At 43.0% G+C, this 72,089-nt stretch overlaps 2 protein-coding genes and 2 long non-coding RNA genes across 6 annotated transcripts in view; 2 read left to right on the forward strand and 2 right to left on the reverse strand.

The window, feature by feature from the left end:
* LOC121839609 overlaps positions 1-2,399 on the forward strand; it is a 19,210-nt gene extending 16,811 nt beyond the window's left edge. Inside the window, exons 2-3 of the long non-coding RNA XR_006079064.1 lie at positions 1,923-2,156; positions 2,263-2,399. This is a non-coding gene — a long non-coding RNA (uncharacterized LOC121839609). The remainder of the gene's footprint in view (positions 1-1,922; positions 2,157-2,262) is intronic.
* LOC112221701 (ubiquitin carboxyl-terminal hydrolase 11) overlaps positions 1-8,313 on the reverse strand; it is a 20,157-nt gene extending 11,844 nt beyond the window's left edge. Inside the window, exons 1-13 of one of the 3 annotated variants that reach the window (XM_042299188.1) lie at positions 7,942-8,313; positions 6,727-6,836; positions 6,458-6,588; positions 4,435-4,552; positions 4,190-4,335; positions 3,995-4,056; positions 3,685-3,781; positions 2,562-2,735; positions 2,271-2,429; positions 1,915-2,139; positions 1,741-1,824; positions 1,537-1,631; positions 1,215-1,424 (exon numbers count right to left, since the gene is read on the reverse strand). In XM_042299188.1, the coding sequence (XP_042155122.1) occupies positions 1,215-1,424; positions 1,537-1,631; positions 1,741-1,824; positions 1,915-2,139; positions 2,271-2,429; positions 2,562-2,735; positions 3,685-3,781; positions 3,995-4,056; positions 4,190-4,335; positions 4,435-4,552; positions 6,458-6,588; positions 6,727-6,836; positions 7,942-8,051 (1,721 nt within the window). In that variant the 5' untranslated portion in view covers positions 8,052-8,313. Of the gene's footprint in view, positions 1-1,214; positions 1,425-1,536; positions 1,632-1,740; positions 1,825-1,914; positions 2,140-2,270; positions 2,430-2,561; positions 2,736-3,684; positions 3,785-3,994; positions 4,057-4,189; positions 4,336-4,434; positions 4,553-6,457; positions 6,589-6,726; positions 6,837-7,398; positions 7,887-7,941 lie in introns of those variants that run through there. The other 2 variants (XM_024383946.2, XM_042299189.1) reach the window with 2 other exon arrangements.
* A 12,345-nt stretch (positions 8,314-20,658) lies between these two features.
* On the reverse strand, positions 20,659-21,958 carry LOC112221395. The gene is made up of 2 exons (XR_002949018.2): positions 21,475-21,958; positions 20,659-20,991 (listed from the first exon to the last, which is right to left on the reverse strand). It is a non-coding gene; the product is annotated as an uncharacterized LOC112221395 (long non-coding RNA).
* Positions 21,959-30,277: 8,319 nt separating this feature from the next.
* LOC112215711 (protein TASOR) lies at positions 30,278-56,870 on the forward strand. Its single transcript, XM_042299190.1, is given in 21 exon segments — positions 30,278-30,705; positions 37,805-37,950; positions 38,217-38,309; positions 38,520-38,592; positions 39,106-39,197; positions 41,001-41,295; positions 41,819-41,924; positions 42,057-42,160; positions 42,641-42,750; positions 43,282-43,354; positions 43,470-43,544; positions 43,695-44,471; positions 45,208-45,518; positions 45,638-46,795; positions 46,798-46,950; positions 47,667-47,789; positions 48,186-48,345; positions 49,777-49,885; positions 54,346-54,524; positions 54,681-54,815; positions 55,010-56,870. Coding segments are annotated over 21 exon segments (5,985 nt in total). The 5' UTR covers positions 30,278-30,395; the 3' UTR covers positions 56,413-56,870.
* Positions 56,871-72,089: the final 15,219 nt, after the last annotated feature.

The raw sequence follows: 72,089 nt of genomic DNA on the forward strand, positions 1-72,089 counted from the left end.
GAAGAGTAAGAACGATACATGCTTTCATGTCAGTCACCAATAACACCAGAAAACGTTGCTAGATTTGTCGCTAGTTGTTTTTTTGAAAATATGTCGCTAAAGGGGTCTGAATACTTGCTAAATATAGCGACAAAGTCACTAAGTTGGCAACACTGGCAGTAACTAGCGAATTGGTTCTCTTCATTCGCGTGCTGCATTCTGTTATGTGAACGATTGGCTGAGCCTTGGATACAGCCAGTATTGCTCCAAGCGCGCATCATTTGCATACAGCCAGTAGTCATGCTGATGACAATTATCCCGGATCCGGTATGGGTGGTTCAGATAGTTAAACACCTTACAGAACAGCGGGGACTGTGAAGCAACACAAACAAACATCGGCACAGACACATACATACACACACACATGGATTTAGTACTGTAGATATGTGGTAGTGGTGGAGTAGGGGCCTGAGGGCACACAGTGTGTTGTGAAATCTGTGAAAGTATTGTAATGTTTTAAAATTGTATAAACTGCCTTAATTTTGCTGGACCCCCAGGAAGAGTAGCTGCTGCCAATGGGAATCCATAATAAATACAAATACTGCAGGACAGCTTGTGCATGTGCTAGCTAACAGCAACAAACTCAAACGAGCTAAAAGTAAATGCATCCAGCAGAGATCAGCTTCTAATTAGCTATATTAGAGCAATAAAATCCTTACGTTCTGTTAATGTTTTGAAATAATATTTGATTGTGTATACATTATATACATAATCTTAGCAAGCTCTTTTGCAGCAAGCTAAGTTTTTTTGCAGCAAGCTAAGCTTTTAGCTATAATATTTACCTACCTAGCCTTGCAAACGTTACCTTAGCTAGCTAACTAGCATCAAGTGTAGGTGATAGAAAAATGTTTTGAAGAATGAATGACGTTATTTATTTTTTTAGACCGGAAACTTACTTTTGATGCACCCATAAAATATTTTTATAACAAGCTCCTTGTTCTATCTGTGCCCATAGCGTACAGCAGCTGCACTTATTGCAGTAGCGAAAAAACGTACAGTTTTTCCTAGAATGTCCTCTGCAATTTGAACCGCCCTCTTGTGAGAGAAAAGCCTCTCTCAGACAAGGCACAGTACAGCATCTTTACAACTAGCCATCACAATTAAATTCCATTAAAAAAAATATATATATATATATATATATTTTAGCTGATGTTTGGCCTGCGTCAGTAACTCACGCTAGCCGCTGCAGGAAGAGGTGATAGAGGGCGTTGCGGCTGCACTGGACTCGAGGCACAGCCATGAGCAGTGGGTGTCCGAACAGGGACGTACCGCAGCTGCTACTCCCTGAGCCGGAGTCCCTGTAATGAGAACGCTCCCTCAGGTACAGAGCCAGCACCACCTCATCCCCCTCCTCCTCCTCCACAGAGCCACTGCTCAGCTCATACCTGCCAGGGCAACACAGACAGGGGTCAGGAGAGATTCTGGTGCAAACGAGCAAACAGGAAAAGACCGAAAAAGTATGTTTTTGGTGTGGAGGTAAAAGCTGGTTTTACATACACAAATATGTCGTCCCGGTCCAGGATGCAGCTTAGAGACTCATCAGCATGGTAGATCTTATAGAAGCGGTGGTTGAACACATCAGCCACAACCATCTGAAATAAGAGAGGCACAGTTCAGTATCACCTCAATATTTCATGTGATGAATGACAATAGCTTTTCCACAGCATGCTCTACCACAGAGGCTTTAAAAAGTTGTCTCACTTGATTAACGGAGACGTTGGTCATTTCCGAGAGAGCGGAGCACAGATCAAACACTTTTCCAGCTTTGGGTACAACCAAGCGATGCTGGTGGGAAAGAATACAAATAAATCAATACAGATGATTACCTATAAAAAGCATGATGTAGGGCCAACTATAGGAAGATTAATCTTGTACCTGAACAGGTTTGGCCACAGGATCCAGATAAACAAAGAAGACCTCCATCACCCGGTCCTTGCTAACAGGCAGGGGCACACTGAGGTAGCAGAAGGGGTCAAAGGTGACCGACACTTTGCGGCACTCGGGGCAAACCAGGGTGGACTTGAACAGCCCGTGGAAGGTGTCAACAATCACAGAGTTGTTACGTCGCTGGTGGTTATGCCACGCTTCCTCTGCCACTTCCTGAAAGTTGTTAAAGGGTGAGTGTGAGGAAAAATGAAATGCAAATGTACCTTAGGTTTACTTCAGCTTGGAGAGCAATGATGGTATTTTACAATTCTTCTCCCCATACTCTTTCTACTACAGCTTGTTACCTGGTCAGGCCTACCATCGGCATCCCTCAGCTCAATGTACTCCTTGTTCTTGACCCGGTTGAGATCCTCATGAAGCCCATCCAGCAGGAAGGAGAGCAGCTCCTGGGAGTCATGCTGCTGGTAGCCAAGAAACTGAGAGGCAAAGTGGCCAACCTTGGTCTGGTAATAAAAATAAAACATAAGGTTCTCTCAAGGTACGCATGGTCAATACTTAAGCATGACTGACTGACAAGCCTTTTTAATCCATTATAAAATTGTGGACAGAGTTTCACACTTCACACGGATAACTACCTTGAAGAGCCGGGGAACTACAGAGTAGTGCCTCCCTGACCACATCTGTTTGATGACATCAGCATAGGCCTCTGCTATCTCCCCCTTCATGCCCAGAGGGTTGGTGAAGTTGAGCTCCTCCAGATAGGCACTCTGCAGGAAGTACTCAGTCAGTGGAGGGGTGTTACTGAGACACTGTACAAAGCAGGGAGAGAAACATAGGGTACTCATGAATGACAGCCCATAATAGTCCAGATCCCTGACATTCCTGCAAGTCAGCATGCCAATTGCACGCCCAAAAAAAAAAAAAAAAAACTTGAGACATCTGTGGATTTGTGTTGTGTGACAAAACTGCACATTTTAGAGTGGACTTTTATTGTTCCCAGCACAAGTTGTTCCTGTGTAATGATCATGCCGTTTCATCAGCTTCTTGATATGCCAAACCTGTCAGGTGGATTTATTATTTTCGGAATGTAAATATACTCATAGCGATATAAACAAATTTGTGCACAAATTGAAAGAAATAAGCTTTTTGTGCATATGTCAAATTTCTGTGATCTATTATTTCAGCTCAAGAACCAACACTTTATATGTTGCATTTATATTTTTTCTCCATGGAGGTGTTGGCCAAAATTCCTCCACAGCGACCCGAGAGACTGATAAACAACTACAGGAAGAGTTTGATTGGATACATTGCAGCGAAAGGTGGTACAGCCAATTATTGAGTGTAAGGAGGCAATTACATTTTCACACAGGGGCATTGGGTGTTGCATAACTTTGTTTATGGAATAAATAAAATAAGTATGTAATTGTTGTGTTACTTGTTCACTCAGGTTCCCTTTACTCCCGTTCTACAGTCCCTGGTTCAAATCCAGGCTGTATCACATCCGGCCGTGATTGGGAGTCCCATAGGGCGCGCACAATTGGCCCAGCATCGTCCGGGTTTGGCTGTGGTAGGCCGCCATTGTAAATAAGAATTTGTTCTTAACTGACTTGCCTAGTTAAATTAAGGTTAAATAAATAAATAATAATACAAAAATCTATCATTAGGTTTTGGTTGAAGATCTGATAACATTCAATATCAAAAATATGCAAAAGTAGAGAAAATTAGAAAGGGGGCAAATACTTTCTCACAGCACTGTACCTGCAGGGCAGAGTTCATGAAACATGTGTTTCCTAGGTTGGTGAGGCCACAGACTCCTGGCTGGCCTCGGTATGATTCCTGCTCCTCCACAGAGTTCCTACTATAAGATATGGAAGGAGAAATATAAATCACCTACCAAACACTACAATAACACAAAAGGTCATTTACAGTACTCTCTCCTTTGTAGTCACACATATGGGAATCACGTTTAGCACAAACATTACACTACATTAGCAACACTAATTTTGGTAGATATTACATTCTCTACACACTGATTTTTTTTTCTAAATGAAAAAGAAGGAACCCCCACATGATCTGCGGTCTGGAGCTGGGCCAGGTACCATCTTCATTCCTCATCTCCATGATCACCGTCTGCAATGCAGACAGGACATGTTACAACACAGCTGCCGTTTAAACACACTATCACTGTATCTCAGGAAGCAGCAGAGGGATGCAAGCAGGTAGGTGTAGGGTGGGATGAGGGTCAGAGAGAGAGCAGACATACCATGCCAGAGCTTAGGCTGGAGTCGAGGACATTGACATTAACGTTCCGCAGCCTCTCACAGCAGGTGTCTGAGCTCTTCATCCACAGCCGGGTCTCTGCTCCCTCGACCACATCAAACTGCTTCATCATCACCTTCTGAATCGTATCTGAAGGGGAAAGCATTAAAACACACACACACACACATATAGTCTGCACACCAACCCATCATAGCTACTATTGCACCTTTTCGATGTGTTTCTACTTACGGATGTGATCTGCACGGCTAAACTGTGCGGTCACAACATTTTCCATGTTGCTATGGAGACACAGGAAGATTTCCACAGGATAGACCTCAATCTTGACTGTGCTGGGTAGATCCACCACCTGAAATAGGCGACGCAATCACATTCAATTAACTGCCAAATACAAATGAAACACTTCAATGGCAGTTGTCTTTTCATAGACACAACATTGTCCATTGAATGAGGGTCTGTAGGACATACAACTACACTAGTCAGGTCCACGTTCACATAGTAGTTTGTAGACAGATGTGAATGTACAGTCAGTGCTACAGATATGTTGTTTAAAAACCAACTGGATGTGTGAACAACTTCGGGGCAACTCCAAAGGATTTTTTGACAACATAAATGCATTGTCACAATAAGCACTTGTCTCAAATACATCATTACAGTTGTTGGTTAGCTAGCTAAATAATTTTAGCCGTATTAGCATGAACTAAGTGAAAACAAGACACAACTAGCTGAAACAAGCCACCTACGATTCCCCATATGGAAGCTTCTTGTCATTGTTGCTTGCTATCTGACTGTTCAGAATCATAACGCACAGCCTTCTGCCACATTGATGCACGTGCATAATTTTAATGATGTTGGGGGGAAAAAAATCTAAAAAGGTTCCCAACATTGTATTTGTGCTAGTTGGCTGTACCAAAACTATTTCCTTCATAGCTTGTTCTCATTGCCAATGTTTTCATCACTTGTATTTCAATCTGATCAAAACAGACATATGGTGAGCAATATGTTCTGACGATGGAATCACAATAAAATCATAGTATTGAATCACAAAACATATACAGTACCAGTCAAAAGTTTGGACACCTACTCATTCAAGGGTTTTTCTTTATTTTTACAATTTTCTACATTGTAGAATAATAGTGAAGACATCAAAACTATGAAATAACACATATGGAATCATGTAGTAACCCCCAAAAAAAAGTGTTCCAACAAATTAAAATATTTTGTTTTTGAGGTTCTTCAAAGTAGCCACCCTTTGCCTTGATGACAGCTTTGCACACTCTTAGCATTCTCTCCACCAGCTTCACCTGGAATGCTTTGCCAACAATCTTGAAGTTGTTCCCACATATGCTGAGCACTTCTTGGCTGCTTTTCCTTCACTCTGCGGTCCAACTCATCCCAAACCATCTCAATTGGGTTGAGGTTGGGTGATTGTGGAGGCCAGGTCATCTAATGCAGTACTCCATCACTCTCCTTCTTGGTTAAATAGGCCTTACACAGCCTGGAGGTGTGTTGGGTCATTGCCCTGTTGAAAAACAAATGATAGTGCCACTAAGCACAGACCAGATGGGATATCGCTGCAAAATGCTGTGGTAGCCATACTGGTTAAGTGTGCCTTGAATTCTAAATAAATCACTGACAGTGTCACCAGCAAAGCATCCCACACCATCATACCTCCATGCTTCACAGTGGGAACCACATATACGGAGATCAGTTCCTACGTGTCTCACAAAGAAATGTCGGTTGGAACCAACAATCTCAAATTTGGACTTATCAAACCAAAAACACAGATTTCCACCAGTCTAATGTCCATTGCTCGTGTTTCTTGGCCCAAGCAAGTCTCTTATTACATGTTAATTGAAATACATTCCAGGCGACTACCTCACTAAGCTGGTTGAGAGAATGCCAAGAGTGTGCAACTTCGAAGAATATCAAATATATTTTGATTTGTTGAACACTTTTTTTTGGTTACTACATGATTCCATATGTGCTATTTCGTAGTTCGTCTTCACTATTATTTTACAATGTAGTAGCAATAAAGAAAAACACTTGATTCAGTAGGTGTGTCCAAACTTTTGACTGGTACTGTAGAACTGTGAGAACGGCAATACATATCGTATCTGCACCTAAGTATTGTGATAATATCGTATCTTAAGGTTCATGGCAATTCCCAACCCTAGTTGTCAGGCAATCAGTCTATGTGATATGACCATAGGGTATGCAAGTTATCTGCGTCTCTGTGACCACGCTGTTTTACCTTCCGCTCCAGGGCAGGCTGATCATCTACCATGCCATACCAGGCCAGCAGATTGCGCCATGCTTCGGCAGGGATCAACACAAAGTCCTCATTCTCCACCAGACGCTCCTTCAGATGGTAGGAATCCAGTTCTGTGGGTATCATTGTCATCATTAGACAGCTCACTTTCATATTGACACGACAGCATATGTGGGGTAGAAGTAAATGAACTAAACATTGAATAATGGGTCTTCTGTTGTTACAGGATATCTTTGTGATGTGACACTTACCCTCAAACAGCTCTGTGTTGTCGATCTGTCCAGGGAAAGATGAGGAGTTCTGGTCTCCTGTCACCACATACTCCTTCCACTGCTCATACCATCGCCTTTCCACCAGGTACCTGCATGTGTTGGTTAAGAACAACTCCATTGGGGAGGCTTATATTGGCTTATGGCTTATATTTTGCGTGCCTACATTAACCAACAACTCAACATCACATTTCCCTAGGCTAGTATTTGATCAGTAACGTTTTCTACGATTGGGGTATTTGGTGTATTTACTGATACAATACTATAATGGCATAACCACAATTGCAACAATGGATCTTTTATTTGGGCAGCTAGGCTTTGGCAAATTACAGCCAAATTTCTAGTTTCCTTTTTAATTGAGTTTGTTAAGACAAAACTGTACATAAATTGAATTTCATTCATTCCCACTTCAACTGATATCCTGAACTTTATAACCACAATGGTAGATACGATATAATTTCCTAATCTGGGTGTGACATTAACAAAACGTAACTTTACTGGTAAAAACGAAAGTAGCAGCCAGCTAGCTAGCTAATTTGGTTTAGCGAGCTAACATTAGCTATGCAGTTAGCTAGCTAACTTAAATGGCGCTCACTTTGTCAAAAATATTAGAACACACAATAAATACACACTTAGGGGAAAAAAACTGAATACCAAAAATGTCAAGCTAAACCGAAAAGATTCCTGTCCTGTAGCTAGCGAACTCTGGCGGGCTAGCATGCTGTCAGTGTAGCTAACGCTAGTTAATGTTATCTTGCTTGTTAAAGCCAAAACTATGACAAGATGTTCCCCAACTGGGACGTGATGTTAATCGTCATATCATTTGACAAGATGTTCCCCAACTGAAACGTGATGTTAATGGTTATATTAATATCAAAATGTAAGCTTTTCCAGAATACTATCCCTAAAACGCTAACGCAGTGATCAAACTTCATTCGCCAAACACCAGCGCTGAGATCCTAGGCAAGAGGAATGACAACACTCCAACCAATGTTTATTCATTGAATTTGTCAATAAAAATGGTCCTTATCTAAAGATAATGGTATTTATGCTGATTATGATATGTAATTAAGCAACGGCAAATACAGTCAAGGACTCATCGCTGTCATTTGTTGTTGTTGTCGTGGTAGCTAGCTATAGTAGCTACATCACTCAGTGTGGGTGTCAGTTCAGAGCAGAGGGCGGCAAGAGTCTCACCAAGTATCCCCTGCACAGAGTTCATGTTCCTGAAGCAGAGACTCGATTTCTTTGCGTTGAGTCTCTAGCCCAGGAGATTCTGTAACCGCGGCTGAAGTAGTAGCAGCCATGATCACTCACAAATATCAGGATTCTGCAAGGAAACTACTGAAGTCAACTAACGTTACCGCATAGAATATGTGATAGGGTAACAGTATCGATGTAAAGCATTTTCCACTAGCTAGTTACTATAGCCACGAAGTAACAATTGGCAATTTCATAAAAATGTATTACAACAAAACGTACTTATTGGTCTTAATTTAGGTTAGGCATAAGGCTAGCACTGTGGTTAAGGGATTTTATTAAGATAATTGTAACAAAAAAAATAGGCGGGGTTAATGACTTTGCAGCTGTGATATCTAGTAATAACCTACCAAACAAGCAAAAATATCTAAGTACTTCCGGGTCATGGGTTTTTGGAAGGGTTCCAGCTTTTGTCAGTTAAATTGTTTTTTTTAGTTTTTTTTTAATGTATTACCACAAATATCATCAAACATAAGAGGAATAGTCACATGCAAACTTGCATACATACAAACTATTTACATTGCCAGGAATCCTAAACAAACAGATCATATTCATTTATAATACAACAAGTTTGAATTGGCTTTTTGTTTTTCATTTTAGTTAAAGTAGTGCCATATTGTTTAAATTCATTTATAAAGTGAAAAAATGTAGGTTTTGAATTAGACCATTTTCATTTGTGAATATGACATTTACATGGTATTATTAGCAGTTGAATTAAATATACTACATCTTTATCTATGTCAGAATTTCTGAAATAAATCATTATCTCAAAACCATTCAATAGTACAACCGGTCCAATTTTTTAAACAAAATTCTGTATGTCAACCCAAAAAAATTATACTATGAATACAGGCAAAAAACAAATGCAAAATGGTCTCCTTCTCCATTCCATAGAAATCACATTTATAGTCAATATACAGATTGAATCTTTCCAAAACATGTTTCACAGGATAAATTCTATGTAACAATTTAACAATTTCACCTTGTTACTGAAACAATATTTGTTAGCAATTTTCCATGCTTTCCCCCATTGTATATAACCATAGATATTTGACCAAAATAATCTTGCTGGGGGAATTGTAGTATCACAAACAATATTCTTAATCTGTTTATTACTACATTTATCTTTGATGTTAATATTGCCAATTAATATATTTTCATGTAAATCTATGTTACTTACATCAACCACAAAGGAATTTAAAAGAGATACAACCCCCTTGGAATCGCATCAAAAACAATTTCATATTATTTCGGGGTTATTGGAATTTTAAACTTATCAAGAAGTTAGATATCCATCCTCATTCAGTAACTGACCAACCAAAATAATGTTATTCTCAAACCAGTTACGAAAATGTTTAAATCTTTGTTGTTCCATAAAAAGTATCTGTGAGGGGAAATGTGTGTTTATACGCTAACATCCAAGCTAACATTGCCTGCTTTTGGAATTTGGCCAACTTTACTGGGATTTTATCAACATCAAAATTACATTGAAGCAAAAATTCTAAACCACCAACCGAGTCAAATAAAGCCTTAGGGAAGACATTCCAAATGCTGTTCTGGTTCTTAACATACTTCAGAATCCAATTTATTTTAAAAGTATTATTTAGAGTTGTGAAATCTAAAACCTCAAGACCTTGTTCTTGGGTATTAGTAAGAATATATTTTTGTAGATAGTGAGGCTTGTTCCTCCAAATAAAATTATAAAGAATCTTATCTAAGTCCTTTACAATTTTAGGGGATAATTCAAGTGATAACGTGACATAAACCGATCTGGATAACCCTTCAGCTTTGGACAATAAAACCCGACCATAACGAAATATCTCTCAGCAACCAGAGGTTCAATTTCTTCTTTATTTTCTCAATAATGGGGTTAAAGTTTAATTCAAACCTTTGTTTTTCGTCCTTGCATATAATAGTTCCAAGATAAGTAACCGCATCTTTAATTGGGATACCATATACTTCCTGTAAAACACAATCCTTGAGTAGAAATAAGACTGACTTATTGATATTAATTTTCAAACAGGAAACGAAGGAAAAGTCTTCATTACAGTAAACTGCTTTAGAAACCCCGTTCCTGTTTCTTAAAAATATAGTGGTATCATCAGCCAGTTGACATAGTTTAAATTAATTTCCAAGTGCTGAAACACCTTGGAAATTCCCTTTCTTGATATGAAGAGCCATAATAAAAATAAAAATTGACTAATTGGGCAGCCCTGCCAAATGCCACGGCCAATATCAAATCTTTGAGATGTCTAATTTTACAGAGCTAGTACAACCACTATATAATGTTTGGACTGCTTTAAAAAAAAGTCACCAAACCCCCAAAAAACGTATTGCTTTGAACATAAACTCATGTTCTACAGTGTTAAAAGCTTTTTAAAAATCAACAAACATAAGAAAACTATCATCAAGGATGAGGTCATTATAATCAATCTTTGGTACTCCGTGTAAACATAATCTTATCTCAGTTCTTATGTCTCCAAATATCTAGAACACCTAAAATTAGACATGTATTCCTTATCTCACAAACATAATTTGCTATCCTTAGGAGGCCATCTATCTAGATTATCATGTAATACCATTATTAAAATCTCCACCCCATATTACTTTGGCCAATGGAAATTTAGACATCATTTTACTTATTTTCCTCTCAAAGTCTCTAAATAAAATACAGTTACTTGACTTGTTATTGGAAGCATAAGTATTTACAACAATGAATTGAATGTGGTTGACATCTACCAATAGTATAATCCATCTCCCTGTATTATCTGCTTCATGACTCAATATATGACCCTTAAAGTTGCCTTTTAAAATAGTGCCACCTGCTGACCGATTTAGTACCAAATGAAAACCAAATATCATTCCCCCATTGACACTTCCAAAACGCAGTATCTGTGGAACACGCATGAGTTTCTTGAATGAAATAAAAGTCGGCACTCTTACACGTACAATATAAAAATAAAGATTTCCTTTTCAAAATATTACGGATTCAACAACACGCAAGTGGTTGACCTAAATCATATATACAGTGGGGCAAAAAAGTATTTAGTCAGCCACCAATTGTGCAAGTTCTCCCACTTAAAAAGATGAGAGAGGCCTGTAATTTTCATCATACGTACACTTCAACTATGACAGACAAAATGAGGAAAAAAAATCCCGAAAATCACATTGTAGGATTTTTCATGAATTTATTATCTTCAATGCCCTTGCTGATGGAAGGAGGTTTTCACTCAAAATCTCACAATACCTGGCCCCATTCATTCTTTCCTTTACACGGATCAGTCATCCTGGTCCCTTTGCAGTAAAACAGCCCCAAAGCATGATGTTTCCACCCCCATGCTTCACAACAACCCTCATCAAATATGTATCCACCAATCCAAATAGAGGCAAAGTGTGCCGCTTTGTGGACAACGACAGTATATAAATACTCTTTGTTGCAATCCTTCAGTCCTGTCCTGTGCTGCGTTCAGTACATTTTTATGTTCTGGAACGTTCAGTTGAACGTAAACGGTACTGTACTGAACAACCAGTTGAAAAATTGGGAGGGGTTGGTAGGTTGGGGAACACTGTCAGCATGGCCACTGACCGAGCGATTGTTTGTGGTGTGCTGCTGCAGGAGTTTTTACGAACCGATAGAGACATAATGGGTCAATTCAACTTTACAAATTAATAATATGATTGATTATACAGCCACTTCTCTTAGTTGTTCAAAGTCAGACAAAGTGTCCAAATCGAGTGGAAAGATCTGTGGAAAATGTTGTTCCAATGTATTCAGATGAATAATTACGTTCACATTTCAGAATGACACGTCTAACCTTTCAGGTGGAATACTTTATTTACTTTACTTTCACTACTTGTAATAATGAAAATTATGATTACATGTGACTCGTTTCAGGAAACTAGGCATATGTCGCACAACACTACTTCACAGGAGCACCATTTGAACTGAAACTTTTTTTAAATCAAAATGTGTTTTTGGGCAGAAATGCCTTCTGGAGCATGTGAACTTTCATGTGCCTTAATAACAAACTTGAATTACGACCTTACTTGGTTTAGCCATGGAAAAAGTCAGCAACCTTCCCATTAGCCATGATTGGCTGAGATAATAAGTGGGCTGGACTTTCTGAGAGTTCTGATTGGTCTGCCATGTAGCACGCTTCTGTCTATAATGAGCTGGCCTTTTTTGTGGCACCTGACCACACGACTGAAAAGTAGTCAAGGTGCGACAAAACTAGGGCCTGTAGGACCTGCCTTGTTGATAGTGTTGTTAAGAAGGCAGAGCATTGCTTTATTATAGACAGACTTCTCCCCATCTGAGCTACTACTGCATCAATATGTTTTGACCATGACAGTTTACAATCTAGGGTTACTCCAAGCAGTTTATTCATCTCAGCTTGCTCAATTTCCACATTATTCATTACAATATTTAGTTGAGGTTTAGGGTTTAGTGAGTGTTTTGTTCCAAATACAATGCTTTTAGTTTTAGAAATATTTAGAGCTACCCTTTTCCTTGCCACCCACTTTGGAACTAACTGCAGCTCTTTATTGAGTGCAGTCGCTGTAGTAGCTGACGTGCATTGTGTTGAGTCATCCGCATACATAGACACTCTGGCTTTACTCAAGTCAGTGGTATGTCGTTATTAAAAAAAATTAAAAAGCAAGGAGCCTAAACAGTACCTTGGGGAATTCCTGATTCTACCTGGTTTATATTTGAGAGGCTTCCATTAACTAACACCCTTTGTGTTCTGTTAGACAAGTAACACTTGATCCACATCATAGCAGGGGGTGTAAAGCCAAGTTTTTCCAGCAGCAGACTATGATCAATAATGTCAAAAACTGCTCTGAAGTGTAACAAGACAGTTGCAGTCACCAACGCTCTGGATAATATAAAAACAGCCTAACCAGCTCTGCTAGGATGAATGAAATGGTCAGAGTGAGCTGTTCTCTCATTTGTGTCTGGGAGTAGCTTGAAAGCTAGCCAACGTAAGTCAGTTAGCTTGAGTTTTTGACTGCTGTTGTTAAGTCAGAACACTCGGATCAACCCTACTTTTCGTCCAGAGCGTCTGTAACGGGTTTCTTCTTCCTTCTCTGATCAGGAGTAGGAGAGATCGGACCAATGTGCAGCGTCGTAAGTGTCCATTTTAGTTAATTAACCTGAACACTAAAAAATACAAAATAACAAAATGAATGATACAAATGAAAACCGAAACAGTCCTGAAATGTGAAACAAACATTACAACAGGAAACAAACACCCACAACTCAAAAGTGAAACCAGGCTACCTAAGTATGATTCTCAATCAGGGACAACGATTGACAGCTGCCTCTGATTGAGAACCATACCAGGCCGAACACAGCAATCCCAAATCATAGAAAAACGAACATAGACCACCCACCCAACTCACGCCCTGACCATACTAAAACAAAGACATAATAAAAGAACTAAGGTCAGAACGTGACAGCGTCCTGTGTGCTCCGAGAGCGAAATGCTCTGAATTTACTAACGGGCAATATGACAACACCCAGAGCACACTCTGGCACTCCAGATTTAATTTATGAACACACTCATTGTATAAACCAGCCTTTAGTCTTGAAATCTTTGGTTGTTTAGTACATTCAAAAGTGAGGTTACAAGTTTATCAACTTACAAAGCAGAATTACTTTCCCGTTGTTCCTCAACTATAGTGTATGATATACCATTTTGTGGCTCTGAGTCTCTACTTTTATCAAATGTCGAAAACACAATTTCAAATTTTGCTACGTAAGACCGAATCGAGCAGGCGGAAGCAGCGAAGGAGGGACAGCGACGACACAGGGGTTCGCGGCCACGACTTAGGCCCAAGAAGCAGCCTCAAAAAAGTTTTGGGGTGGCACACGGGGTGGTCTGCGACCCTGAGGGGTGAGTCAGAGACCATGGTGGAAGTTTTGGATAGATTGAGAGAGAGTGAACGGAGGGGTGAGATAGAGACCTTCGAGGAGTGGTTGGCGAAATGTGAAGAGAGTGAAGCGGAAGAGCTGTTGGTTTGGCTGGAGAGGCAAGACAGTCGCCCTGAGGAGCGTGTTAGCCGCCCAATGCCACCTGTGCCAGCTCTCCCCACTCGCTTTGAGGAGAGTGTCATCGTTCCGGTACAATGTGTGGCGGTTCTTCGCACCGTGTCTCCAGTGCGCCTCCACAGCCCGGTACGTTCTGTGCCAACTCCCCACTCTTGCCGTGCGAAGGTTGTCATCTGTCCAGGACACGTTGTGCCAGCTTTACGCTCCAGACCTCCAGTGCGCCTCCACGGCCCAGTACGTCCTGTGCTGGTTCTACGCACCGTGTCTCCAGTGCGCCTCCATAGCCCGGTACATCCTGTGCCAGCTCCCCGCACTTGCCGTGCAAAGGTTGTCATCTGTCCAGGACATTTTGTGCCAGCTTTACGCGCCAGACCTCCAGTGCGCCTCCACGGCCCAGTACGTCCTGTGCCGGTTCTACGCACCGTGTCTCCAGTGCACCTCCACAGCCCAGTGCGTCGGGTGCCAGCTCCCCACACTTGCCGTGCGAAGATTGTCATCTGTCCAGGATACTTTGTGGCAGCTCTAAACTCCAGACCTCCAGTGCATCTCCACAGCCCGGTACGTCCTGTGCCAGCTCCACTCTCCAGGCCTCCTGTGCATCTCCCCAGCCCAGTACATCCTGTGCCGGTTCCACGCACCCGGCCTCCAGTGCGTCTCCCCAGCCTGGTACACCCTGTGCCAGCTCCACTCACCAGGCCTCCAGCGACGGTTCCCAGTCCAGATCCTCCAGCGATGACCCATGGCCCGGAGCCTCCAGTGATGATTCATGGCCCGGACCCTCCAGTGATGATCCATGGTCCGGAGCCTCCTGCGAGGGTTCCCAGTCCAGAGCCTCCAGTGAGGGTTCCTAGTCCAGAGACTCCTTGCGAAGGTTCCCGTTCCTGAGCCTCTTGCAAGGGTTCCTAGTCTCTTGCAAGGGATCCTCTGGCGACGATTCACGGTCCAGTTCCTCCGGCGACGATCCACAGTCCGGATCCTCAGGCGACGATCCACGTTCCGGTTCCTCCAGCGACGATCTCCGGGCCGGAACCTCCGGCAACGATCAACGGCCCGGGTTCCTCCGGCGACGATACATCGTCCGGAGTCCCCGGCGATGATCCACGGTCCGGTTTCTCCGGCGACGATCCATGGGCCGGAGCTTCTGGCGACGATCCCCGCACCAGAGTTGCCACCGAAGCGGGCGGATCCGCGAGCGGAGCGGGGTCGACATCCCGCACAGGAGCCACCACCGAGGCCAGATGCCCACCCGGACCCTCCCCTATAGAGTCAGGTTTTGCGGCCGGTGCCCGCACCTTGCACCTTTTTTTGGGGGTACTGTCACGCCCTGACCTTAGACATCCTTTATTCTCTATTTTGGTTAGGTCGGGGTGTGACTAGGGTGGGCATTCTAGTTTCTTTTTTTCTAGGTTGGCATGGTTCCCAATCAGAGGCAGCTGTCTATTGTTGTCTCTGATTGGGGATCATATTTAGGCAGCTTTTCCCACCTGTTTGTTGTGGGATCTTGTTTGTGTATAGTTGTCTTGAGCACTGCATAGCTTCACGTTTGTTTTGTTCTTTATTGTTTTTTGCCGGTCCACGTAATAAAGATGATGAACCCAAACCACACTGCATTTTGGTCCAATTCTTACAACAATGCTCGTGACACATACACACTTAATACATGAGAGAAGGTCCCTAGCGGACTAACACAACAAATGGCGGCTTGTTACACAACAAAATGAAGGGGGCAAGAGAGAGGAAAATACAGTTATCGTTGATTCATTTTTTAAACTATTCTCAGAGTAATCATATACTTTGCACACGAACCAATGCCCGTTTGGGAAATCATGAATGTATTTACGTTACGTTATGCCTTCATTCGCCATTTCTCTGTCGGAACCAGCCCTCCTTAGGAAGGTTGTTGGCCTTTCAGTGGCAAGCTTGTATGGCTCTAATTGTCCGAGAGGGGGTCTCCCCTTTCCCGTCTTCTACTATTGTTCACTATGCAAGATGCTCCTTGGAAAGGCTAGTCAACCGTGTCGACGGATCCCATTGGTGATGAGCATAGTAGGATACAGTGATTTTATTAGAGTAGTAGGATGTTCCCACTTAAATGCGCTTTTCTAGATATTTGATTTTGAACAGCTAATCAGCCATACCAGTGATTGTCTGAGAGGTGAGCTTCTCGCCTCTTCCTTGTGTTGATATTCAAAGTTCAAAGCTCTCTGAACGTGAGCTGCAGCTCTACATGCCTCTCTGGTCTGGGAGAATAGCTTATTTTCTTCACCTCGTGTTGAGGTTCAAAGTTCCAACCATTTCGAACCATGTTTTCTGGTCTAATGTTAATTTCTGTTACCAATTTCCTTTTATGCATTCTCTTGAAATGGTGGATCCCTCAGTCTGACCTCACTTGGGGCAAGGCTATTACTATGCAGAGTTTATAGGAGAGATTATCTTATGGCTCCTAAAATCCCATTCCTAGCTTAACAAAAATAACGTCATATTGATCATATTTAAAATACAACATTAAGGATGGAAACTTGACAGATAAAGGGATATACTTTCCAAATTACAGTATTTCATTGCTAACCGTTTTAATGACATCACAAAATAAAAACATAGAAGACATTAATTTTCTACAGATCCATCTCTGACCATTCCCCACATTCTTATGTTAGAAATATTGGTCAAGTATTCACTTTTTGAACGTGTTAGGGTTTCGGCGGGAAAAGCCTGTTAACCTGTTGAGTGTAGGGGGCAGTATTTTGATGTTTAGATGAAAAACATACCCAAATGAAACTGCCTATTTCTCAGGCCCAGAATCTAGAATATGCATATAATTGTCAGATTAGGATAGAAAACACTAAAGTTTCCAAAACTGTCAAAATATTGTCTGTGAGTATAACTGTCACGTTCTGACCTTAGTTCCTTTGTTTTGTCTTTTGTTTTAGTATGGTCAGGGCGTGAGTTGGGTGGGTTGTCTATGTTAGTTTGTCTATGATTTTCTATTTCTGTGTTTGGCCTGGTATGGTTCTCAATCAGAGGCAGCTGTCAATCGTTGTCCCTGATTGAGAACCATATTTAGGTAGCCTGTTTTCCATTGTGTTTTGTGGGTGGTTATTTTCTGTTTAGTGTTGTGTTGCAACTTACAGGACTGTTTGTTGGTTGTTTATTGTTTTGTTTTCAGTGTTCATAAAGACACTAACAGCTTACAGACAGTAGCCAATTAAGGTCACAGTTATGAAAACTTAGGACACTAAAGAGGACTTTCTACTGACTCTGAAAAACACCAAAAGAAAGATGCCCAGTGTCCCTGATCATCTGCGTTAACGTGCCTTAGGCATGCTGCAAGGAGGATTGAGGAATGCAGATGTGGCCAGGGTAATGAATTGCAATGTCCGTACTGTGAGACGCCTAAGACAGAGCTACAGGGAGACAGGACGGACAGCTGATTGTCCTCGCAGTGGCAGACCACGTGTAACAACACCTGCACAGCATCGGTACATCCGAACATCACACCTTCGGGACAGGTACAGGATGGCAACAACAACTGCCTGAGTTACACCAGGAATGTACAATCCCTCCATCAGTGCTCAGACTATCCACAATAGGCTGAGAGAGGGCTTGTAGGTCTGTTGTAAGGCAGGTCCTCACCAGACATCACCGGCAACAACATCGCCTATGGGCACAAATCCACCGTCGCTGGACCAGACAGGACTGGTAAAAAGTGCTCTTCTCTGACAAGTCACGGTTTTGTCTCACCAGGGGTGATGGTCGGATTTGCGCTTATCGTCGAAGGATTGAGCGTTACACCGAGGGCTGCACTCTGGAGCGGGATCGATTTGGAGTTGTATGGTCCGTCATGGTCTGGGGCGATGTTTCACAGCATCACCGGACTGAGCTTGTTGTCATTGCATGCAAACTCAACGCTGTGCATTACAGGGAAGACATCGTCCTCCCTCATATGGTACCCTTCCTGCAGGCTCATCCTGACATGACCCTCCAGCAAGACAATGCCACCAGCCATACTGCTCGTTCTGTGTGTGATTTCCTGCAAGACAGGAATGTCAGTGTTCTACCATGGCCAGCAAAGAGCCTGCACATCTGGGCCCTGTTGGATGGAGGGTGAGAACTAGGGCCATTCCCCCAGAAATGTCCCCGGGAACTTCCTTAGTGGAAGAGTGGGGTAACATCACACAGCAAGAACTGGCAAATCTGGTGCAGTCCATGAGGAGGAGATGCATAGCAGTACTTAATGCAGCTGGTGGCCACACCAGATACGGACTTACTTTTGATTTTGACCCCCCACTCCCCCCTTTGTTCAGGGACAAATTATGGTATTTAGTCACATGTCTGTGGAACCTGTTTAGTTTATGTCTCAGTTGTTGATTCTTGTTATGTTCATACAAATATTTACACATGTTAAGTTTGCTGAAAATAAACGCAGTTGACAGTGAGAGGACGTTTTTTAATATATTTTAAATATCACATATAAATAGCTGGGGAGATATAAATAGATGTGATTTGGGAGCTGAGTGTGTGTGACCCACTCAAGATAGTGAGAAACACAGCCTGTTGAGTGAAGGTAAACATGAAACAAAATTTTGTTTTGATAAGTTTTGATAAGAAACAATCCTCCAGTAGGTCTTGAAGATAGAATATTTCCATGAGTTAATCTGCAATGCTGTCATCCATTATACCTTTAACTATTGAACTTTGAATGGCCATTGCATGCTAAACTTACAGTAAGAGGCTTGATAACTGTTGAATTTCAGCTTTTTTTATCCTGAAAATGTTATCCAGGCTTCACAGCTGATGTAGTTTTCAATGTCCAATACCCAACACAAAGCCACACATAATATACCAAACCCATGCCTTGTTTAGTCCTTATGATGCATCTATCTACTGTAATATTCTAAGTCCCTGGTAACTGCCTAACACCAATGAGAACTGGAGCAGCTATTGCATGCAGAACACAACCACTGAGCATGTGAATATACTGTACAGCTTTATATTTTCACTGCATTCTCCAGTTTTTTGTGTATGTGATGAGTCCATACACACTCACATAACATACTGCAACATAACTGCACTGCTCTCCAGTTTTACTGCTGTCCATTGAATGTCTTCTGAGGCCCGTTTGGTATTTGAAGCTGATGGTGGATCACGTGTATGTCAGAATGACTGTGACCTTTGCAGTTGTCTCTCTTGGCAACTTTAAGATGAATGCACTAAGTCGATCTCAATAAGAGCATCTGCTAAATGACTAAAATGCAATGTCAAAATGTGTATGGTTCCTGGTAGTTTACCCATCTGGGTAACACTTTTACAATAAGGTTCCATTTGTAAAAGGGTTATAATTACATTAATGGTTATATCGCATTGGTCAAGAGTGCCGTCACATGTGAATGTTTGCCAAATAGTCAGCCAATATTTACCTCCACTTATTAACCATTTATAAATGCACTTACAAATGTTTATCATATCAACCCTTATGCATCCTCATTTTCTAGTTGTACAGTGGAACAATAGTTATTTTCCCACCGTTTTTTCTCTAAATTTTTCTGTCCCAGGAACTGAAGAGGTTGGTTTTCATGTGTCTTGACCAACCTTTGCCCTGATGCCCAGGCCAAAATTACATTCAGGACATTATTCAATCATCATCATTACCGCTTACCAGATTATATCAACACATACCAATTCTCTGTGATAGTCTAAGTATGGTGAACACTGGTGTGAAATGGTAACCCTAATACCTTCGGTTGGTGAAACAGTGGAGAAATCCTCTCACAACATTGAATGTTTTGATCTTCATACCCACCATTCATTGACTAAACATGTTTAACAAAGTGTTGAATCTTCACTCATGTATGTGGTGATGAGTACCCAGCAGTGATGAGTACCAAATGTCTAAGCTCTGAGAGAACTCTCAAATCATGTCGAAATTATTTCCCTACATGTATAACTGCTAAAAGTATATCTTATTTTAAAGTGACAGACCTATAAACATAACTGAGTTATCAATATTTATAACTGCTAAAATGATACCTTCAAAGGTGCAATATACAGAAATCACTGCCATTTCCTGGTTGCAAAAATTCTAATAGTTTGCCTAATTTCAGTTAATGTGGCAAAACAAGCAGTCATTGTTTAGAGAATCATTGTACCATCTAAACCACTGTGAAATATGCTTCCCATAACCAAAAATATTGTATTTTCAACTGTTTGAAGCTGGTGTACAAAACAAAACTTAAGAATGGGAAGCATAGAAGTATGGGTGGCAGGTAGCCTAGTGGTTAGAGCGTTGGGCCTGCAACTGAAGGTTGCAGGTCGAATCCCCGAGCTGACAAGGTAAAAATCTGTCTTTCTGCCATTGAACAAGGCAGTTAACCCACTGTTCCTAAGCCGTCATTGAAAATAAGAATGTGTTGTTAACTGACTTGCCTAGTTAAATAAAGGTTCCATTAAAAAAAATGCACACATAGAACATATCTACCACTTCTTAGATTTGCTTTCAATGACAGATCTTTAACCTTTAAAGAAAGTCAAAACCTATTGACCATTTATTTACGAGTTAAGCCTACCAATATTTATAACTTTAAAAAATATAGCTTAAAAGTGGAAACCTTCTGGCCATTTATTAATATTAAGTTACAAACATGTTTAACAGCATATAATCTCCTCAAACATGCAATACATAGTGAAAACAATTGAATTGAAGGATACATTGGGAAAACAATTTTAATTGCAGTGACTCAAATCTGTGTAGTTTATCAACGTGAGCCTAGCTAATTCAGAGAAACAGTTCATTTTCTCTACCTTTTTTAACATTACAAGTCAGAATAGAAATTGATAACAGATTTAACTATTTAAAATACAACACAGCGCCCCATGGCCCCTTCTGTTGTGTCTTCATCCGATTCTTTCTTAAGAATTTTCCCATTCTTGAGTCAGACCTTATGGGAATGTGTGGGAGGGAAGAGGAATTTATGACAATTTAGCATAGACAATAGCTACATTACTCTACTCTCATAAATTCTACCATTTAGGTTTAGCTATTTATGTTATCCACTGCTAGCTAATAACTTGCTAACACTAATAGCTAGCTACCACAGCTGAAAGGGGTTAGCTAGTTATCACAATTTTTATAATAAACTAGTAAATTCGTCTTAAAATTGGAACCACTAATTGTAGTGGGCTGACAAAGGATGATAGCAAATTTACCAGCTACCTAGCTAGAGACTGAACATGAGTTCAAAGGTTAGATAGCTAGCTAGCTACCATGCTAATCCAAAAAAAAAAACATTCTAAACAAATTGCATGGAATATCATGTCGATGTTAGCTAACTAGCTAACAAATGTGATCTATTTAGCTATATCATGCCAAGGATCATATCGTGTTAAAACGTCTATATTGAAAAATACGTTTTCAAATTTACCTAATGCTAGCTAGCTAACGTTTCCTAGCCAGCTACTATAGGTAGGACAGAGGTGCTAGCTGAGCAGCGTGCTAAATCCAGCAGAATTTCTGTATTCAAAGGTGAAACAAATTGCATAGCGAATTCACCCTCTCTACCCTGTATCCTTTGAACAACGTTTTTTTCACGCAATCTCTTGTCTGGATTTTGAACACTTCTTATAGCCACGTCGTACTGATTATTTACGAGGCACTGTCACATGATGTAAGTGTCAATTCAACATTCTGGGCACGTTCCAGGTCGTCTTTATTTCAAGCACATTTCACAGATGGACAGATCTCACAGTCGGATGCATTTTTCAGAAACCTACGAATCACACCAATAATATGTATTGAAACCTTGAGCGTTAATTTCTGTAATAAATAAGTGTACCAATGCATCATCAGGGTTTCAAACATGGGGCAAGACACATCATGGCACTTGACCATTGTTCTGAAAACCAACCATTTCTGTTCCTGGGACAGTGCAACAATGCACCACACCCAAAAGTGAGAAAATAACCATTGAAAGTAAGGTTCCATGATGATACATAAGGGTTCAATATTATGCGCACATTATGCATTTATAAATGGTTATTAGCTGGAGGTAAATAGTGGCTCACTATGTGGCAAGCACTGACTGGCTATCACAGTAATTTGAGAAATTTGTTTTAACCCATTTATTAATGGTTTATAATGCATTAACAATTGATTAAATAACCGTTGTAATTGTAATTACAAATCCTTCATAAACCCTGTACAAATAGAACCTTATTGTAAAGTGTTACCTAAATCGGTGGCCCAGATCAAATACAAGTAGATGAACAGAGAAGGAAGACTGTTAAACATAATCTCCACCAGCTCAAGTTAGTACTTTCCACAGGGGTATACTACAAACCAGAATCAATGAGTTAGCCAGCTAAGTTTGATGAGCACCCAGAAATAACTATTGACTTTCTGGTTCATTAAGAATCTAAACTTAGATATGCATGAAATGACTAAATCAAAAACAAATATCTTTAAAAATTTATATATATAATAATTCTGAACCTTTATCCAAGTTAGCTGGCTAACTAATTGAAGCTGCTCTGTAGTATACCCCTCTGGTTTGTTAACCCTACCTAGAGTGACAGGTTAACACGAGACAGAGGCAGGATGACCAATCAAAAGAACTAGGATGAAGACAAGGACACATAGTACATGACTGAATAGAGCTTTCTGAAATGCAACAAGCACAATGGCTCATTCCCCAAGTAAGACCTTCCAAATGGTATAATACCTGCTACTTTCTAATGTGTCACTGTGAGGTCATTTCTGGGCGAGAGTATCTGCTACCATCGTACTTGGCTGCCGCTTCTCCCTGGTACCTGTATAGTAGCAGTGTTTACTTGTCTGTTTTTCGTTAAGCATTTGTTTTGTCTATTTTCCGGCCTGTCGTTTTTGTCCACTTTTAGGCCTACTGGAGTTTTGTGACTCTTACAACCTTGGATATTAGTGTAAGCTAGCTTTCTAGTTAGCCTACCTCTGAGTCTGGACTGCGCTGCTGTGACCACATACCAGCATGCAGTTTTCATCTGATTGCTGTAATCATGGTTCTCTGACCCACCAATGGATTTTTGCTTTGGAAATTTATCTATTTTGAATTTCCCTCGCCAAATACCTCCCTCTGGAATACCTGTCGGATTACCCTCCTTGGCTTTCCCGTGGCCTGGTGTACCTCCCGCCTCCTCCCTGCTTGTTCACCGGCTAGCTCTACAGCCTCTCCCCTGAAGCGCTTCTCTCCCTGGCTTTCGTTATTGTAACCCAGCCTCCACTCTTTTGCCATCGTGTGAGCTCCAGCCGTCAATCTCATTGAGGACGTTTCTGTTCTATCTTTGCTTTTGCTCTGCTGGCAAAGGTTGTGTTTCAGATGTGTTTTGACTGTGGGTTCTAAGTGCTAGCTGGATAAAGTAGGTTAGTTGCTTGCTGCTTTGCCTACTGTGGTGGTTTCTGTGTGGATTTATCTGATGTTTTCTTGGATCTAAATCACAGACCCGCTCACTGGCTCCTCTCAGTGCCTCCTGTTTGTACGATGCTCTGGTTACTATGGTTTCCCCCTCCCTGTTTTTTCAAGACCAAATACTATTCCCCCCTTGATCTTCGCCACCTGAAATATAACTATTGGCTCTCCTCTGATGTACTTATCCTTGCCCGCTCATCATACATCCTACGTAGACTCCGCTACCTGCATCGTGGCTCACGTTGCAACTGGTCTTTCAACTATACTACTGGTAGCAACATTAACTCCCTTTGGTCTCACTCCACCCTGCTCCCAATAGATCATCTCGTACTGTAAACCATGACTGCCTTCAGCCTACCACTATCGATAAACTCACCTCTGTCTCACAATACTAACTTTGCTCTCCTCAACACTTGGTCAATGAGCAACAAAGCCCCCTTGCTCCATTATCTAATATCTGACAACAAGCTAGACTTACTTCTCCTAACTGAAAGTTGGCAACAGCCTGGTGATTTATTCTCTCTTAAGCAAGCTACTCCCGCTGGTTATGGCTACCTGTGTCACCCCCGCTCCATCGGTGTAGTCCAAAATCAAAATAACTGAACTGTCTTTCCCTACTGTCACAATCGTCACCAGGGTGGAAATGATCAGACCAAGGTGCAGCATGGTGAGCGTACAGTACATTTCTTTTTATTTATAAATGTCACCAACAAAACAAAGAATAAGGAGCTGACCATGAAGTTGACTAGGGCTATACAGGCCACTAACACAGACAACTACCCACAACTAAGGTGGCAAAACAGGCTGCCTAAGTATGATTCCCAATCAGATACAACGATAGACAGCTGTCCCTGATTGAGAAACATACCCGGCCAAAACATAGAAGTAGAAAACATAGAAATAAAGAAACTGGAATGCCCACCCTAGTCACACCCTGGCCTAACTAATGAAACATTCCTATCTGAACTACTCATAATTTCTGTCCCACTATCTCCACACTTACTGTTGCTTGGAGATATGTATATGTCACGTCCTGACCATAGAGAGCCCTTGGTTCCAACCTGAAGAGCCTGTCAGCAGTCTGGTGAGTCCTGTGCCAGCTCTCCGCACTCTCCCTGAAGTGCGTGTCACTAGTCCGGTGCCACCTGTGCCAGCTCCACGCACCAGGCCTCCAGTGCGCCTCCCCAGTCCGGTACATCCAGTGCCAGCTCCCCGCACTCTCCCTGAAGTGCGTGTCACTAGTCCGGTGCCACCTGTGCCGGCTCCACGCACCAGGCCTCCAGTGCGTCTCTCCAGCCAGGTACTTCCGGTGCCAGCTCCAAGGCCAGAGTCTTCCTCTGCGGCGGTGCCCAGTCCAGGCACGGTGTCCAGTCCCGCTCCAGGGCAGGAGCCTTCCTCTGCGCCGATGCCCAGTCCAGGCACGGTGTCCAGTTCTGCTCCAGGGCAGGAGCCTTCCTCTGCGCCGGTGCCCAGTCCAGGCACAGTCCCATCTGCTGAGCTCATGGTCAACCAGGACCTTGTCAATTGTCTACAGGTGGCACTGTGGCTGGGAAACTAGGAGCTTATAAACACTCTGCTGAGGTAGGAATCAAACTCAAGTCAAATCAAACTTTATTCAACAAAGTGCATTTCAAAGTCTCAATGTACTTTACAGTAAAATACAGCCTATTCGGAAAATACTCAGACCCCTTAACTCTTTCCTTATTTTGCCTTATTCTAAAATGGATGAAATATTTTTTCCCCTCATCAATTTATACACAATAGCCCATAATGACAAAGCAAAAAAGAATTGGCAAATTTACATATAAAAAAAAAATGATTTCACATCACAAAAGTATTCAAACCCTTTACTCATAACTTTGTTAAAGCACCTTTGGCAGCCAATACAGCCTGACGTCTTCTTGGGTATGACGCTACAAGCTTAGCACACTTGTATTTAGGGAGTTTCTCCCATTCTTCTCTGCAGATCCTCTCAAGCTCTGTCAGGTTGGATGAGTTCATCGCTGCACAGCTATTTTCAGGTCTCCATAGATGTTCAATTGGGTTCAAGCCCGGGCTCTGGCTGGTCCACAAGGACATTCAGAGACTTGTCCCAAAGCCACTCCTGTGTTGTCTTGGCTGTGTGCTTAGGGTCGTTGTCCTGTTGAAAGGTGTACCTTCGCCCCAGTCTGAGGTCCTGAGTGCTTTGGAGCAGGTTTTCATCAAGGATCTCTCCGTTCATCTTTCCCTCGATCCTGACTAGTCTCCCAGTCCCCACCGCTGAAAAACATCCCCACAGCATGATGCTGCCAGCACCATGCTTCACCGTAGGGATGATGCCAGGTTTCCTCCAGACATGACACTTGGCATTCAGGCCAAAGAGTTTAATCGTGGTTTCATCGGACCAGAGAATCTTGTTTCTCATGGTCTGAGAGCCTTTAGGTGTCTTTTGGCAAAATCCAAGCGGGCTGTCATGTGCCTTTTACTAAGGAGTGTCTTTTGTCTGTCCGTCATTTAAGAATGATGGAAGCCACAGTGTTCTCGTGGGCCTTCAATGCTGCAGACATTACTTGGTACCCTTCCTCAGATCTGTGCCTTGACACAATCCTGTCTCGGAGCTCTACGGACAATTCCTTTGACCTCATGGCCTGGTTTTTGGTCTGCCATGCACTGTCAACTGTGGGACCTTTATATAGAAAGGTGTGTGCCTTTCCAAATCATGTCCAATCAATTGAATTTACCACAAGTGGACTCCACTCAAGTTGTAGAAACATCTCAATGATGATCAATGGAAACAGGATGCACCTGAGCTACAATGTAGAAAATAGTAAAAATAAAGAAAAACCCTTAAATGAGTAGGTGTGTCTAAACTTTTGACTGGTGCTGTATATTTTTTTATTATTATTATTGTGCTTTTTACCCCTTTTTCTGATATCCAATTGGTAGTTACAGTCTTGTCCCATCGCTGCAACTCCCGTACGTGCTCGGGCTCCCGAGTGGTGCAGCTGTCTAAAGCACTGCATCTCAGTGCAAGAGGTGTCACTACAGACCCTAGTTTGAATCTAGGCTGTATCACATATCACATCTAGCTGTGATTAAGAGTCCCATAGGGTGACGTACAATTGGCCCAGCGTCGTCCGGGTTTTACCGGGGTAGGCCGCCATTGTAAATAAGAATTTGTTCTTAACTGACTTACCTAGTTAAATAAAGATGATGATAAAATAAAGAAATTGAGGCGAAGGTCAAAAGCCACACTGCTCGCTCAACCCAGAAGCACCAATGTGTTGTACAACTGGGGACTGAAGTCAGCGTGCATGCGCCCCGCCCGCCACAGGAGTCGCTAGAGCAAGATGGGACAAGGACATCCTGGCCGGCCAAACCCTCCCCTACACCTGATGATTCTGGGACAATTGTGTACCGCCTCATAGGTCTCCCATTCGCGGCCAGCTGTGAGTCAGCCCAGGATCGAAACCAGGGTCTGTAGTGACGCCTCTACCACTGAGATGCAGTGCCTTAGACCGCTGCGCCACTCGGGAGCCTAATATCATTTAAAAGTATACATTAAGGTGTTTGTAGTAAAATATACTTGGCAAAAACGAATGTAGATGTTAGTAAATGCATTTTTTATACCTTCCCAAAAGTTTTTTTTAAAAGTACAATGGAGGGGTACCTAAATGGCTGCTTGGGGGTTATAAAACATTGCCCCCTGTCAGTCATCTGGGTATTTAAACACATAATTGGTACCAACTGGGTTAAACTGGTTAGGTAAAAAGTATTTAAACTTGGAACTTAAAAGGATATTTGTATTTATTGAATTTGTAAGGAATGACAAATTGAGGAATTTTGTGTATTTGTATGTGTACTGTATGTCCTATTTTTATCTGCAACCTACAAGAATTGTATTTTGTCATTAAACATTTAAACTGAACTTTAAGAACTGGGTTCAGTAACACTTCTATTTTCATCTACTAACATTAAAATCCATTTCACCCATTGTGCACACATCATATGACATTGGACAATGTATAACAAGATGTGCATGCTTTGCTGTTCTCTGGTGGTGAACCATTGTATTAAATCTGAGAAAATATGACTGTCCATTTTTGTTCTTATAGTAGGCTTTGTCAGATGTCATTTTGGATGCATGATCTCAATTAAATAGGCCAGACAAAACAAAATGAGCTTTTCCCACTCTGACCACCACTCTTTGTATATCCAATGTCAGATTGAAAGCGGATAGGTCAGGGAGTTATTAGGCCTATACTATCTATGGGCATTCCTCTGATTCAAACAAATGTCTCTTTATGCCACTAAGTTACCACGTGTGACAGATGGTATAAAAGCATAACTTTACATACAAGAACAGTTTAATTTGACAATATATGATTTTGTAAATATTTCTATAATAATCCTTTAGTGAAAAATTGTGTACATTTATTTTGAGTGGAACATGCTATCTGTAAAGAAGATATAAATATAATCAAACTCAGAGGCATCATGCCGATAGGTGGCACATGCCCCTTCAGATCCTATATATACTGTACCAGTCAAAAGTTTGGACACACCTATTCTTTCAAGGGGTTTCTTTATTTTTACCATTTTCGACATTGTAGAATAATAGTGAGGATATCAAAACTAGGGAATAACACATATGGAACCATGTAGTAACCAAAAAAGTGTTAAATAAATCAAAATGTATTTTATTTTTGAGGTTCTTCAAAGTAGCCACCCTTTGCCTTTATGACAGCTTTGCACACTCTTGGCATTCTCTCAACCAGCTTCATGAGGTAGTCACCTGGAATGCATTTCAATTAACAGGTGTGACTTGTTAAAAGATCATTTGTGGAATTCCTTTCCTTCTTAATGCATTTGAGCCAATTAGTTGTGTTGTGACAAGGAAGGAGTGGTATACAGAAGATAGCCCTATTTGGTAAAAGACCAAGTCCATATTATGGCAAGATCAGCTCAAATAAGCAAAGAGATAAAAATAGTCCATCATTACTTTAAGACATGAAGGTCAGCCAATACAGAACATTTCAAGAACTTTGAAAGTTTCTTCAAGTGCAGTCGCGAAAAACCATTAAGCGCTTTGATGAAATTCGCTCTCATGAGGACCGCCACAGGAAAGGAAGACCCAGAGTTACCTTGCTGCGGAGGATAAGTTCATTAGTTACCAGCCTGAGAAATTGCAGCCTAAATAAACGCTTTACAGAGTTCAAGTAACAGACAGACACATCTCAACATCAACTGTTCAGAGGAGACTTTGTGAAGCAGGCCTTCATGGTCAAATTGCTGCAAAGAAACCACTACTAAAGGACACCAATAATAAGAAGAGACCTGCTTGGGCCAAGGATCAAGTACAATGGACATTAGACCAGTAAAAATCTGTCCTTTGGTCTGATGAGTCTAAATTTGAGATTTTGGGTTCCAACAGCCGTGTCTCAGTGAGACGCAGAGTAGGTGAACGGATAATCTCTGCATGTGTGGTTCCCACCGTGAAGCATAGAGGAGGTGATGGTGTGGGGGTGCTTTGTTGGTGACACTGTAAGTGATTTATTTAGAATTCAAGGCACACTTAAGCTGCATGGCTACCACAGCATTCTGCAAGGATACACCATCCCGTCTGGTTTGCGCTTAGTGGCACTATCATTTGTTTTTCAACAGGACAAATGACCCAACACACCTCCAGGCTGTGTAAGGGCTATTTAACCAAGAAGGGGAGTGGTGGAGTGCTGCATCAGATGACCTGGCCTCCACAATCACCTGACCTCAACCCAATTGAGATAGTTTGGGATGAGTTGGACCACAGAGTGAAGGAAAAGCAGCCAACAAGTGATCAGCATATGTGGGAACTCCTTCAATACTGTTGGAAAACCATTCCAGGTGAAGCTGGTTGAGAGAATGCAAAGAGTGTGCAAAGCTGTCAAGGCAAAGGGAAGAAACTAAAATATAAAATACATTTGGATTTGTTTAACACTTTTTGTTACTTAGATGATTCCATGTGTTATTTCATCATTTTGATGTCTTCACTAATATTCTACAATGTAGATAATAGTAAAAATGAAGAAAAACCCTTGAATGAGTAGGTGTCCAAACTTTTGACTGGTAAAAATATTTAATCATTTTTCCCCCTGTAATACTACTAGCCACTTAGCAATTGTATGAAGTTGTCTTTAGCATGCCCAGACACAGTAGGTTCCCAATCTCCCAAACACATACCTACCTACAAGCAATTTCAGGGTATTAATCAAGTTAGAGTAGCTGGCAAGCTTGGTAGACTTTAGAAAAGCAAGCAATAACTACTTCAGTACCTAATGTACTGAATAAGACTCACATTCCTTTTATTTTTTTATCCAGATTTTAGCAGAGAAGCATATTTAGTTTTTCAAAAATTAACACCAATCAGGAATACAGACAGCTAGAGGTATGCTTAGATATGCAGAAAAATAGACATTTTTTACTTAGAATTATGTATAATGATTATGGCTCTAGATTCCAGGAAAACCCTGTTTCAGGTGTTTGAAAAATGCACAATTCTCCAATTTACAGATGTGTGTGTGTGTGTGTGTGTTTGTGGGGGGGGCATCCTCACATACTTTACGCCGCCTCAGATTTGTGGGGTGCATGACGACCTGGTCATACTCATATGCAGAGTCCCGTTATGAGAGTCAGGAGTTCTACGATTGTCCACAAAAGGTAGACGCTCAGCCAGCCGCTGTCTCAAAGAAAGCTATTTGACTTAAGGGCCTGTAGGAGGCGCGGCTTTTCTTGAACGTAAACAGAGTGACGACAGCGCTTTGCAGTGGTGGAGAAGAAGGCATACGTCATTCACAATGGCGGAGACAGGGTGAGAAGGAGAGTGTGTTAGTGAAGCGGCGCAGTAACCAACTACATTGCCCGCGAAAGACGCTCACGGTGCCTGAAAAATGGCCCTGAACTCCAAAGTGGAGAGAAAAACGGACATACAGTGTCTGAAGGCCGGCGAGCTCGACGTGGAGAGCGGCGATAGCAAGAAAAATTCGTGGTCAGCCGCCATCTCGGCCACATCCAACCAAAATGGCGATCAGACTGGATGTGAAGACCGTATAATGCCGGAACAAGAAGCATCTGAGCGGCGGAGGAGCGGGCACACGGACACAAGAAGCTCCAATAATTCACCGCTACTCGGCCAGAGACCGGCTGAACAGTTGCCAAGGAGAAATTTTCAGATACCGAGGAAGATTAAGGAACGGAAAGGTTGTGCCCTTTCTCTACTATTTCCAACAGAGGCTGCCTTGTGTCATAATTCAAGTGCAGCATGTTGCAAACCCGCGTTCCCTACCGGCTGAATTTAGATGGTTGACATTGTTAAATGTGATCCATCTGCAGAGGGTAGCTAGTTTATTGCGCGCAAACCTCGTTATTGCCTTTGTTAACGTAATATCGGTTCCCGTACTCGGTCAGCATTGCAGGTAAGTTTCGGACCAGGCGCAAGGAGGGAAGCACGTGAAGAGACGCAGCCCATCTTGCCTGATTAATCAGACTGATAAAGGGAGGGACTATACAGATACTCCCGGTGCCCAAAATTGATGACGTATGACGCGCAGCGAGAGTTGAGTGGGGACGAACGGATTCGGTTCAGTCAGTCATAATGAGCCCCTTGTGGCTAGAAACTTCAGCGTGAATGTGAGACTTATCTGCCGGAGGTGGGACTTCGAGTGTTCAGAAACTTCCCGTGTTTGTCAGAGTATTTCAAATAAATAAAAGAAAACCGATTATAAAGGGAAAATCCAAACTATCTTTTTTTAATTTTTTTTTTACGTTAGTCCATTGTTGATACAGTCCCAAAATGTTTTGCATATCCTCAGTCAGAGTTTCAAGATATTTGACTTTCAAGAAGCAAAGAAATTTGGTGAAAATCACTAAAATAAATGTGCTTTAGCTGTTATCCTGGCCTGATATTGGCTACACCATCTAGCTCAGGGATGGGCAACTTTTTAAATGTTCATTTATTTAACAGTTAAGAACAAATTCGTATTTACAATGACGGCCTGAAGGGGAACAGTGGCTTAACTGCCTTGTTCAGGGACAGAACAATTTTCTTTATCTTGTCAGCTTGGGATTTTGATCCAGCAACCTTTCGGTTACTGGCCAAATACTCTAACCACTACGCTACCTGGGCATAGGGGCTACTCAGTTCATCATGAGGGGTCAGTGACTCGTGGGTCTGTACCCACACATGCAATCAGAGCTGTTCCTAGCCTTTTGTTGGGCCTCTCATTCACCCACCATGCGAGCAAAACATTTACAGAGAGATTTTTTTATTTTAGAGTTAATTTATTGCAATTCTACACATTTTGACATGGGGTGTGGAGAATGTACTTTTGAAGTAAGTTTCTACACTGCAACTTTTCTTTGACTAATTTTATGGGGTGGAGAGAATGGTTGTCAGTTTTAAAGCACATTTCTGGCAATTCTACAGATTTTTCCATATGGTGGGAGAGTGACTAACAAAATCAATGGGGGCCTGCGGTCAGAATTCGACCAGTATTACTACAAGTTTAGATAGCTGGCTAGAATAACTTACCAATCTAAAAACATTTGAGCTGACCTGAACTATTTGATTGACATAAGAGAAACTGCTGATGCACAACCAAATTTTGAAATTGCACCTTGTGTATTCTACTATCTTAACTCTCAACAGTAAAATAAGACCCCGACTCCTAATTTATAAAAAAAATAATTCTGAGTTCTCCATCTCTGATCTAGCTACCTTCCACTCCTTACTGCAGGACAGCAGTGCCCGGCAAGCGTGTGCAAACTCTCCCTATTTGACGGTGACATTCAGATGGTTACTATAAATATTACAAGTTATTTCTCATGTAGGCTGCTATCCCACTATAAATAAAATCAAGTGGGATGGAACAAATTATCCACTAGCTACCACAAGTGATGCAGCAGGCACTGCATCTCAGTGCTAGAGGCGTCACTACAGACCCTGGCTGTATCACAACCGGCCGTGATTGGGAGTCCCATAGGGCGGCACACAATTGGCCCAGCATCGTCTGGGTTAGGGTTTGGCTTGGGTAGTCTGTCATTGTAAATAAGAATTTGTTCTTAACTGACTTTCCTGGTTAAATAAATGTTAAATACAAATAAATGATACAGCTGCCCAGTGGGAAGCACCAGTGAGAATTGCACCTCGATACAACACCGTTGTACTGTCATTCACACCGGCTTTCTGTAACGTTAGCTAATTGGCATGTCATGGTGATGTCCAGATGGTGACCAATACTACAAGTTATTTCTCCCTCACCCATCAAAATAAACTTCACTTTCTTTGACAAGTTTGAACTAGCGTCATGCTTCTGTGGTTGCCAGTTAGCCAGCATAAACTATATCTGGGAAGGGCTCATCAGGACGACTGACTGAACCGAATCCATTTGTCTCCAGTTGACTCTCAGCTGTGCAACATACGTCATCAATTTTGGCACTAGGCGTGTCCGTATAGCCTCTCCCGACTGATACAATGGATAACGTGCATAAAGATGGCAGAATTCCAACATGTCTTTGTTTTAGCACCATCTACTGAGTTTTTAAACTATGGTGTGCGATATGGTTCAATGTGCCAATAAATCCACACAATCTACTTTTTAGATTTTCAAATTGGCCGCGTCTTGAAAATAAAATTGTAATCACGTATACTCTGCTAATGACCAAACAAAAAAAGAGTAACTGAAAACTTAGCAAAACAAGGAATTTGTGGTAAATGCATTGGGGCTGCCATCTTTGAGCACTTCCACTATTTAATTGGTATACAGTCTGAAACAGGAGTGCAAAATCATAGAAATGTTTCTTACAAACCAGAATGTTTAATCAAATTAAACTGGTTGTCTGTGCGGTTGGTCCTTCAGCTGGACATGCAAAACCATGTAAACATTCTGTCTTGTAAGGAACATTTCCATGATTTTGCACTTCTATGTTTCAGGCTATATACCAATTTAATTCTGTATCACAGTCTGATTAAACAGCCAACTGCCCATCAAGCCTCCATATTCCTTGGGTCTACACAGGCTGATGTGGAGAGAAAAAGTAGTTTTGATGATGGTAATTCAGCCGAGGACCCAATTTGAAGGCTTTTTGGTGGAAAATGACTATAGTGGTGAAGTCCACTCGGTTGCACAAACACTACACCCATCTAGACTGGTTACCATGGCCCTTCAGTGAAGCTTCAAAGATAGCCGTCGTCCCTTGTCTTCCATAATCGGTATCAAATCTGTGAAGATAAGTCCAGACTCTAATTTTATTCCCGTGCTCACTCGAAATAGTGAACCCATTGGCAATCCAGGAGTGTAGCCATACTGGGAGAAGCTGCCAAGGACTGTTTTGGTATTAGCTAGCTATCTAGGCTAGTTCATTATTCAGATGGGTTACTGTGCTGTTATTGGGCTTTTACATCAACCTTTTTTGGCGTCAGCATGCTTCAGTTCGGCTGGCGCTTACCCGAACCGAACAAATGTGCTGGCATACTCCTTTAAAAGACCTTCGCTTGAAAAAATGCAATAGTACTGTTTGTCCATTTTTGAGACGCCCTAGCCAAAATGGTCAGAATTAGTTTAAGATATCTCAAGAAGTCTGTCATTCATTTTGAGCTGTTTGCCGAGGAGATCTTAGTCGCGCAATTTTATATCTAACAAAGATGTTTGGTTCAGTATTTCTCAATGAAAAAATTAACATGAGAACAAGTTGTCTCTCGTTGAATGACAACAGACTTTATTGAAGAATCTCTACTGTTAACCAGTCACCGACAAAGGGGCGTAAACTTCGGCTTGCCTCCAGAAAAAATGTTTTAAATAAATAAATAACAAAAACGTCACAATCTTGTCATAATATATGCACAAACTGTTTCGTCTGGGGAGCATGCGGACGACTTTAGACTACTATGCTATGGACACCACCATGGGCAATGGAAGCCTGTTTTGTCAAGGGTCCACTGCTTGAATTGTCATCGGAAAGAATTCCAGCTATGCAATGGTGCCTGCTATATTCACAGGTTGTATGTGTTTGGTTTTGTAGTTGGGAAGATTCAGAATTATGATGGCACAGCCTGCAAAGTTCATACAAGTTGCTCTCATGGGCATATAACTACAGTGGGGCAAAAAAGTATGTAGTCAGCCACCAATTGTGCAAGTTCTCCCACTTAAAAGATGAGAGAGGCCTGTAATTTTCATCATAGGTACACTTTATTTTGGCCCATTCCTCCATGTAGATCTCCTCTAGAGAAGTGATGTTTTGGGGCTGTTGCTAGGCAACACGGACTTTCAACTATGACAGACAAAATGAGAGAAAAAAAATACAGAAAATCACATTGTAGGATTTTGAATGAATTTATTTGCAAATTATGGTGGAAAATAAGTTTGGTCAATAACAAAAGTTTATCTCAATACTTTGTTATTTACCCTTTGTTGGCAATGACAGAGGTCAAACGTTTTCTGTAAGTCTTCACAAGGTTTTCACACACTGTTGCTGGTATTTTGGCCCATTCCTCCATGTAGATCTCCTCTAGAGCAGTGATGTTTTGGGGCTGTTGCTGGGCAACACAGATTTTCAACTCCCTCCAAAGATTTTCTATGGGGTTGAGATCTGGAGACTGGCTAGGCCACTCCAGGACCTTGAAATGCTTCTTACGAAGCCACTCCTTTGTTGCCCGGGCGGTGTGTTTGGGATCATTGTCATGCTGAAAGACCCAGCCACGTTTCATCTTCAATGCCCTTGCTGATGGAAGGAGGTTTTCACTCAAAATCTCACAATACATGGCCTCATTCATTCTTTCCTTTACACGGATCAGTCGTCCTGGTCCCTTGGCAGAAAAACAGCCCCAAAGCATGATGTTTCTACCCCCATGCTTCACAGTAGGTACGGTGTTCTTTGGATGCAACTCAGCATTCTTTGTCCTCCAAACACGACGAGTTGAGTTTTTACCAAAAAGTTCTATTTTGGTTTCATCTGACCATATGACATTCTCCCAATCTTCTTCTGGATCATCCAAATACTCTCTAGCAAACTTCAGACGGGCCTGGACATGTACTGGCTTAAGCAGGGGGACACGTCTGGCACTGCAGGATTTGAGTACCTGGCGGCGTAGTGTGTTACTGATGGTAGGCTTTGTTACTTTGGTCCCAGCTCTCTGCAGGTCATTCACTAGGTCCCCCCGTGTGGTTCTGGGATTTTTGCTCACCGTTTTTGTGATCATTTTGACCCCACGGGGTGAGATCTTGCGTGGAGCCCCAGATCGAGGGAGATTATCAGTGGTCTTGTATGTCTTCCATTTACTAATAATTGCTCCCACAGTTGATTTCTTCAAACCAAGCTGCTTACCTATTGCAGATTCAGTCTTCCCAGCCTGGTGCAGGTCTACAATTTTGACAGCTCTTTGGTCTTGGCCATAGTGGAGTTTGGAGTGTGACTGTTTGAGGTTGTGGACAGGTGTCTTTTATACTGATAACAAGTTCAAACAGGTGCCATTAATGCAGGTAACGAGTGGAGGACAGAGGAGCCTCTTAAAGACGTTACAGGTCTGTGAGAGCCAGAAATCTTGCTTGTTTGTAGGTGACCAAATACTTATTTTCCACCATAATTTGCAAATAAATTCATTAAAAATCCTACAATGTGATTTTCTGGATTATTTTTTTCTCATTTTGTCTGTCATAGTTGTACCTATGATGAAAATTACAGGCATCTCTCATCTTTTTAAGTGGGAGAACTTGCACAATTGGTGGCTGACTAAATACTTTTTTGCCCCACTGTACATGAATTCTCATTTGATGTTGGATCTAGAATCTAGCCTATTGCTTGATGGATATGTCCCATGCATTATGTGACTAAATAGCCAATTGACCAATTTTCAGAATGCATATGCGTGATGCCAGCTCTGTTGGAAAATAGACTGGTGGATGAAATTTGTTTGAACATATTTAATCAGCATCATAATTGAGCACAAAGTGCATTGAGAGATCTTGGCCATTTGTGCATAAATATTGAATATAGGGTGGTAGGGTCATTTGGTGATCTGATGAAGTAGCATTAGATGAAGATAGGGAATTGCTATTGGTAGTGGTCCGCATTACAGTGCAGCCCCATCCTATCACTCTTAACAATGGCAACCATTTGGGATAGTGAAGCTCTTTAGTGTACTAACCATCTTGTATAGTTGGGGCATGTCTGTTGATGTTTTGATATGTTGTCTATCATACTGACCTCGTGTTCTGTGAACATCTGAGTTGTGGTCAATTCAATTTCCATTGGACATGGGACATTCCTCATAGCAATGACATTCCATTTTAGAATAGGACGGAATGAATTGACCCCAACTCTGGATCCCAAATGCCATTTCTTGCCATATTATTTTCCCAATGCGATTTTCCATACCTGGCAATTTATTAAACCTCTCCTCAAATTGTATTTGTCACATGCTTCGTAAACAAAAGGTGTAGACACTGAAATGCCTACATATGAGTCCTTTACCAACAAAGAATTAAAGATGAAATAGTGACACGAGGAATACTGTAAAACACAATGAATAACAACAGGCAAAAATAACATGGCTATACACTGGGAGTACCAGTAATGAGTTGAGATGCAGGAGTACGAGGTTATTGAGGTACATATAGGTAGGAATGAAGTAACAAGGCAACGGGATAGATGGACTGAGCTGTAGCAGTAGTGTATGTGGAGCAGCAGTAGCAGCTGCGTATGTGGTGAGTGTGAAAGTGTGTGTGGCGTCAGTAGGCATGTGTGCACGTGTGGTGTCATTGTAAGGAAATGTAGTTCATCCTGATTATGCTGCAGCACCATCCTGATATTCTGCAGTGCTTCCAAGCATTACAGACACAACACCACCTCCACAACCCTTATGTGCCCAATCCCAGATCGACCCTCTAGGCACTTGTGTATAAGCAATACGGAGAAGAAAAATCCACCTTGTCACTCGGAGGGAAGGTGGTTTAAGCATAATGCTAATACCTGTCTAATCTCTTGACATCTCCATAAAGTGCTTAGATGTAGGGGCAAGCTGTTCAGAATGCATATGCGTGATGCCAGCTCTGCTATGCTATTCCCAAATCAGAGTAAATGGGATTCTGTAAAGAACTGTCATTACAGTGTGAAACATGTTTTTCCAAGTCTGCCCCATAAACACACTTACTAATCCCTTTTGACAGTTTAAACTGACCAGATACCCAGAAAGTAGCCTATTAAATGCTTAAAAGTAAGAATGTATACAAATGAACAATGTCATCCTGTTTTATGTTGTGCCAACCACATCCCAAACACTAATCCACTGCTTCTCTCCTCCTAGGCCTGTACCGGTTTCTGCCCCCTGACTCCCGGGAGTTTGAGGGCCTTGTGAAGATTCTGTCCTCCTCCTACCTGGATGCATCGTCTAGAGGGACATTCTCCTACAGCAAAGCCAGGCTCATTCACAATGAGCTGCTGGAAAAAGAGGTAGCATCAGCAAGCCCCCCCCCCAGTTAGCCTCTGGCTGTTTGAAGTTTTGCAACAGCTCCACTTCCTAATGTTCAAACAAAACACATTACCCACTGCTGATATTGTCCCCAGACTGGCCCAAAATACAAATAGATCATTTTGCACGACCAATAACAAATACGTACTTCATATCTCCTTCACCCACCCACAAAACCAGTGTCCCCTTTATATTGCTGTGCTCACATCTTTTCTCATGATGCCATGGTTTCCTGTGTGTGTGCCAGTTCATTGAGAAGAGGAGGGAGCTAAAGCAGGAGGGCCGTACAGACCCAGAGCTGGTGGAGTCCTACTGCTTCATGTTCCCAGACAAGTCTAAGGTGAGCCTGAGGGCCTGCCTGCCTCACCAGGGCGTGTGGTACAGCTCATTGATTTACTACTCTGATCTGATGTTGCTGCTACAGTGAAGTCTGGATCTTTGGATTATGCATTAGGTCTACAATCTGAGTTTTGCTGCTTTACTCCTGGTTTTCCTTTAAAACCATTTTTCTTTCTTTTTTGACTTATAATTTGTGAATTACTTTTTCCAGCTCCCGTTGATTTGTGAGAAGGGTCTGTCCGTGGGACACTCCAGGATCACTGCACTCGGAAATCCAGCAATGGGTGAGTGTGTGTGTGTGCGCCTGTGTACTTATTACCAAATGTCATGCATTATGTTGTTTTTAGGGAGAGTTTGCAAATGTCAAATTTGTGCTGTTCACCTTCTAAGGACTGGACTCAGGAAGGACAGCTTTTCTCGCTAATGCACTTGTGATTTTGGGCCTGGTGTGTCAGTTTGAAGTTGATCTGCTTTTGAACAAGTTTAATGTTTAATGACTCTCTTTAAATTATGTAAAGCTGTATGCCTCAGCACAGTAAGGGCAGCTTTGTCCACTGATGGACACCTTAGCATTTCTACCAGATACAGCTACACTAAAAGATACCCAATACATGACCTAGCAACAGCTGAGTATTGTGGAAATATTTATTACAATACATAAACTACACTGCCTCAAACCTCAGTCATAAAATATTAGCCCACACACAGAATTAGATTTGCCAAAAGTGAAAGTTGTTTATGAATTGTTTTTGTCTCATTAGTTTGTGCTTGACATTACTTTTGTTTTGTCATTTCAGGTGTTTATCTGTCCAAATTCTCTGATTTGCTTCAAATGAACCCGTTTGAAGCAGGAACCTGTGGAGACATTGTTGTATTTAAAGTCATGAGGGTAAATAAATGTCCTATCTAACTCGAAACTATATGTATCTTATGAATACCTAGAAAATAGTTGCTTACATTGCTACAGCCTAGCGTTGAGTGCAACCAACATCACCTTTCGGCGAAATTCGCCGTTTTGAATCCAAAATAGGTGACCTATGTGATTCGTGTAGATCAGATGAGAAAAGTTTTTTTGGGGGGGGGCTTTGGATCACTACTGGCTGTAAGCAAACGAGTGATACGCATTTGGAGCAATACTGGCTGTATCCAAGGCTCAGCCAATTGTTGACATAACAACAGACTGCTTCACGCGACTGAAGAGAGAAGAGACAACCAATGTGCTGGTTACTGCATCAGGGCTCTGGAAAGACAGCGGGAGAGTGGAAAGGCAGTTTGTCAGTTACAGCAGTGTGTCCCCTGAACGATAACGAAGAGGTAGGTGAGAAGCCTGACCACGGAGACGGGGGGTGAGAAGGTGATGAAGTTACTTCATGAGCTGTAACCGAAAAACAACTGGCATTTGGAAAGTTTGAGGGAGAATAAGTGTGGTGGAATAAGTATTGTTAGTGTTGTTAAGTATCTTTCTAGCTGGATCGAATTCTCCGTTAACTAGCCAGAGAAATGTTGAGCAACATTAGCCAACTGACCAAATGATTGAGTTTATGGTGTGAAAATTAGCTGGCTAATAAAGTCAGACAGCTAACTAAGGTTATAACATCAGATGCGCAAGCGTTAGTAACCTAACCAATTCGCTATAGTATTAACTGGTATACGACTCCTTGCCATTCCTCAAGTTATAACGCGTTAATTGCTCACTGGACCCAGGCAATCTATGAACTGTTAACTAGCTAACGAACTAACTACTATCTGTGAAATTATGTTTTCCGTCTAATGCATGTGGTTCATTTTCAGAATGAGGGAGTTAGGTGCAAATGATGAGTTGCTTGTTAAACAAGTTGATTCAGGGATGAAGTGTAGCTGGAGCTGGGCCTGGCTTAAGCTGGATGCCACTATAGAGGTGAAAGGAACACCACACACACGGTCCCTCCTTTTCAATACAGTGGATTAAAAGGGGTATGCCAGGTGTACTCTGCCTGAAAGAGACCAATTATGCCAACAAAGGGTATCATGCTCTGCTGGCACATTGTAGAACAGATGTACGTCCACAGGCAGAAAGTGTACAATGTAATAATGTGTAGCCCAAAGATATTGCTTTTGTGTTGAACTTGACAGTAACACTTGTGTGTGAGTGAGGGTGGGATTGTTAAATGTTTTATTCGGTAAATGTTATTTTTTCACCTTGTGCACTTGATCAATGTCTACTATAGAGGCCACTATAATAGAGCAAAAATAGAATGCCTGTTTGTTTCATTCTACTTCTACTTTAAGATTTTTTCCCCCCAAGTGCAATATTTAGATGTGTGTGTGGTCACAAGCGTTCTATTATAAAGGCTGTCATGGCTAACTGCCATATTAGTGTATTGTTTTTTTCTCAAGACTTGAGTGTCATTTGCAGTAAAGTATAGGCAACAAATAACATTGGATTACTTTAATTTATTTTTTTTGCTGTGAGTTAGGTTCACATTAACCACTTTTTATTTTACACACAGAGACTGATCATGTAGATCATATTCTTTGTTTAATTATTTAAAACATGCATTTCCCCCTAGCAGGGATTTTTTGCATGTTTCAATACAAAAGAAAGTGTTGCCTTTTTGGGCCCTCACCAGTTTGCATCCCTGCAACATATACCAGCCTGTATACCACACCAGTTTAAATTATCTGTAACCCATTAAGTGTGTTTGTCCCTCAGGGCCGGCTGAAGAGCATCTTTGAGAACATGCCCAAGAGTGTACTGGACCCCACGCCCAAGTTTGACTGTCATGTCTCTAAGAACGCCACACGGGTCACTTCCCTGCTGTCATACAGGGCCTTTGAGCTCACGCAGCAGTATTTCTATGAGTTTGCTTTTGATGAGATCAAGTCTCGGCCCAGGCATGTGTGTCCATACGCTGTGGTGTCCTTCCAGTACAAAGGCAAGGAGTCTGCTGCTGCACCTATGGCTGCACACAGGTTCAACAGCACTGTCTGTGAAGGAGGAAGCAGAAGTACGCTCCCATTTCTTCTTTTTCACATTATCTCTCTGCTTTAATGTGTTTGTACTGAAGGATTTAGTAATTGTAGAGGTGAAAGTATTGTACCACTACCACATATCTACAGTACTAAATCCATGTGCATGTATAAGTGCGCATGTTGTGTGTGTATGCATGTGTGGGGCAGCAGATAGCCTAGTGGTTTGAACGTTGGACTAGTAACTGAAAAGTTGCAAGATCGAATTGACAAGGTTAAAATCTGTCGTTCTGCCCCTGAACAAGGCAGTTAACCCACTGTTCCTAGGCCATCATTGAAAATAAGAATTTGTTCTTTGCTGACTTGCTTAATTAAATAAAAAAATAAAAACTGTCTGTGCCAATGTTTGTTTTTAAGTAGGTATTGTAGCATGTAGTTTGATAGCTAGCTTGTATGTTGGCTGACTATGTCCATATTTAACCTGTGACTGGGGCCATTGTTTCTATTGCAAATGTAAAGTGTTTTGAATGCACTTTAAATAAAGTTTAATTTGCCTGTCAGGGAGGAGTAGCTACACTGTGTGGAGTGGGCCGCTGGTGAACAAGGGACAGGAGTTGTGCCAGGTGTGTCTGTGCTCCTCTACACGCCATTTCCTCCCTTTCAAACTGTGAGTACCCCTTTATTATCTATACACATATTTATTTCTATAACTAAAACATGGCTGTCAGTTGTAATTCATAGTTAATAAAGATTAAGTTATATAATAAGTAGATTAACGGGTGGTGTGTTCTATTTGCAGAGCGGAGAAGTTGGAGATGAGTATGGGGATGCAGCTGGACCAGGTGAAGAGGAAGATTCCCTCTGTTCTGTTTTCCTGGGACACCTACAGCGGAACACGAGAAGGTCAGAAACACTCCATACCTCTATAGCCTTACTCCTTTGGCTCATCTATTCTCTGACGAAGACAGCAGTACATAGGCATAGAACGGGGGTGTCAAACTAATTTTGCCCCTGGGGCCTCATTTGGTCTTCAACGAGGTCCAGAGAGGCCACACTGAAAATACATATTTCTTTGCCATCAACATAAAATTAAAAAAATGTCCTCTGTCCATCATTCTTGGAATTTTTGATGCTCCCTGACTGTCTAGCTTTCATTTCGGTGATTATTAGCAAGCTGGACACAGTCAAGAAACGGTGGACCATTATATCTGCACAGTTTCGATTTGGTTTGAGTCATTGTTTGACACCCCTGCTATAGAATGGCAACAACAACACTGAATCTGACTAACAACAATGTAGGAACTGTCACCCGGAGTCTTGATATCACTGTGTAGGTGTTTTTTGTGTGTTTTTTTTTTACCAAAGTGTGTGTGTGTGTTTCAGTGCTAAAGTGTGGGATGTACTGCAGCCTGTTTGAGGTGGTGGATGGGAAGGGAAAAGCGAGCACCAGCACTTTATCAGGACTAATACACAAACTGGAGAGAGAGAGGATGGTGAGTCACTCCCTGACTGTCCCTCTGGCGGATGTTTAATCAAGAAAGATAATACAGAATTATATATTTACAATTCAATGAAATGTACCTTGCATCAGCAAAAATCCTTAACGGGACATAAAAATAACACCTGACAATGTACAAACACATATAAGGGTTGGGGACTGTGCAGGGGACTACAAGTGATTAAAGAACATCACGTCACAGTTGAATGGTTACACATGAAGACTAGAAAAGGAGTGGGGAGGGGGATGCGGGGATGGATCATAGTGTCATACAGTACATCCTCCCAGTCTTCCATTTGGTCCCCCATGACGTTTGAAATGTGGAGCAGCTAAATTGTTCAATTACCTAGAAGGGGCGCTGTCATTTGTTCCCCATATGTTTTTAATCGGTAGAGCTAATGAGAATCAGGTAATTCCAATGCTGTAATGTTAAGTCAAGAATAGTGTTGCACAGCTGCAGTGTATGTATGTAAAGTGTTTGTTTAGATGTAGTGAATGTTAACATCTCGTTTCCCCCCCTGTGTAGGTGCTAGTGAAGCCTTTATTTGATAAAGGCTTTCTCTTCCTCTTGTCATCTACTCAGATGGTCAATCCCAAGGGTACGTCTTGTCTGTCTCTTATTACGTCTTTTTCGTTCTCACCTCTCATTTCTCAACTGATCTGATATGTTGTTTGTGTGGGTTATTACCAAGGAAGTTGTTTTGTGTATTCTAGAACGACAGGGGCGGTTTGAAAAGAGCCTGCAGGCACTGTTTATCTTTCAGGAGTCCAGGGGAGTCATTAAGTACAGTAAGTATTCTAAAATATCCTTCTTCAAACCACAGTTGCAGCTTATTTTTCCTTGATATGTGATTTCTAGTAAGAGCCTTTTATGTGCACCTTATGCACTTTTAACCACTACCTCCATTGACCATGTCCCTGCTGTCATTCTTCCCCCAGAGCAGGAGCCCCTGTCATCTGAGCCTCAGCCCCCCCTCTTGGTCTCCATGGAACCATTCATCCCAGCCCTGCACTACGCCCTGCTGAAGATGCGCTCCACCCCCGACATCAAGCACCTCAGCACCGGGGTGGAGCGCCAGGCCCTAGACTACCTGACCAGGAGGGACAGTGTCAGGGCCTTCCTTGTCCCAGAGTACCAACAGAACCTGGATGAGAGGGGCAGCATGCACCCCGCGCCCCGTCCCAAATCCAACATGGAGGGTCTGCTACGCTCCTACCTGCATGGTCCCTCCTCAGCTTACGTCCTCCCCATGGTCAAGGCCAGGGACATGATGGATAGGATCAACCAGCCCCCGTCTGCCCCGGCACCCACCACCACGGACTACAGCCCTGTGTCAGACTGGGGGGGCTCAGGAGGGTCGGACAGACCAGAGAGGCAGCCTCCAGAGAGCAGTAGCAGTAGGAGGAGAGGGGGGCCTTCCCAGACCCAGGCCCATTCTAACGGGGCTGCAGCAGGGACAGGGGCCCCTCCCCAGAGGTCCAGGCTAGCCCAGAGTGATTATGATAAGGAAAAGATGAAACAGCTTCTGAAGCTGATCCAGCTGCATAAGAAGGCCCTTGTGAAGGAGCCAGGGGAGAAGGAGAGGGACGAGGGGGGTGATGATGGGTCCTGGGAGGGCCCCCACGGCCTGAAGAGAAAACTAGAGGAGGACGAATCAGGAGCCATGTATAAATATCTACGGGGAGCCCACTTCAGCAACGGAGAGCCCAGTAGAGGTGAGCCTGTAACGTGTGTTTGTGTGAGAGAGCGGGATGGTGTGGGAGGGAGCAAAATATTGTATGAGCGGGGCCTCCCGGGTGGCGCAGTGGTTAAGGGCGCTGTACTGCAGTGCCAGCTGTGCCATCAGAGACTCTGGGTTCGCGCCTAGGCTCTGTCGCAACTGGCCCAAGGTTGCCAGGTGCACAGTGTTTCCTCCGACACATTGGTGCGGCTGGCTTCCGGGTTGGATGCGCGCTGTGTTAAAGAAGCAGTTGGGTTGTGTATCGGAGGACGCATGACTTTCAACCTTTGTCTCTCCCGAGCCCGTACGGGAGTTGTTGAGACATGAGCGATGAGACAAGCTAGTAGCTACTAAAAACAATTGGATACCACGAAAACGGGGTAAAAAAATTAAAAAATATTGTTTGAGAGAATGAATGAGTGAGTTGGTGTGGGAGAGAGTGATAGGTGGGTGTCGGTGTGTGCAAGACTGAAGAATAAGGGAAAGAACAAGTTTGTTCTTTCCCTTATAAGTTTGGTAGGGCAGTAGTGTTTAATAATAATAGTGTTTTAACATTTATACGCCAACCAAAGAGAAAATATTGATTTCAGGTTCTGATTTAACATTTAAATCTAGGCCTATATAGTCAATATCCTTTCTAACCTTTTCGTGTGTGTACTGTAGAAGCCTACCGTATAAACCTGGTAAGTGAGGCTACATCCATCCTAACCAAACTGTCTCCGTCCTCCCAGTAGCCCAGGGGGAGGAGGAGGAGGGGGAGGGTGGGAACTACAACCTGGCAGCAGTAATGGAGAGTATGGGGATCTACAACACTGACCTGAGGGACAGGGGCAACTCCTCTCAGGCCTCCTCAGCCAACGAGACCCAGCGCCTGCTCAAGATCCTGCTCTCCACCCTCAACAAGGCCATGGCCCAGGGTGCTGCCGCCACCGACCTGCCCGACCACGGGGAGCCCACCACGGGCACGGCCAGCATGGAGAAGCCCCTGGCTGGAGCGCCGTACGCAGGGCGAGTGGAGCAGGCCCGACAGGACTGCCTGGAGGTGAGATGTTTGTGAGAAAAAATGAAGTACGGACTCAGACATTTTGAATGTACTGAATCCTCTGGTGTTGTGATGGAGTATTGTGACTAACCATGGTGATGGTGGTGGTGTTTGTTTAGGAGCAGACGGAGTGCAGTCTGGCCAGCCTCTTCAGCCCCGGCTCTCCAGGAGAACTACACCACAGCTCAGAAAATCCACCACTCACCTTGGATCTGGCCTCTCACACAGACAAACCTTTCCCCTTCCTTGATGCTCTGACTGACGGCCACCTGGAGCAGAGGAGAGGTCTGGAGGGGGGTGAGAGAGGTCAGAGTGGTGACTCCCTTGAGCTGGAGACTGTTATGAGGCAAGCCTCTATAGAAAGGGTAGCCAGTGGGGCTTCCTTGGAGAGGGCTCTGAGGGGAGCCTCTCTGGAAAGGGACAAGGTTCTTAGAGGAGCCTCCCTGGAAAGTGAGAGGGTAGCCAGGGGCACCTCCCTAGAGAGGGACAGCAAGGTGGAGAGGCCAGCCAGGCCGTCCAGCACTCTGGACACCATCATTAGCCAGGGGCTCCACTGCCTCTCCAACTCCATCCAGGGCCTCATGGAGACCCAGAGGATCTACTACAACTCCCAGCTGTCCCCACGGCTGCCCCAGCGCCTCGCCTGGCAGCCCAACAGCTCTTTCTCAGACTTTGTGGCACCCTATGTCGTGTCTGTCCCTGTCCAGGGCCACGTCAACACCCTGTGTGAGAGGATGGGCCGACTGGTGCCCCAACCCCGCCACACTGACTCTGCTAAAGCGCATGGGGCTCGTTCTACCCTCTGTGCTCCCCTCACAACTGTGCCACCTCCTCCACATGCTCTCACCCCCGCCCCTCCCATGCCCTCTCTCCCCCACCTCCTCATCACATCCACCTCACCCCTAACCCTCCTATTCTCACTCTCCCTTCCCCACCCCATTCCCTCACTTCCATCCCTCACCTTCCACCCCCAACTGCCCTCGTCCACCTCCCTGACCCTGTACCCATCACGTCCCCCACCCCCAAGCATGTCCCCAAAACCAAAGCACAGCCCCCTCAGGATAAGAGCGCCTCTTCCTCCCAGAGCCGGCACAAACTTGGTACGGTCAAACAGCCACACAAGAACCCCTCCGCAGCACAGAAGCCCTCCACGAAGAGGAAGTTTGAGCCATCTTCCTCAGAGTGTGAGATCTACTCCCCTTCCCAGGCCACCATGGGCTCCCCAGAATGCACCCCAACCCGGCCTAAACAAGCCCCTCTCACAGCCCCCTCTCCCCTGACCCCGGCCTCAGCCGCTGGACTACTGATAGGTCAGCTGAAGCCTGAGGTGTTCAGCAGCCTGGTGGAGATCTTCAAGGACGTGCAGAAGAACACGGTCAAGTTTTACATCCACTCTGGAGATGAGGAGAGTGACATCTGTGTAGAGATCAAGGTACTGTAGGCCTCACTTATGATTAGCACCGATGTTGTCAATGTTTGCCCACAGATGAACTCCTTCTCACCAATGATTGAGCTAACGCTTCACCAATACCTTTATCCAATACCTTTATCCAAAGTTTCTCTGTCCACTGTAAATATCGCAGATTATCATTTTTCATCATGAATGTTGTTCTGGGGGCAGCTCTGCAGAGTGGCTACTTGCTGGCACAGCTAGTCATAAAATTAACTTTTAAACCTAACCTTAACCACACCGCTAACCCTAATGTCTAACCCTAACCTTAAATTAAGACCAAAAAGAGAATTTTTACAATATAGCCAATTTTGACTTTGCAGATGGCCCATCTTGTTGAAATCGCTCAGTTCTGCCTTCAGGACAAGACTCGTCCCAATAAATGTCAACCTGCATCATTATCTGCATTGTGAATGGTCACTCAGTGGCTTACTTGTCAAGAGTTCCCTCATGTTGTTGATCTACAAACATCATTAAAATAACTTTCTCCTCTGGAAGACGAGCAGAGTCCCACTTCATTGTACTCTCCTTGTTTTACTGCAGAACACTACTGCCATTAAAAAAACTGTTTACAATATTGCACGACTCCTCTTTCCCTCATTCCCTTATCTTCACCATGTCAATTTGATTTTGTGATGTGTGTCGATGTCTTTGATCCTGTTCTAAAGCCCTTATTTCTGTCTCTCACCCTGTGACAGGAGTATTTGATGAGCCTGGGTAACACAGAGTGTAACCCCCAGACATTCCTGGAGAAAAACAGCAATCTGGATAAACTGCTCATCATCATTCAAAACGAGGACATCTCTTCCCACGTTAACAAGGTAACATCATCATTATCGGCTGACTGACTGCCTGATTGACTGGCTGGCTGCTAGGATGAGTCATCATCGCCACGGCACCAGACAGAATGTCTGTCCAGATAGAATTCTCATTAGCCCCCCAGAAAAAAATTGGAAATAATGAAATTCTAATTGGACCTGTGGAATAGATTTTTAAATCCAACAAAAAACATGGATGCAGCACAGAGATAAACATAGTGTCATTAATTGAATATGTAGGCAGAGCTGGAAGACATGCTCCTCGCGGTAACTAGTCTGGCCATGGTCATTGTCTGTTTCACACAAATGTACATTTCAATGTTACGTGTTGAGGATGAATTTAAAGCTGTATGTATGTGTCCTATTTAATGATTTATTCTGAACCATTCCCCCTGTCAGATCCCAGCCCTGGTGTCGTTGAAGAAGCTGTCCATGGTGAGCTTTGCTGGAGTGGACAGTCTAGACGATGTGAAGAACCACACCTACAACGAGCTCTTCGTCTCTGGAGGATTCATCGTATCTGACGAGTTTGTCCTCAACCCAGACTTCATAACTCATGGTGAGCCGCCTAAATTGGTCTCCGCAAATCTCCTTAACAGTCATTGTTAACAGTCACGTGGGTTCCACGTGTGAATATCTTGAGTTTTCGGTCACCGGTCCTTTCCATGAAGTTGGATAAATGCCATCGTTAGAGGATTTTGAAATAACATGCAGCTATACTATATAAACTCAGCAAAAAAATAAATGTCCCTTTTTCAGGACCCTGTCTTTCAAAGATAATTCGTAAAAATCCAAATAACTTCACAGATCTTCATTGTAAAGGGTTAAACCCTGTTTCCCATGCTTAAACCATAAACAATGATCATGCACATGTGGAACGGTCATTAAGACACTAACAGCTTACAGACGGTAGGCAATTAAGGTCACAGTTATGAAAACTTAGGACACTAAAGAGGCCTTTCTACTGACTCTGAAAAACACCAAAAGAAAGATGCCTAGGGTCCCTGCTCATCTGCATGAACGTGCCTTAGGCATGCAGCAAGGAGGCATGAGGAATGCAGATGTGGCCAGGGCAATAAATTGCAATGTCCGTACTGTGAGACGCCTAAGACAGCGCTATAGGGAGACAGGACAGACAGCTGATCATCCTCGCAGTGGCAGACAACAACACCTGCACAGGATCGGTACATCCGAACATCACACCTGCGGGACAGGTACAGGGTGGCAGCAACAATTGCCCGAGTTACACCAGGAACGTTCAATCCCTCCATCAGTGCTCAGACTGTCCGCAATAGGCTGAGAGAGGCTGGACTGAGGGCTTGTAGGCCTGTTGTAAGGCAGGTCCTCACCAGACATCACCGGCAACAACGTCACCTATGGGCACAAATCCACCGTTGCAGGACTAGACAGGACTGGCAAAAAGTGTTCTTCACTGACGAGTCACGGTTTTGTCTCAGTTGATAGTGAGAGGACGTTTTTCTTTTGTTTGCTGAGTTTACTCATTTGAAACAGTATTTGGTCTGATTTTTTACCGTTAGAATTCCATTGTTGCTTATGTACCATGCAGCTGCCATTACTGGGGCGGCAGGGTAGCCTAGTGGTTAGAGCATTGGACTAGTAACCGAAAGGTTGCAAGTTTGAATCCCAGAGCTGACAAAGTACAAATCTGTCATTCTGCCCCTGAACAGGCAGTTAACCCAATGTTCCTAGGCTGTCATTGAAAATAAGAATTTGTTCTTAACTGACTTGCTTAGTTAAATAAATACAAGAAATACATTCTGGTTAGTAAAGTGTTCATAGATTGACTACATAGCAGAAGGGCATAAGCCATGTGTTTTTTTTGGAGGGGAAAAGACTGAACTCTCATGACAGGTCATTTATGTGGGGGGCGGGGGGGTCAGTACGAGTATAAAGTATTGTGTGTTAATGTGTTATTGTGTTTCCTGTGCAGACCAGTAATGCGTTGTGTATTATTGTGTTTCCTGTGCAGACCGGTTGCAGGCATTCCTGGGGTTCCTAGAGGAACAGAGCTCTCCAGAGAACCCCTGGCAGTGGAAGATCCACTGTAAGTCCCAGAAGAAACTCAAAGAGCTGGGCAGGTCAGTAATTACCTCCACTATTACCATTGAGCATGGCCATCTGCATAGGTCTATGTCAAGCCATTCAGTAACATCGTCCAGCCCATACAAAGACTGGTAAGAAAGTCTATCAACCAATAAGGAATGTTTCTGGGAGGTTCAAAGTAGTAATAGTGGTGACGTTTATAACGCTGAGAAAAAAAATAATAATTAAAAAACATTATTAAACATAGGACATGATATCATGCTCTCATCAATAACTTTTTTTTCATCTTATGTATTTAGATTTTTTTAGTATTTATTTTATTTAATTAACCTTTTTTTTAACTAGACAGGTCAGTTAAGAACAAATTCTTATTTACAATGACGGCCTACCAAAAGCCCTCCTGCGGGGACGGGTGCTGGGATTTTCAAAAAAATTATACTTAAAAAAATAATTCCGGACAAAACACCACGACAAGAGAGACAACACTACATAAAGAGAGACCTAAGATAACAGCAAGTCAGCAACACATGACAACAAAATGTTAGCAACACAACATGGCAGCAGCACAAAACATGGTTCAAACATTATTGGCCACAGTCAACAGCACAAAGGGTAAAAAGGTAGACACAACAATACATCACGCAATGCAGCCACAATTGTCAGTAAGTGTGTCCACGAATGAGTGTTTGAATGAAGAGCTTGAGATAAAACTGTCCAGTTTGAGTGTGTGTTGCAGCTTGTTCCAGTCGCTAGTTGCAACGAACTAAAAATACAAGTGACCCAGGGATGTGTGTGATTTGGGGACCTTTAACTGAGGCTCCCAAGTGGTGCAGCGGTCTAAGCCACTGCATCTCAGTGCTTGAGGCGTCACTACAGACACCCTGGTTCAATTCCAGGCTGTATCCCACCCGGCTTTGATTGGGAGTCCCATAGGGTGGCGCACAATTGGCCCAGCATCGTCCGGGTTTGGCCAGTGTAGGCCGTCATTGTAAATAAGAATTTGTTCTTAACTTCTCTGGGATATGAACTGAACAACAGCCAGTGAAATTGCAGGGCGCCAAATTCAAAACAACAGAAATCCCATAAAATTCCTTAAAATTCCTCAAACATACAAGTATTATACACCATTTTAAAGATAAACGTCTTGTAAATCCAGCCACAGTGTCTGATTTCAAATAGGCTTTTACTGCGAAAGCACACCAAACGATTATGTTAGGTCAGTACCTAGTCATAGAAAACCATAGAGCCATTTTCCAGCCAAGGAGGGGGCTCACAAAAGTCAGAAATAGCGATTAAATTAATCACTAACCTTTGATCTTCATCAGATGGCACTCACAGGACTTTGTTACACAATAAATGTGTGTTTTGTTCGATAAAGTTAATCTTTATGTCCAAAAACCTCATTTGAAATTGGTGTGTTATGTTCAGAAATGCATTGTCTCAAACAAACATCCTGTGAAAGTGCAGAGAGCCACATCAAATTACATTACAAAATAAACATTGATAAAAGATACAAGTGTTATGCATGGAATTATAGATAAACTTCTCCTTAAATGCAACCGCTGTATCAGATTTCAAAAAGGCTTTACGACGAAAGCACACCTTGCGATGATGTTAGGTCAGCACCTAGCCACAGAAAAACATACAGCCATTTTCCAAAGAAGGAGAGGTGTCACAAAAGTCAGAAATAGCGTTATAAACATTCACTTACCTTTGATGATCTTGATCGGAATGTACTCCCAGGAATCCCAGTTCCACAATAAATGGTTGTTTTGTTCGATAAAGTCCATCATTTATGTCCAAATACCTCCTTTTTGTTCGCGCGATTAGCCCAGTAATCCTAATGCGCGATCGCTTAGTGCCGACGAAAAGTAAAAAATGTTATATTACAGTTTGTAGAAACATGTCAAACGATGTATAGAATCAATCTTTAGGATGTTTTTATCATAAATCTTCAATAATGTTTCAACCGGACAATTCCTTTGTCTTTAGAAATGAAAAGGAACGCAGCTACCTCTCACGGCCACGCGCATGATTTAGCTCATGGCATTCTGCCAGACACCTGACTCAAACAGCTCTTATTCGCTCCCCCTTCACAGTGTAGCCTGAAACAAGGTTCTAAAGACTGATGATATCTAGTGGAAGCTGTAGGAAGTGCAATATGACCCCATAGACACTGTATATTCGATAGGCAATGAAAAACTACAAACCTCAGATTTCCCACTTCCTGGTTGGATATTTTCTCAGGTTGCCTGCCATACGAGTTCTGTTACACTCACAGACATCATTCAAACAGTTAGAAACTTCAGAGTGTTTTCTATCCAGATCTACTAATTATATGCGTATTCTAGCTTTTGGGCCTGAGTAGCAGGCAGCATGATATCATGTTTTATGTTTATTTTTATTGTTTTCTTGTTTCTCGAAATTGTTGCAACCCCTATTACTAGCCTGTTCAATCTCTCTTTCGTATTGTCTGAGATCCCTAAAGATTTGAAAGCTGGCGCGGTCAGCCCCCTCTTCAAAGGGGGAGACACTCTAGACCCAAACTGTCATAGACCTATATCCATCCTGCCCTGCCTTTCTAAAATCTTTGAAAGTCAAGTTAACAAACAGATAACCGACCATTTCGAGTCCCATCGTACCTTCTCCACTACGCAATCTAATTTCCGAGCTGGTCATTGGTGCACCTCAGCCACGCTCAAGGTCCTAAACGATATCATCGATAAAAGACAGTACTGTGCAGCCATCTTCATCGACCTGGCCAAGGCTTTCGACTCTGTCAATCACCACATTCTTATTGGCAGACTCAATAGCCTTGGCTTCTCAAATGACTGCCTCGCCTGCTTCACCAACTACTTATCAGATAGATTTCAGTGTGTCAAATCGGAGGGCCTGTTGTCCAGACCTCTTGCAGTGTCTATGGGAGTGCCACAGGTTTCAAATTCTCGGGCCAACTTTTTTCTCTGTATACATCAATGATGTCGCTCTTGCTGCTGGTGATTCTCTGATCCACCTCTACGCAGACGGCACCATTCTGTATACATCTGGCCCTTCTTTGGACACTGTGCTAACAAACCTCCAAACGAGCTTCAATGCAGTACAACACTCCTTCCGAGGCCTCCAACTGCTTTTATATGCAAGTAAAACTAAGTGCATGCTCTTCAACCGATTGCTGCCCGCACTGTCCCGCCCGACTAGCATCACTACTCTGGACGGTTCTGACTTGTGAATATGTGGACAACTACAAATACCTAGGTGTCTGGTTAGACTGCAAACTCTCCTTCCAGACTCACATTAAGCATCTCCAATCTCCAAAATTAAATCTAGAATCGGCTTGCTATTTCGCAACAAAGCATCCTTCACTCATGCTGCCGAACATACCCTCGTAAAAGTGACTATCCTACCGATCCTTGACTTCGGCGATGTCATTTACAAAATAGCCTCCAACACTCCACTCAGCAAATTTGGATGTAATCTATCACAGTGCCATCGGTTTTGTTACTAAAGCATCATGTACTACCCGCAACTCCGATCTGTACGCTCTCGTTGGCTGGGCCTCACTACATATTTGTCGCCAAACCCACTGACTCCAGGTCATCTATAAGTCTATCCTAGGAATTGCCCCTCAGCTCACTGGTCACCATAGCAACACCCACCCGTAGCACGTGCTCCAGCAGGTATATTTCACTGGTCATCCCCAAAACCAACACTTCCTTTGGCCGCCTTTCCTTCCAGTGCTCTGCTGCCAATGACTGGAACGAATTGCAAAAATCACTGAAGCTGGAGTCTTATATCTGCCTCTCTAAATTTAAGCATCAGCTGTCAGTACAGCTTACCGATCACTGTACCTGTACACAGCCAATCTGTAAATAGCACACCCAACTACCTCACCCCCATATTATTACTTACCCTCTTGCTCTTTTGCACCCCAGTATCTCTACTTGCACATCATTATCTGCACATCATCACTCCAGTGCCTCTATGGCCTATTTATTGCCTACCTCTCTACTCTTCTACATTTGCACACACTGTACATAGATTTTTCTATTGTGTTATTGACTGTACCTTTGTTTGTGTAACTCTGTGTTTGATTTTGTCGCACTGCTTTGCTTTATCTTGGACAGGTCGCAGTTGTAAATGAGAACTTGTTCTCAACTGGCCTATCTGGTTAAATAAAGGTGAAATTTAAAAAATGAGGGCTGCAGTAGATATCTCAGATGAGATTGCGATAGGGAAATACAGAGATGACCAGTTTACAGAGGAATATAGAGTGCAGTGATGTGTCCTATAAGGAGCATTGGTGGCAAATCTGATGGCTGACTGGTAAATAACATCTAGCCTGTCAAGAGCACCCTTACCTGCCGATCTATAAATTATGTCTCCATAATCTAGCATGGGTAGGATGGTCATCTGAATCAGGGTTAGTTTGGCAGCTGGGGTGAAAGAGGAGCGATTACGACAGACAGACATCCCCACCCCCTCTCTCCTCTCATAGGTTGAACAGTGATGCCATGGCTCTTCTGAACCTGCTAACAGCCTATCAGAAGAAGCACCTGGTGGAGTTCCTGCCTTACCACGAGTGTGACGCCCAATCACGTCAGGCCCCTGATCTAGACTGCCTGGTCAAGCTCCAGGCTAACCACACCCAGCACCGCCACATCATCTTCCTCACAGGTATCACCACCATCATAATTTTCACAACATTATCATTTATCATCCTCTTCCTCACTCACTGCTTTGAGAATCTCTCTATAAGGCATTTTTCTGTTTGTAAATCAGAATATTTACTTTTCCAGTTGAGCACCCCTCTTTTGTTGTTTGCCCCTAAAGAGAGGCGGTTTGAGATGTTCCTGCAGTACTCCAGGAACGGCATAGTGATAGCGAACATCGATGACATCATGACAAGTTTTCACAGCCTAATTGGCTGCAGCGATCTGAACGAGCTGCCCACGCCACCCTCTACTGGTGGGTATCATGAACAATGACTTCACAATTCAAATGCATAATTCTTTGTGATGGCAAGATATTTGTGAACAAAATTTTCAAAAACGTGTGGCCAAATGTGAAATATTTTACTTGAATGTATCTATAACCTTTTCCTTCTCTTCCCCTCGTCCCCCCTCTCCTCTCACTTTTTCTCCCCTCTACTCCTCTCTCAGTAGTGCATGACGAGTGTGTAGAAGAGGAAGATATGTCGCTGGACTCTGATGACGACACCCAAAACCAGCTTATCGCCAAGCCCCCTGCCCAAAGCCAGGAGGGGGGAACAGGAGAGGGCATGGGGGACGCAACCAAGCAGCCCCCCTTACCTGAGTCAGACGATTTCCGCCCCCCTCTTCCCGACCAGCTCAACACCCCTGGCCGACACACACCCTCCTCCCTCTCTTACTCCAGCGGCACCGCCAACCTGGCCGACTTCGCTGCTCTCAAATCAGCCATCTCCCAGTTCAAAGCCTCTAACCAGGTTGGGAGGGCAGGCTTGGCAGACGTAGGCAGCACTTCGCCAGGAGCGTTTGCTGTCAACCCCCACCAGAGCTTCCTGTGTCCCTCCACCCAGTGGGCATCCTACTCTGGCTCCTCCGGCTACACGGCCTACCCCGCCTCACCCTGCAGCAGCAACCAAGAACAGGACTACAGACACCCAGCCACAGCACCTACTACAGCCCCAGGCTCCACTCTCACCACAGGGCCTCTGACCAGCCAGGCCCCCCTCACCCTAGCAGACATCCCCCAGCCTCCCCTTCCACCACATCTCACATTGGGTGGGGCTCTGTCTCAGTCATTTAGGATGCCTGGCTCTGATACGGGAGCAACAGGGGTTGGTGTTGGAGCATCCTTCTCTATAGCCAGCAGTACTAGCATTCTGTCAAGCACAGCCATAGAGGTCTCTTCCTTTTCTCCATCCACTGCACTTACATACTCAGACCCTGCTGTTGCCTCCTTAGGCCTGGGCTATTCTCAGAGCGAAATGGCCCAGCTCGGCTACCTGGAAGGGGTCAGCTCCAGCACTAATGGGACCCCCACCCAGCAGGGGGACAGGACACTCAGTGGGCCTGGGGAGAGCCCATGGGGGTTAGGAGGTGGAACACCTAACAGCCAGGGAGGGGCCACGCCTGGCTCTGTTTCCCACAGCAGTCTCACCCAAAGCGGGGAGAGGGAGAGGACAGGCACTCCTGGTGGCAGTACCCCTGGAAGTCAGGGGGGCCGGACTCCAGTGAACAGTATAGAAAGCCTTGGAGCGGGCATGGCTATTGCCTCTGTAGCCACCAGGGGGGGCTCAATAGCTAGGCCAATGCTGCCAATCCTTGGAGGTACTGGAGGTAGTCGAGGCGGCGTGGCCAGTGTACATCCACTCAGCGATGGTCGCTTCAGCTGTATAGGTGCCATGCCTGGACAGATGGATGGGGGTATGGAACGCGGGAGCATGGTTTCTAGGGGAATGGGTCCCGGGTCGTTAGGGGAGTGCCGAGGTAGAGGAACCCCACCTGGAGGCCCCTGGCCCAGGCCAGGTGAACAAGATTACTACTCAGATTACACATACTCACACAACTACTCCCCCTGAACAGACGATCATAATTATAGAGAGGGGGTAATGGGCACGTCACACTGGTAGAGCTGAATGTACATATTTACTTGTCATAAACACATTGAATTGATACTGGACAGAAGGATCCTGTTTTTTTTTACAAATAAACTTGATACAGGCAGTGCCGAGTGTCGTTACTGTCGTGTATAAACGTACGCTCTTTACATGTGAGCCTTTTCAGACCCCTGTTCCAACCACTATATTTATAATTGCCAAGAAATGTAATGACCTTCCACTCTTTTCGGTTTTGTTTTATTTTTTGTTATTTTCGGTTTTAGAACAGTTTCTGAACAAGGGGGAAGAGACAGGCTATTTTTTTTTAAAGAAAAAAAAAACATAAGTGGAAGGCACTCACTTTTCACTGTTGGTTTTCTTTTTTACATCCTTGGTTGTTCAAAGAAGAATATCTATTAAAATAAACATGTTTCAAATCATATGTCGCTTTGATAACTATTAGCATAATCATGATGACTGGCAATCTAAAAGCATGCACCACAGCTGTCACCACTTGTTATTGAGTTTTATTTTTGTTTCTACACCTGGAGATCAAACCCTTAGGTTCATGATGAGCTAGTTGTCCTGGCAGCTTTTTGGACATATGAGGGTTAGTCTGTCATGGAGGCGTTATAAGCCAATCGATGGGAGCTGCAAATCTGTACTAACAATTTGGTATATAGTGCTAAGAACCTCCAAAAATCTGAATGACATCTCTTATTGGTCTAATGGAGTCTAGCAACCGCCGGGTTCAGAAGTATAACAATAGTAGGCCCATCAAAATAAATGGGACTTTGATAAGGTTGAGAGCCATGTCATAGGAGAGAATAAAATAGAGCATGGTCCAAAAACAATTGAGTTTTTGCTCCAGTTCAGGACTAACACCAAATTCATCAATACCTTGATATTGTGTAAATTGTGTAAGTGCTGGGCTTGACCAACATCCTGCATACAACATAGCTTAGGTCAGCACTAGGGTATTTTTTTTTTTAGACAATATCAGAGGAAGTGGAATAACCTGTCTTGTTGTTGACATTTAGAAAGTTTGCATAGAAAATAGATGTGACAATTGCCTCCTACGGTGCGTTTCCATTGAACGGTATTCCACCGCTTTTCTATGGCAAGCCTAAATAAGTTCAGGAGTAAAGATTTGCTTAGCAAGTCAGATAATAAGTTGCATGGACTCACTCTGTGTGCAATAATAGTGATTAACATGATTTTTGTGTGTCGATGAGTGAGAATTAAAAAAAAAAAAAGAAGTTTAATTCAGGTTATAACACAACATGTGGATAAGTCAAGGGGTATGAATACTTTCTGAAGGCACTGTACATAACGTGTTGAAACTAAGTTGCAAGCTATTTTTGTTGCAAGGTTTTGTAAAACAATTGTCTTCCAGGTGCAGAAAGAGGCTAGAGAGACCCAAAGACATATTGGTGGAACTGCAATTCGGACTTAAGGCGCTACTACGACTGCTTCCTTAGTAAGCGGACCTACTGTCAGAACTGGTGCTTCTACTCGTCCTGACATGGTTTCGAGGCCTGTTCATAAATCCTGCTCCCATAAATGTGCTTTGTCAAAGGACACTTTCATTGTAAATAAAATTGGCTTCATACAGTGCCTTCTGAAAGTATTCAGACCCCTTGACTTTAAAAAACCCAATTACATTACAGTCTTATTCTAAAATGGATCAAATAAAATCTCAGCATTCTACACACAATACCCCATAATGACAATGTGAAATTTGGTTTTTAGACATTTTTGAAATGTATTAAACATAAACAGATACCTTATTTACGTAAGTATTCAGACCCTTCACTATGAGACTCGAAATTGAGCTGTTTCCATTGATCATCCTTGATGTTTCTACAACTTGATTGGAGTCCACCAGTGGTAAATTCAATTGATTGGATATGATTTGGAAAGGCACACACCTGTCTATATAAGGTCCCACAGATGACAGTGCATGTCAGAGCAAAAACCAAGCCATGAGGTCGAAGGAGTTGTCCTTAGAGCTCAGAGAGAAGATTGTGTCGAGGCACAAATCTGGGGAAGGGTACAAAACAATTTCTGCTGCATTAAAGGTTCCCCAAGAACACAGTGGTCTCCATCAAGAAGTTTGGAACCACCAAGACTCTTCCTAGAGCTTGCCAAACTGAGTAATCGGGGGAGAAGGGCCTTAGTCAGGGAGGTGACCAAGAACCCGATGGTCATTCTGATAGAGCTGATAGAGTTCCTCTGTGGAGATGGAAGAACCTTCCAGAAGGACAACCATCTCTGCAGCACTCCACCAATCAGGCCTTTATGGTAGAGTGGCCAGATGGAAGCCACTCATCTGTAAAAGTCACATGACAGTCCACTTGGAGTTTGCCAAAAGGCAAGATTCTCTGGTCTGATGAAATCAAGATTGAACTCTTTGGCCTGAATGCTAAGTGTCACGTCTGGAGGAAACCTGGCACCATCCCTACGGTGAAGCATGGTGGTGGCAGAATCATGCTGTGGGGATGTTTTTCAGATGCAGGGACTTGTTGACTAGTCAGAATCGAGGCAAAGATGAACGGAACAAAGTACAAAGAGATCCTTGATGAGCGCTCAGACTGGGGGTGTAGGTTCACCTTCCAACAGGACAATGACCGTAAGCACACAGCCAAGACAATGCAGAAGTGGCTTCGGGACAAGTCTCTGAATGTCCTTGAGTTGCCCAGCCAGAGCCAGGACTTAAACCCGATCTAACATCTCTGGAGTGACCTGGAAATAGCTGTGTAGCATCGCTCCCTATCCAAACTGACAGAGCTTGAGAGGATCTGCAGAGAAGAAACACCCTAAATGCAGGTGTGCTAAGCGTTTAGAGTCATACCCAAGAAGACTCGAGGCTGTAATCGCTGGCAAAGGTGCTTCAACAAACTACGGAGTAAAGGGTCTGAATACTTATGTAAATGTGATATTTCAGTTTTTTTAGTAGGAAACATTTAGAAAAAACTTTTTGCTTTGTCATTGTGGGGTATTGTGTATAGATTGATGGGGGAATAAACTATTTAATCAATTTTAGAATAATCCTGTTACATAACAAAATATAGAAAAAGTCAAGGGGAATGAATCATTTCTGAATGCACTGTAGCTTTCATTGGAAAGGTTATCAACACGAGTTGGATTGAAGAAAGCAGAAATGGCAGGTTGAAGATTATTGTGGATACGACAAACAGAGTTATTAGGGTTATTAGGAGACAATCCAAATGATGGATTGTTTCAGCATGATAGAGGGAAGTTTGAAGAGATTTGATGGGTTTGTGGATTTTGGGGAGGATTTGGTCAAAGTTAGTAGGGAATTATTTGTTTACTTTTTCTTAGCAGTACAAAATTAGGCAAACTAAAATTGTTCACACACTCCAGCACAGTAGGTGGTGGCATGCACCTTAAACGCTTGGTTACAGACCGCAATTATACCATAGAAGAAGAGCAAGGGTCTTCTCCAGGAAGTGCAGGTGCACTTAAACCCAAAATCGAACCATAAATATCTAAATTAAATATTGGTTTGCAGGTCAGGAGTGTCCATATAGGCAAAATGTTAGTTTTTTTGCGACATTTCTTTTAGCGTACAAACCTGGGTCAATCACAGAGAATAGTGTGTGTGTGTATATGCTCAAAAACTGCTCAAAAAAATAAAGGGAACACTAAAATAACACATCCTAGATCTGAATGAATGAAATATTTTAATTGATACTTTTTTCTTTACATAGTCGAATGTGCTGACAACAAAATCACACAAAATTATCAATGGATATCAAATTTATCAACCCATGGAGGTCTGGATTTGGAGTCACACTCAAAATTAAAGTGGAAAACCACACTACAGGCTGATCCAACTTTGATGTAATGTCCTTAAAACAAGTCTAAATGAGGCTCAGTAGTGTGTGTGGCCTCCACGTGCCTATATGACCTCCCTACAACGCCTGGGCATGCTCCTGATGAGGTGGAGGATGGTCTCCTGAGGGATCTCCTCCCAGACCTGGACTAAAGCATCCGCCAACTCCTGGACAGTCTGTGGTGCAACGTAGCGTTGGTGGATGGAGCGAGACATGATTTCCCAGATGTGCTCAATTGGATTCAGGTCGGGGGAACGGATGAGCCAGTCCATAGCATCAATGCCTTCCTCTTGCAGGAACTGCTGACACACTCCAGCCACATGAGGTCTAGCATTGTCTTGCATTAGGAGGAACCCAGGGCCAACCGCACCAGCATATGGTCTCACAAGGGGTCTGAGGATCTCATCTCGGTACCTAATGGCAGTCAGGCTACCTCTGGCGAGCACATGGAGGGCTGTGCGGCCCCCCAAAGAAATGCCACCCCAAGCCATGACTGACCCACCACCAAACCGGTCATGCTGGAGGATGTTACAGGCAGCAGAACGTTCTCCACGGCGTCTCCAGACTCTGTCACGTCTGTCACGTTCTCAGTGTGAACCTGCTTTCATCTGTGAAGTGCACAGGGCGCCAGTGGCGAATTTGCCAATCTTGGTGTTCTCTGGCAAATGCCAAACGTCGTGCACGGTGTTGGGCTGTAAGCACAACCCCCACCTGTGGACGTCGGGCCCTCATACCACCCTCATGGAGTCTGTTTCTGACCGTTTGAGCAGACACATGCATATTTGTGGCCTGCTGGAGGTCATTTTGCAGGGCTCTGGCAGTGCTCCTCCTGCTCCTCCTTGCACAAAGGCGGAAGTAGCGGTCCTGCTGCTGGTTTGTTGCCCTCCTACGGCCTCCTCCACGTCTCCTCCACGTCTTCAGAAACTTTCTGTCCAAAAATGATGCAGAAAAATTAATCCATGCTTTTGTCACTTCCTTCTACACCTGCATTGCATTCTAGGTTAGACTACTGCAATGCTCTACTTTCCGGCTACCCGGATAAAGCACTAAATAAACTTCAGTTGGTGCTAAATACGGCTGCTAGAATCCTGACTAGAACCAAAAAATTTGATCATATTACTCCAGTGCTAGCCTCTCTACACTGGCTGCCTGTCAAAGCAAGGGCTGATTTTAAGGTTTTACTGCTAACCTACAAAGCATTATATGCGCTTGCTCCTACCTATCTCTCTGATTTGGTCCTGCCGTACATACCTACATGTACACTACGGTCACAAGACGCAGGCCTCCTAATTGTCCCTAGAATTTCTAAGCAAACAGCTGGAGGCAGGGCTTTCTCCTATAGAGCTCCATTTTTATGGAACGGTCTGCCTACCCATGTCAGAGACGCAAACTCGGTCTCAACCTTTAAGTCTTTACTGAAGAGTCATCTCTTCAGTGGGTCATATGATTGAGTGTAGTCTGGCCCAGGAGTGGGAAGGTGAACGGAAAGGCTCTGGAGCAACGAACCGCCCTTGCTGTCTCTGCCTGGCCGGTTCCCCTCTTTCCACTGGGATTCTCTGCCTCTAACCCTATTACAGGGGCTGAGTCACTGGCTTACTGGGGCTCTCTCATGCCGTCCCTGGAAGGGGTGCGTCACCTGAGTGGGTTGATTCACTGATGTGGTCATCCTGTCTGGGTTGGCGCCCCCCCTGGGTTGTGCCATGGCGGAGATCTTTGTGGGCTATACTCAGCCTTGTCTCAGGATGGTAAGTTGGTGGTTGAAGATATCCCTCTAGTGGTGTGGGGGCTGTGCTTTGGCAAAGTGGGTGGGGTTATATCCTTCCTGTTTGGCCCTGTCCGGGGGTGTCCTCGGATGTCTCCTGACCCCTCCTGTCTCAGCCTCCAGTATTTATGCTACAGTAGTTTGTGTCGGGGGGCTAGGGTCAGTTTGTTATATCTGGAGTACTTCTCCTGTCCTATTCGGTGTCCTGTGTGAATCTAAGTGTGCGTTCTCTAATTCTCTCCTTCTCTCTTTCTTTCTCTCTCTCGGAGGACCTGAGCCCTAGGACCATGCCCCAGGACTACCTGACATGATGACTCCTTGCTGTCCCCAGTCCATCTGACCGTGCTGCTGCTCCAGTTTCAACTGTTCTGCCTTATTATTATACGACCATGCTGGTCATTTATGAACATTTGAACATCTTGGCCATGTTCTGTTATAATCTCCACCCGGCACAGCCAGAAGAGGACTGGCCACCCCACATAGCCTGGTTCCTCTCTAGGTTTCTTCCTAGGTTTTGGCCTTTCTAGGGAGTTTTTCCTAGCCACCGTGCTTCTACACCTGCATTGCTTGCTGTTTGGGGTTTTAGGCTGGGTTTCTGTACAGTACTTTGAGATATCAGCTGATGTACGAAGGGCTATATAAATAAATTTGATTTGATTTGATTTCCTGATGTACTGGCCTGTCTCCTGGTAGCACCTCCATGCTCTGGACACTACGCTGACAGACACAGCAAACCTTCTTGCCACAGCTCGCATTGATGTGCCATCCTGGATGAGCTGCACTACCTGAGCCACGTGTGTGGGTTGTAGACTCCGTTGTAGACTCCGTTTCATGCTACCACTAGAGTGAAAGCACCGCTAGCATTCAAAAGACCAAAACATCAGCCAGGAAGCATAGGAACTGAGAAGTGGTCTGTGGTTACCACCTGCAGAACCACTCCTTTATTGGGGGTGTCTTGCTAATTGCCTATAATTTCCACCTGTTGTCTATTCCATTTGCACAACAGCATGTGAAATTTATTGTCAATCAGTGTTGCTTCCCAAGTGAACAGTTTGATTTCACAGAAGTGTGATTGACTTGGAGTTACATTGTGTTGTTTAAGTGTTCCCTTTATTTTTTTGAGCAGTGTATATATATATATATATATTACATTCAAAAGTTTGGGGTCACTTAAAAATGTCCTTGTTTTTGAAAGAAGATTTGTTGTTTTGAAAAAGAGATTTTTTGTCCATTAAAATATCACATTGATCAGAAATACAAGTATAGACATTGTTAATGTTGTAAATGACTATTGGAGCTGAAAACGGTGGATTTTTTAAATGGAAAATCTACATAGGCGTACAGAGGCCCTTTATCAGCAACCATCACTGTGTTCCAATGGCACGTTGTGTTAGCTAATCCAAGTTTATAATTTTAAAAGGCTAATTGATCATAAAAAAATTATTTTGCAATTATGTTAGCACAGCTGGAAACTGTTGTGCTGATTTAAAGAAGCAATAAAACTGGCTAGACTAGTTGATTATCTGGAGCATTAGCATTTGTGGGTTCGAATACAGGCTCAAAATGGCTAGAAACAAAGCACTTTCTTCTGAAACTCGTCAGTCTATTCTTGTTCTGAGAAATGAAGGATATTCCATGCGAGAAATTGCCAAGAAACTGAAAATACATCTCATACAATGCTGTGTACTACTCCCTTCACAGAACAGCGCAAACTGTCTCTAACCAGAATAGAAAGAGGAGTGGGAGGCCCCTGGTGCACAACTGAGCAAGAGGTCAAGTACATTAGAGTGTCTAGTTTGAGAAACAGACGCCTCACAAGTCCTCACCTGGCAGCTTCATAAAGTAGTACCTGCAAAACACCAGTCTTAACGTCAACAGTGAAGAGACAACTCAGGGATGCTGGCCTTCTAGGCAGCCTTCTATGCAGCATCAGTCTTTTACCAACCCTTAGCAAACTTTTGGGAAAAAATGTGTTTGACCAGATACAATGCTATTTTACAGTAAACAAATTGACAACAAACTTTCAGCATGCTTATATAGAATGACATTCAACAAGCACAACACTTAGACAAATGACTGATGATTGGCTGAGAGAAATTGGTGATAAAAATATTGTGGGTGCTATTTTGTTAGAATTCAGTGCAGCTTTTGACATTATTGATCATAGTCTGCTGCTGCCAAAACGTATATGATATGGCTTTTACATCCCCTGCTATATTATGGATAAAGAGTTACCTGTCTAACAGAACACTGAGGGTGTTCTTTAATGGTAGCCTCTCAAACATAATCCAGGTAGAATCAGGAATTCTCCAAGGCAGCTGTCTAGGCCCATTACTTTTTCAATCTTTACTAATGAATTGCCACTGGCTTTGAGGAAAGCCAGAGTGTCTATGTATGCGGATGACTCAACACTTCACAAGTCAGCTACTACAGCAACTGAAATGACTGACACTTAACAAAGAGTTGCAGTTAGTTTCAGAGCGGGTGGCAAGGAATAAGTTAGTCCTAAATATTTATAAAACTTAAAGCATTGTATTTGGGTCAAATCATTCACTAAACCCTAAACCTCAACTAAAACTTGTAATAGATCGTGTGGAAATTTAGCAAGTTGCGGTGACTAAACTGCTTGGAGTTACCCTGGATTGTAAACTGTCATGGTCAAAACATTTTGACACAACAGTAGCTAAGATGTTTAGAAGTATGTCCATGATAAGGCGCTGCTCTACCTTGACAACACTGTCAACAAGGCAGGTCCTACAGGCCCTAGTTTTGTCGCACCTGGACTACTGTTCAGTCATGTGGTCAGGTGCCACTATAAAGGATTTAGGAAAATTGCAATTGGTTCAGAACTGGGCAGCATGGCTGGCCCTTGGATGTACACAGAGTGCTAATATTAATAATATGCATGTCACTCTACTGGCTCAAAGTGGAGGAGAGATTGACTTCATCAATCATTGACTGCTTGTATTTATGAGAGGTATTGACATGTTGAATACACCAAGCTGTCTGCTTGAACTACTGCCGCACAGCTCGGACACTCATGCATACCCCACAAGACATGCCACAAGTCCAGAACAGATTATGGAACGCGCACAGTACAAAATAGAGCCCTGACTACATGGAACTCTATTCCACATCAAGTAACTCATGCAAGCAGTAAAATTTGATTGAAAAAACACATTACAAAACACCTTGTGGAACAGCGGGGACTTGGAAGCAACACAAACATAGGCACAGACACATGCATGCACACACACACACGATAGCATACGCACTATACACACACGTACACATGGATTTTGTACTGTATATATGCAGTAGGGGCCTGAGGGCACAGAGTCTGTGAATGTATTGTAATGTTTTTAAAATGGTATAAACTGCCTTCATTTTGTTGGACCCCAGGAAGAGTAACTTCTGCCTTCGCAGCAGCTAATGGGGATCCATAATAAATACAAATATGTGTTATTTCATAGTTTTGATGTATTCACTATTATTCTACAATGTAGAAAATAGTCCAAATAAAGAAAAACCCTTGAATGAGTAGGTGTTCTAAACCCTTTGACCGGTAGTGTGTACATATATATTTGTACCAGATACTGCAGGAATGTCTGCCATTGGCATGCCTATTTTTTTCAGAAATTACTCTGGTCTCAGAACATTTATTAAGTATTTCTAAAGTATAATGTCAAGATCGTTATAATGATTGGACCAAGGCGCAGCGTGCGTAGAATTCCACATGTTTAATAAAGAATAAACTCACCAAACAAAACAGAAGAAACAAACTAAACGTGACGTTCTAGGCTGCTCACAGGCAGCTACACAAAAACATAGTCAAGATCCCACAAATCACAATGGGGAAATGGCTACCTAAATATGATCCCCAATCAGAGACAATGATGAACAGCTGCCTCTGATTGGGAACCATACCAGGCCAACATAAATCATAAATCACCTAGATAACCCACCCTAGTCATTATCACGCCCCAACCACCATAGAGAATAAACAGCTCTCTATGGTCAGGGCGTGACATATAAATACCGCTCACTTTAGATTTGGGACTGCAAAAATACTTTACTAATTATTAGTAAATGTTTTGTAAATGTGGGAGTAATGATTAATAAATGGTGGAAACACAGTTTATAAATACCTTAAGAAAAGTGTTACTGTGAATTAGGAACTAGCGTGAAACAACACAGATCCTGTAATTCGTCACATATGACATAGTTTTGGGTTTATCTTGTTGTTAGGATATATGGTCCATTGTTATACTGTCAATTTTCCACTTCCACACCCCATCCCTAGGTGGAAGCAGCAACCAGGCCAGGTGCTGTGCTCTACCAAGCCTGATAAGAAAGTGATTGCTCTCATTGCTCTCTTAGTGACTGAAGGCTGGAGTAGCCTCTCGGACTTGTGGCTCAGCAGTGTTTGTTTGTGTATGCTTTTGTTAATGGCCTTTTAGTATTTACCTTGTTGTACATATAATTATTTTGGTCACAAATATTGATAATATGGAGCTGTGACATACCAACACATCTGCAGGTTGCTGATTTTCAGCCAGGTAAGATTTTGATACAGCATCCAAGTTGTTTTTCAATTACCTGTCTCTTGCCATTCAGCTGAAATGGAAGAACCTGATTTATTTAAACTTTGGTTTACATCTGAGAAGTAAGATCATAATGGATCAGCCGGCATCTTTTGCTAGCTTAGGATGAAGTTGCCCATGTTTCTCAGTCACCCATGCATCTCAGGTCAAATGTCAATCTTCTCCCGTAAAGTAAAGGGTAGGAATCGGAGACGTTAAACTTATCCTAGATCTGTGCATAAGGGAAACTTCTACCCTAGATATCAAACAGTACTCGGCCATTATCTTTGCCCATGACTGCCTCATGTGAACTACAATCCTGTATACTTGGACTTTGATTAACCCCCTTTTTTATAAGTTTTCGCCTAAAATGACATACCCAAATCTAACTGCCTGTAGCTCAGGCCCTGAAGCAAGAATATGCATATTCTTGGTACCATTTGAAAGGAAAAACTTTGAAGTTTGTGAAAACGTGAACTGAATGAAGGAGAATATAGCACAATAGATCTGGTAGAAGAAAATACAAAGAAAAAATCGACCATTTCTTTTCTACCACCATCTTTGAAATGCAACAGAATGGTTCCACTTCTAGCCATCACTCTGGTTGTAATTCCGATGGTGTTCACAAGATGGCAACAGTGTATGTGCAGATGGATACATTTAAGTATGAGCGAATTACATGACATTTAGTGTGAAGTCACCCAGGTACATTTGGGCAAAACGTGAAGGAGACATTTGCATTCATATTACATGTTTCTGCAAGAATATCGTCAAATCTGTAAACATGGACAAACAACCAGTTTTCATTACTCTGAATATTCATATAATTTTTGTCCAAAAGGAAAAGGCATGCTGTCGCACAAGGTTAGCAGCTACATTTTACAACAGATACAGGGTACTCCCGTAAAGCCCACATCATTGGCTATCTAGGGAGCTTTGTTTGACCCCGATTGGTGCTTATTTGACAAGGTTAGAGTCGATCAAGTAAAGACAGCTCGCGTTATTGGCGTGCCACAAAGGTGTTGCTCTCTGAACAAATTTGGTGTCCTACACCCCTAATGATATAGTGAAGTCTGGTTACGTTCTAGGATCTCTGAGGAATACATACGAATGTGATTTGACTGGTTGAAACAACGTTTAGGGTTAGATTTTCACAGAATCCTTTCTTTGCAAATTGAACGAGTGGAAATGCAAAATCAATCTTGCCTGCTATATGGACCTTTTTAGGATATGAAAAATGATTTTATCTAACAAAACGACACTTCATGTTATCTCTGGGACCCTTTGGATGATAAATCAGAGCAAGATTTCAGAATGTAAGAGCACATTTCACCTTCAGAGGGGAATTTATCAAACCTTTCGAGGTGAAAAAAGTGTTTTGTTGTTAGGAGCTCTCCTCAAACAATAGCATGACATTTTTTTCGCAGTAATAGCTACTGTACATTGGACAGTGCAGTTATATTAACAAGAATTTAATACACGTAATACACTTGTGTGTACCGACATTTGTTGTTTCTCTAAAAACTGCGATCGTGACACAAGGCGCTGCATGATTTACAACTGTCCCGTTGATGGGACACCAATCCCTAAGAATTAATGTTTAGAAATGTCAATAATCATAGTTTGCGATACGGCTTTCGAAACATATGGCCCCTATCTTTCATTAGCGAGAAAGGCCATCTGGAGCATCGGGAGTTTTCCCGGTAGGCCACTTGACAATTGGGGGCAATGCAACACAAAATATAAATAACCCCAGCCCCCACTTAAATAAAAATAACCAAGTGCTGTGTGTCTGACTGGCCAGGCGAGTGGGCTGCCGGCCCACTGCCACTGTGGTTGGGTATTACATCTGTCAGCCTCTCTCTCCCAGCCAATTACTTTTGGTCCAGTCCATTCTAACTTTACATGGGCCCCGTCCCTTTCCCATCTCTGTTAAGTGGTGACATTTGGATAAATAGTGGAGTGGAGAAAGATGGACAAACAAAAAGAGAAAAAACAAAGGTGGTGCTAAAAAGCGAAGAGAGAAGAGGTTGAAGTCCCTTGAGGCTGATACAGCCAAATGTTTTAAAATAACAAATTATTAATTTGTCGCCTTTACCAGTCAATCATCTCAGCCTAGTGCGCCTGAAGGCACTGGCAGCAGAGAGGAGAGAGCAGAGAGAGCAGCCCATTGAGCCCAGCAATACCAGTTAAACTGTTTGTCAAGGTTTTGCAGCTGAAGCGATAAGACAGAAGACAATAGGGATAAGATAAGCAATGTTTGGGTTTTGCTAGCTGGCTGTTTAGCTATATCGGGTGCCTTTTGTTGAAACAAGCGCTCGTCAATGTCAATTTTCATGAACCGACCAATCACAGCCTGGATGGGGCAGGACATTAAAAAAAGGTTGACGTGCTACAGCAAACTTTCGAAATGTTGAACTCATTGTTATGCATGAATGGTTATGATTATTGACAAGTTAGTACTTAGCATTAACAAATTAGAGACTAACCACCAATGTAGACCATTTTTCTTGCAGAAGGGATTAATGACGGAACAAAACCTACAAAAATTATAAATGCTGGTTGTGTATTTCTTAAACTGCTGTATTGTCCAATTGGAATTAATATTATACTAGTGGTTTAAAGTATACTATTATATGAAATTATATGAATATACTAACATTATATAATTAATATATTAATATTATACTAACATTATACTATTGTATTACCATTATACTTTATATTTCATATTATAATATTATACTAATATACTAATTTGTACTAATTACTCATCCTGTAAGGACCGACGCCGAGGTTGAGCAGCAGGTACGGGGGGTCAAACATTTAATCAGGAACAGACATAAAACAAGACAGGAACAGCGTCAGCACATGGGTATACAAGGACATAAGACAATCAATGCTGAAGCGGGGAACAGAGCGGGGAACCAGACAGATATAGGGGAGGTAATGACAGAGGTGATTGAGTCCAATAATCGCTGATGCACGTGACAGGGTGAAGGCAGGTTTGTGTAATGATGGTGGCAGGAGTGCATAATGCTGGGGAGCCTGGCGCCTTTGAGCGCCAGGGAGGGGGAGCGGGAGCAGGCGTGACACATCCAGGTTGAGGATAGTGCATCTGCAGTGGACAGATGTAGATTGAGCCAGACCCAGGATGCCACTGCCACCCCAATTTGTTATTATTTTATGTTTTTTAGTTTCCACCCCCAACAAAAGTGTGAAAAGTCTGTGGTGCAGAGGGTTTTCTTTTGTAAAGATGGGACCAACAGGAAGTGGCTGTCATATAGTGAAGAGAACCATGCTTTATTCTGCTTAATTTGTTTGGCATTTCCAAAGCCCACAGAGAAAAACCCTTTCATGAATGGAAAGGCAGACTGGAAGCATATCCATCAGAGAGTGGAAGAGCATGAGAAGAGCATTATGCATAGAGGTTATGCTGAGGCCTGCTTTCTAAGGTCCTCCAAAGGTAACATTGAGAGCTTGTTCATCGGCAGTCAGATGCCTGCTCATAGAGAGCAAGTGCGCAGAAGAAGGCAAGTGCTAGAGCACATTATAGATGTTGTTAAAGCCATAGGCAATAGGGGTCTGAGCTAGAGAGGCATGCAGTCTGAAGCAGTTTATATGCCCGATGACAATTTGGCACCTTTTTAGAGATGATCATTCTGCTGGGAAAGTACGACCTGTGGATAAAAGAGCATCTCACTGCCTGCATAGAGAAATGCAAAAAAACTGTGTCAAGAGGGGGCAGAGTTTCTCTAATCACTCTATTACCATCGATAATGTCATTACCACCATCCAACACACAATGCAGGCCACCATAGCAAGTGAAATCCAGGAAGATGGTATGTTTTAAGTCCATACTGACACTACACAGGACATTACAACACAAGATCAATGCTCTGTCATAAAACATACCAGCTTCCTGGATTTCACTTGCTATGGTGGCCTGCATTGTGTGTTGGATGGTGGTAATGACGTTATCGATGGTAATAGAGTGATTAGAGAGACTCTGCCCCCAATACCTTGTCCAGGTACTGAGTGAAGTACTGGAAAACATGAAGCTTGACATCAGCAAGTGCCTTGGCAATTCCACTGATGGAGCCTCCAGTATGTAAGCCAGTATAAAGGCTTCTCTGCCCTGCTCTCTGCAAAGTCCACCAATCAAGTGCATGTGTGGTGCTATGCACACATTTTGAACCTTGTTTTGGCAGACCCAACAAAGAGTGTCTTGGCAAGTGGGTCACTTTTTTCTCTCATTAACAACCTAGCTGTGTTCTTCTGTGAATCCTACCAGAGGATGAACATTTGGGAGAAGGAGAGCAAGGACACAAGACACAGACGTCTTGCTCCAATTTGAGAGACACGCTGGTGGGCTAAAGACAGTGCCTTAAAGAAGGCCTTTAGAGCTTTTGGAAATGCAGATGAGGATCTGTATGTTGATGTCCTTCTCACTCTTTCAACCATACAAGATCAGAAAAACATCAACATTACTGCACGGGTCAAGGCACAAGGATACTTTGAGGGGTTGCTGAAGTATGAACCAATACCTACAGCTCAGATATTCCTCAGAATATTTCAGGTCACCTCAGCAGTTTCAAAATATCTTCAAACAAGTGGAATGGACATTCTGTCTGCACATCGCATGGTTGTCTACAGAGGAGCAGCTGAAAGGAATGGCAAGATATTTTGAAAAAATCAAGGCAGCTGCAGACACATTTATTCAGTGGGCCAACAGGAAGTTGCAGGAACGGGATGAGGAAACAGACCTGGAGTTAGAGACCACTCTGTCAACGAAAAGGGTGAATACAGGATTGGTGTCCATAATCAAACTCTGGATACAGTTATAGATAGCATCCATCTGCGATTGCCGACATGGCTCTTCTGGACCCTAAAAACCTCCGTCAGCTAACATCCAGTGCCAGTGGCCTTCCACGGAGCCCTTCAAGAACAAAGCAAATGTTTGATCACATTTGACAGCAGAGCAACGGTGGCCAATGTACAGAGGGAGCTCATGAGTCTGGCAGAAATAGTGGACTAGGTTAAAACAATTGGGATTTGAAGAATACACAACCAGGACTATGGGAGATTATGGACTCATGGAGATGGTGAACAAGAGCTGTTCATCTTGCAAGGATTGTCCAGTGTGTTGCTACCGTATTCTTAGTCAGTACAACCTATTGACCGACGCATAGCACATCCTGGGCCTTGCTTACATGTTCCTACTTACCCTGGCAGTAACCCAGGGAGAGAGCTGAGCTTCTCTACTCTGAAATTCATCAAGAGTAGGCTCAGGAGCAATCTATCTGAACAGCACCTGGAGGCTTTTATGCTCATGGCTACTGAGCGAGATGTTTTAATGGCCCTGAACAGTGACCTGGTTATAGATGGCATTGCTGAGAGAAGGGAGCTGCTGCAGATATTGCTAATTTAAGGAGGTAGGAAATATGTTTCTTT

The sequence above is a fragment of the Oncorhynchus tshawytscha genome, linkage group LG16 (genome assembly GCF_018296145.1).
Source record: "Oncorhynchus tshawytscha isolate Ot180627B linkage group LG16, Otsh_v2.0, whole genome shotgun sequence".
Taxonomy (NCBI): domain Eukaryota; kingdom Metazoa; phylum Chordata; class Actinopteri; order Salmoniformes; family Salmonidae; genus Oncorhynchus; species Oncorhynchus tshawytscha.